Raw genomic sequence first — 52,947 nt, forward strand, 5'->3', positions numbered from 1 at the left:
TCATATTTTACAATTACTCTCCTCCACTCAGTCCATCCTTCACTCAGAAAGCAGCAGAGCTGTCTTTGCTGTGTCTACCAGAACTCACTTACAGTAAAAGCCTGAGCTCCTAACACACATTACCTCCCCATCTCCATCATGCCTCCAAATTTCTGATGGTGTGTAGATTTCTGAGTTTCTTTCTCTGCTGAAATGAGTAAATGGAAAGTCATGCCCAAAGCAGATGGACCTGTGCTAGAGGCCATTTAAACTCTGACCATTTACTGAAGAAATCCAATAACAGAACACCATAACTTTTGTCAATGGTAAGTGAGCAACAAAGTCTATAATGTAGACTGTCAGCTTCTCAACTAAGAATCAAGCTGGCATCAGCCAGTACCAACTCATGCTTGTTTTATCAAGCAAGAAAAACTATTGGAGCAGCTTGAGCATCCAGTCCTCACTACTGATGGAGAATTTATAATCAGTGTTATGACAACTCACTGATGCGCATCATGAACAAAGTGTATTGATTTTGTCTCTAATTCCTCCAGAATGATACATTTATGACTTATTTTCTTGTCTTACAGAGAAACTTCAGTCCAGCTCAAGCAGAGATAAATTAAATTTGTTATGATTATTAGTCTATTTTGCTGTCAGGATGCCATGTAATTTCTGCTCAACAACACAGACTAAACAAGCACCTTTATATCACTCTTCTGAAACACCAGTGAAGACTTACCCAACTTGTTCAAATGCTTCCACAGTAGAAGACAGTACTTCTGCATGTTCAGAGTACTCAGGGAAGATAAAAATTAGCAAAACAAGAAGTCAAACACCACATTTTTAACCTCCTGATTTGTCTTTTATGATGCATATAAAGAAAATAATACTATTATAATAGTAATAACAATATAATTATAAAATAAAATCAATATAATAATTATTAATAAGATAATATTGAACTTATTGTATATTGACAATAATAAAATATTAATAATGTAATTATAAAATAATGCTGTTATACTATATTATATATATATATACACTATATAATACTTCACACTTCTTTAAGTCTTTTCAGTGTTAACTGGACAATAACAAGCAAAGGAATGTGATCCAATGGAATCTGAATTCATGGCCAAAAGATGGGGTGTCACTCTTCCTATTACTCCTGTGCAAGTCAGTATTTCCTCTCCATGGATGAAACACTTTTTCCTTGGCTTCTACAACTGTTCTTGAAGAACCCATAATAGCAGACCTCATGTATTTAGGTAAATGTGGCTACAAAACACTATCTCCAGATATTTATACCTCATTCAGCAAAGGTGAAGTAGAACATCATTTTAAACTCTGGTCACTTGTAACTACGATTTTCACCAATGCAAAATGGAGCTACATTTGTTCAGGACATTTTAGATTTCATGCTTTAAACAGTCCTACAGATGGAATACAGTTTGGAATGAAGTTTTCATATTGTGATTTAAGAATTAAGGAAGATTGAAATACTTGTAATGGGCTTAATGCTGGGGCTCGCATAATTATAGCGGTCTATGCTGAACCTGGTCCAGTTCTAGTGAAGAAAGTATGTTCCCCTGAAAATTTTATCTGAAGTGGCATTTGAAAAAGTGAAATTTCAATTCTACTAAGCTGATATATTGCAATATGTCCCGTAAATGTTCTCCTTGTTTCACGACTCATCAGCTAACAATGGATTTCAGGCTGCTTATTAAAAACACTGATCATTACTTCATTTAAAAACATTAGTTTCCATTTCAAATATATGGTATATATTTAAAACACCAAAATGATCCAATGAACATCATTTGAAGGCTGTGAGGGCTCTGTTAATTTGAAAAGCACAGTGAAAATCTAGATTTTAAAAACTTCTTTGCACCTTGAACACTTGCATTAAGCCTGTGTGGACACAGTGATCTTGCAATCATCACAATTTTATTTAGCCTCTCTAGATCTAACCAAGGACAACATTTTCTTTATTCTTTGTGAAAAATGGTGAAAATACACTCTAAGGAGATATGATTTATTTGATAGAAACATTCAGACCAGATCTTTAAGCTCTGGCAATGCCTCATTCCTACAGAAATTGACAGCTGACTGAGAGTTTATTGCCTGGTTATCACACCAAGTCAAATTCTAACTCTGAATAGTGCTTCGCACAGCTGTAACTGCTCTCTGAACTATCTCACGTAATTGATTAAACCTGAATCACTGTTATGGGAGCGTTTTGCAATGTGGAAGCGTTTCTGCTTGTTCAGTGTAGCCAACAAACTTACCCCCTGTAGGCGTATGCCAGCAGTATGAGTCAAAAATCACATTTGCATTCAGGCAGCCAAGCACAGGATTTGTTTCCTCAGGTGGTTCATGAGATTCAGTCTTGATAAAGTGACAACCTTCAAAAGCACTGATTTGAACAGAACAGAGGCTCTGGCACACACCTCCGACGTTAAATCTATAAGCTCGCAGACACTTTCTGCGCAGAAATGAAACCAGCATCGCTTGCCCACAGCACGCTGTACTCAGTGCAGGGACAGGTAATTTCCCACTTCTGCTGCTCATGCAGCCTTAATTAAAGTGTCCAAACAGCTTGGAGGGTGCGAGACAGAGCTGCTCCAGGCCAAACAGTGCAGGCTGCCACAGCTGGGCTTCCACAGCCTCCCTGCCTTGGGAAAGCTCTGCTCACACACTGGGGCTGTGCCGTCCTCTGGCTTTTTCCAGTGTCCACAGCCAAGGTCTTTTTTTTGTCTCAGACTATCTGAAGGGCACCCTCTTCTGTCCAGCACCCAAACTGCAGCACCACAGTGACTTCCCCAGGTGTTTGTTGATTCTACCAAGGAAAATTGCAGTGCCGAGATTTTCTGGAAGATTAGTAAACACCATGACCCAGCCTGCTCCATTTTGGATGGAAGACTGTTCTGCATATGTTAATGAAGACAACAGGTGTAAAGACAAATGAAAATATTACAGGAAAAGCAGGAAAATTTACAGAGTAGGACTGATAGAAAGAACTATTCCTCCAGTGGAAACAGAGAGCTGAATTGTAAGGACTACAATGAATGTTACTGACTGCATAATTCCCTGATGAGCTGTCCTTGCCGACTAAACGCAAGAAGTTTACTGGGTTTTGTGGGGGAGGTGTGTTTCAAACTCCAAACTTTCATTAGAGAAGTCCAGGACTAAGAATTGCCGTGTCTGCTTCCGAAACAGGTTATTTTGCTTGGTTTTGTCAAAATTTTAGAGAGGAATTGTCTGTCCTAGTTCACACTCATTCCCACAGGTATGTATTTATTTAATTGAAACAAACAAAATGTTTAAGTTACTTCATTTTCTGGTGATTTTTAAGTGGTTATCCTAAGGAAACAAGGCTTCTGTGGCTACCCTGTATCTCCACTGACTCCTAATAAAGATGGAAAACACTGACCCACTTCAGACCAATCTGGCAGATGGACAGACATCTCAAAAATGGTAAGTTCTGGCAAATTTTCTGATAATCAGCAGCTGGATAGAAGAGCCTAATAAAAATGGGCATCTTAATTAGTGCCTCCATTCAGCATTAGTGCCTCCATTCAGCATGAGTCCAGAGCCTGGTTAGATCACGATCAGCCAAGCCATGTGTCATCCCATGTCCCCAGTGACTGCAAAGGAACAGGAGAGAGAATGAAGGAGAGGTGAGAGGAGATATGGAGGAGGTGCATGACCACACGGATGTGAAATACAAATCACCAGGAAAGGACCATTAGGTCAGCTAACAGATGAACTTATTTTCTCACTCCCTTATGCCTCATAATGGTTTAGAGTAATGTTATTTGGATTGACTTTGGCAGCAGGTAACTAAAAGATCAAAATGCTGTCTGTCCATCTGTCGTGTCAATTACTGTAATTTCTTCCCCTATGTGTTGTTTGTATCATGTTTAGTTGTTATTTAGAGATTTTTTTATCAGTAAACATGGCAATAACTACCAGGGCATACAGATCTTTGACAATGTGAAGAGGGAAAATAAAGCTAAAATTATGGGTTTGGTAATGTTTAGCGAATTAATAGATTGCTCTTCTAAACATAGGGGGTTTATGAATTGCTTGAGTGTTGTATAACAGCTGCTTAGAGAAAAAAATATTTGGTTTTTATCAACTTTGGTATTTTTCAGCTTTTAGAAGAGAATAAACCTAGAGAGCATTGGTTAAATGTTTTCCACTGATCAGGTCATGCCAGTTTCAATTTTTTTTCTTGGAAAACACGGTGACCTTTACCTTTGTGTCATATATAATGCACCAAGGCAGCCATGGTCATAGAAAAAGAATTTTACAGGCTTTACAGTTTCAAGATTTCATAGCATATCTCTTGATAATAAGAGACAAGCTGCCTGTATTAAAAAGAGATGCACTGACATGCAAATGCATAACCAAGCACTGACCTGACTGAATTTTTATACTTCATTGCTATGTCCTATGTTATTTTAGATAAGGTCTAAAATATCATACTCCTTGGATGGGACATGAAATAGATAGATCTCTTTTAATTGTGCTATTTTTCATTTTATTACAGTCACCTAATCATGCAGTTAAATTCAGATTTCTGGGGAGGATAAAGTAAAGTTCCCTATATTTTCCACAATTTTAGGAATTTAAACATTTCCATTAAAACGATTTTCTTTTGCACAGTTTTTCTCCAGAGTAATAGTTAAAAATAAATATTTTAAAATAATTTCAGAATCAATAATTCTACACTTCTGCTTATAAAGAATATTTCCACAATGTGGATATGTTCTTTCTAAATTTAAAGACAAGAATTGGTAAAAGTGTGCATTTTAGCTAAAGAAGTAGCAAAGATAAACCAGTTTAACCCTGGTCAATACAATAGAGGAGCTTGAATCAACTTAAATTATGCACTAATCTGAGTATTTAGCACCTGAGGGCTGCTGAAGGGTTTTTCCTTTGTGAATGTGCTTCTGCTTATGGAACCCGGAATCACACCAGGAGACAGACTAGAAAATTTGGGTAATGAATGGAATAATGAAATGGAATGAATCGTTGCTGTGCAAATGCTCTGTTATGCTTTTGGGAAGCAAAAAGAAGGATCTTCACAATGAGCTGGGCTGGAAGTAAAGAGGGGAAAAAAGAAAATCAAAGAAAACTCAGCCACTCAAACTGTTTGGCAAAATGTGAATAGCTGTGGAAAAGGCAAATATCGCAAAGGATGTAAAAGGGAGGTGCTTCTGGTAAATACTGCTATTTTTTAAAATGAGGAATTCTTATTTCAAATGCTGTGTACCCTCTGTGCACCCTTCAGAGGAGATGAATTCACAATGGACCACAGCTACTTGGATGACAGAAGACAGCACAGAACTCCTCTCTGACATGTGTGGTTTACCTTGGTCTGCACAAATAAAGGGAAAATGACCCTACAGAAATCAGCTGGTAAATAACATTTTGGAGAAAGGGACACAACCTAAAGGACAGCAGTTTTTATATGAAATGTAATATGGTATAAAAGGATTGTGAGCACCTTTAACCTAGCAATCAGAAAATACTTTTAATCTTTGGAGGCTCTGAACAGCTTTTCACTGGGAGTAATGGCACCAAAAAAACTTAATAATTTCAAGATGAACAATAATAAATCTGCAAATCACAGGATAATATATGTGGCGTGACCTGTTTGTGTGTGACCTGTCATTTGTCATAGACTAATGTTATAGATGTGTAATGCGATGGCTGTCTCTCACACTTAAGAGATGAATATTATGTGTATGTTAAGGGAAGTTGTACTGATGTATAGTTATGTTATTGTGATTTGTTGCTTAGACATCCTCTGTTCCCTCCATAGTCCCCTTTCCCCCTGGATGGTTGCCAGGGGATGGCCTTGGTGGTCGAGACATGTAGAGGTGCCTGTGCCCTTGCATGGGGCAGTTGGGAGGGGGCAGGATTGTTACTTGAGGCACAGCATGGCAGCACCTGACCTCCACACAAATTGCAAGAAAGCAGTCTCCATCGATGGACAATGGACAGAGAAGAAGAAATGAATGGTAGACTTTGGGAGTGTCCAGGGTTACCCGATGCAAATCCAGAGGTATAGAAAGCAGACACTTTGTGGATGAGCATATGGCAGTTTATTGCCATGCACCCAGCGCTGTAATTTTTCCTTATCCAGTCCTTTGTTGTACTTTGTTAAGGTTTAATATATCTTTGAAATTTTTAAAAGTGAGCATAGTTTCTCATAATGTACATATTGTGTAGAAAATCACTTTATGAAAAGTCAGTGTCCACAAAGGAGACAAAGGAGTCCTGCAAATTTACTCAAATAAAGGGAGAGTGTCCACTGGGGTGAACCCTGCAGGCTCCATTTATCCTGAACTCCTGCTCACATGTTGCCCTTTCCTCTCCTTATTGGCTGAAGTACTAGAAAGGTACAGCTTTCCCAAACCGCCTGCCACATATTGCCCCCTTGAAGATGTCATTTTCCTCCAAAATTTGGAAATTCAGGCTATGTGGTTCCTGCAATAGACTTGGTACTGACGCATTTGACTATTACCCTCAAGCTCAGGAGTCAGACTGGCCGGGCTCTGTACAAAGCTCTGCGACTTGAGCTAATGTAGAGACATTAACACACATTTCAAAGACATTAACACCCTTTCCCCTAAAGACCCTATGGAATTGTTTGCAAACACATTAGCACCCATCTTTCCTATCAATATCAGCATCTTCGGAGAACCAGGAGATGTGACTGGTACAAGAATGCTGTAAAAAGCTCTGAAACGTATCTTAGAGAAATCCAGATATCATCACAATGTATATTATTATACTGCTGCTTATTCTAGTCGAAATCTCTGGGCAAGTCAGTCTTACGTCACAGTGGTGTATTTACTTCCAAACCGAAAGACTGAGTTACCGCTGAGCTATCAAAGTTCCTATTTTCTTAACACTCCTCCTAACTTGCATTTTTTAAATTTTCATTTACCTGGTTTCTGTTAAAACCCTTCAGTTTTAAGGGGTTTTTTTGGTTGGTTTTTTTTGGTGTTTTTGTTTTTGTTTCTTTTTGTGAAAGGTCAGTGTTTCTCTGTGATCTTATTTTACCTCCAGATATTTTCAGAATAATTCCTCATAACTTTTCATATTTGTCACTATCAGTGTGGCTTAGTGGACCCATATAGTCTCTTCTATGTAAAATTATGGACTATATTTGTACAGAATTGTAAAGCAGAGATTCAAAGGTTTTTCCTTTAGTGCCACTACTCTAATTGCCCCAATGATAACTTTACAATATCTGCAATCCCAGTAGGTAATAGCACAGAAAGAAAAGCCATAGCAGCTTTGTTTTTCAAAACCTGCCATGTACTGTAAGCAGGTATGACTTGAGATACAGAATATCAAAAGACACACACAGTGTTTCCCTTCATTGAACAAGCATTTGGTTTTAAAGCACATATTGGCTGCCAACTACAAATACACTGTTTTCTAGATCAAAGAGTCTCTGTGAGGTACAAAACCATTGATGATGGTTGTCATCCCAGCACTGGAAACACATATTCTTGCAGGATACTTTAAACAGGTGCAGCCAAATGTATAACCAGGCAGAAGAAGCAGACCAGCTTGGTAAGAAAAATTAAGCTGTCTGAGCTCCATGCTGCTGCTGCCACTGGGATATTTGCAATACCTGTGCATATACACGTATAAGTAGGTGATTTATGAAACCACTGCACTGCGGTGTGCATCATAAATGTATCTGCAGATTTGGAAGAAGAAAAGGGAGTAGATGGTGGTGCTGAAAATGACTCATTTGATTTCAGGCAAGCAGCTGGGATGCTGACTTAGCACAACAGTTGGAGAACAGAATGGAAGTTATCCACCCTGCACCACATCCCTGCAGGAGAACAGGCACTGAGGTCAGGGACCGAGGAAGAAAACGTAAAGGAAAATCCGGGGGGTTTTTAAGGGGAGACAAAACTGCTGAGGTGTCTGTTGCCCTGTGGTTATCAACTGTCTTTGAAACAAGGCTAGAAATGGCCAGTCTAATGGATGACCACTATTCTGCTGACAAAGAGATTGAGTTCAGGATTGTCAGCTTGAGTTGGCAGAAGTTTCTACAATTAGCATAAAAATTAATGCTTTGCTGATGGCCTCTGTAGATGTCAGCAATGACATTTCCTTTTGTTCAATATGCATTGATAAAACCACAGACAATGGAACATTTAAAAAAAAGAAAATGTCTTCTATATATATATATATATAAAAGGTATTTTACAATGTTTAAAATACCAGAGTTAGGACTGTCTGTGATGCCTTATTTCCACTTGTTGTATCCTTTTCACTGTTAATTTGCGTACCAGTCAACATTAAAGCTGGTTGCTCTTTGACACTTGGCATCTAGAAGGTCTCAAGCTGCAAATCTGGGGTGACACAGCTAGGATTTCTGAAAGGTGTAGGATTGTGTTCATAGTTAGGTTACAAATTGATCCTCAAAATCAAACTGACTGACAGACCGATGTACATTCACTAAAAACAGAGGGCTGAATTAATAACCAAAATATTAAAAAATAACACACATAAGATGACTAAAGGCAATTGCCCTCTTACAACATGAGCAAAGTTTTGTGTAATTTTTGTGCTATATCTTTGGGTAATACTTTTTTGCAATACTTGTAATGCTCTTTAAACAAGATTTGCAAGCTTTGTAAGCTTAAGACAACAAAAGGTACTAAAGAATTACAAAATATTGTTATAACATTAGGCTGAAGAACAGCAACACAATTCAGTCTCTTTCAGAACATATCCATTAGGACGAGAAATGGATGATAGAGTTTTAGATTATCAAGTTATGCAAAGAGTTATAATTATACAAATTACATTTCCTTGAACAAAGCAGTGATCAGTCTTTGCCTAAGCAAAAGAGAGCAACAGGTCAGTTGGGATATAGCAAACAACTATTTATGGTATGATTAACATTAGAAACTTTCAGTACTATAGGAGATTAATAAGAATTATTTACATTTTAAGCTATGCTGCAGTTTGGCTATACTGTCTGATATTACTAAACACTTTAAGCCAGATGCTACAGATTTATTCTCATACTGTATTTTAAAATTTTGATGCTTTGATAGTCATAGCTGGAATTCTGAACTGATGGTGAGATTTTGATCTCTTTTTTGCAAAAGACCATAGTTTTACAATGTATTTGTACTACAAAATACTTGTCCTTTCCTGATACTACAGCAATATAAGTAAACTAATAGATATCACCAGAAAAAGCAAAATACAGTAAATTTCTATTACTCTTAATCACTTACTAAAGTTTAATGAATTTAATCTCTTGGATTTTCTAAGGATTACAGAAATAGGGCTTTTTTCAAGGAATTAAAAAATTATCAAATACTGGGACTAGTAATTTTCAATGGCATTCTATTGGTATAAATTAGATGATTATCAGGCCAATAGATAAACACTTATCCTTGGTTTACTAACATAAATTCTTACTGTATTGCAAATAGAAATTATATCTATATTTTACAAGTGAAGAGAGAAAGAGCAAGTAATTTGCCCCAGCAATCAAACAAATTCTACATGAGAAGTATAGAAGCTCAGCTGCTGCAAAGAATATGCAAAATGCAAGCATGGAGATATATATATATGAACATTCTGCACTTTGTAGGAGTATATTATCTATATTCATTCAGAACATCAGAAGCATTTTTAATCTAAGTTTGAATTCTTGCAGTAAATCATTACTGTAATAAGAATTAAATTTCTGTTTTCATTTATGTCAAGGAAATTGCTTGAAAGAGGACTCCCTCCTAGGGGTTGAAAAACATTGTATTAACAGTTTTTCAGATTATAATTTTGCATACACTATGCTTAAAACTTTGGGTTGTGAAGCTTTTGTTTTGGGTTTTTTTTGTGGGTTTTTTTCTTTTTTTGCTTTGAAACAAATTTTTAAGCAAACCACATGTGAGTTGGTGTCAAGAGTAAAGAGAATACGTGAAATACATATAATTCTTTCAAATGAAGACTTGCTGACCTCCAGAAATTTAAGGAAGTCAAAACATGAATTTTGAATAGCCAGGGAAGGCATTGGAAGGGCTGAAATAACTGAGGAGCAAATGAAAATTAGCACAGATGTAGAAACCTAAGAGGAGTTGGCTGGATCAAAACAAGAGGAATAAAACTGGGAATCAAGTGATATAACAATAAGCCATTCAGGAAAATAAGTAGGAGTCATTGTGAGAAAGGTCACAGGAAAGAAAGCAATTAAAATGACAAAATTAAAATCTATTTTCTTCTGTACTTTTTAACAGCACAGCAAGTAGAATATAATTCTATGTTAATACAGAATATATTTTGGATTTAGCTCATTGTCAAAATGATTTATGAGACAAAGATCAGATACTAAGGGTGAATAAATACTAAAGCAAGGTCTTATGGCATTGGAGGTAGAAAGGGATGTGTGGAGCTGCACGAGAAAATATTGCAGTGATAAATGAATGCAGATACATTCTGGTCTATTTTAGTATGCATTCAGTTCTGTGATAAATATGAGTTTCAAAGTGCTGCAAATTGCACACATAAAGGATAAGCAAAGAAGCATCACCGTATGAAGATTTTACATTTATCTGAAGAAGTGAACTGCAAATTCAACATTAAAATTCTATGTATTTCACTAATACATCTCCATCAGCTTTCACTAATACATCTCCTTCAAATGGAAAAAAAACATTTATCATGCTGCACATTAAAATGCATACTTTAATACTATTTTTATATAATATTTATATTTTTATTTATAGTTTATTTATATTTACTTTTATTTTATTTATATTTTTATATAATATATAAACTAACTTCATTCTACTGCTTCCTCATTTTATGATATATGCAGTTGACAGGCAAATCCTTCAGAACATGGACATGCCCAGCTGTGGAAACAACTGTGGAAAATACCAAATAGCCACATATTCCAAATACATAATTATTTTTAAAAACTTCTCTTTTTTTAAGTTTGAGAGATTTGATTTACAGTGTGGTTAACTACATATGCACAAAAGATAGGTCTACACAGCAGCCAAGGAATATGATTGTAATGTTTACCAGTAGCCTGGGGTTCGAATTACCCACGGCAGAGCAGTTGGAGCAGCACAGACTTCTTCCTCATGGAGCAGAAGACATGTGTTGCACTGATTTAACCCTATTCAGCACCTAAGTACCTTGCAGTTTGTTGCTCACTTCCTGCTTCCCTCCCCTGGTGTGACAGAGTGGAGAATCAGAAGAAAAAGACAAAAATTGTGGCGTGAGATAAGAACAGTTTCATAACTGAAATTAAATGTAATGAGGATGAGGGTGATGGTGATGAGGACGATAATAATAAAGATTAAAAGGGAAATGAAAAAAGGAGAGGAATAAAACCCAAGACAGACAAATGATGCACAATTCAGTTGCTCACCACCTGTTTACTGATCCAAACCTGTCCCTGAGCAGCGATCAGCCCCTCACAGCCAATTCTCCCCAGTTTATATACTGGCTGTGATGTTCTGAGGTATGGAATCTCCCTTTGGCCAGTTTGGATCAGCTGTTCTGATGCCTCCCAGCTTCTTGTGCACCTCCACACTGGCAGAGCATGAGACACTGAAAAGTCCTTTGTCTTGGACTAAGCACTGCTTAACATCAACTTAACAACATCAGTGTGTTACCAACATTATTCTCATCCTAAATCCAAAACAAAGCTCTGTACCAGAGAGCAAGGGGTAACTAATCTAGAGATGCTGACATCCACTACACTCACAAGTTTCTATGATCTCTAGATATGTCTTCAGAAAAACCCAAAGGCCTCTAAGGGAGGTACTTGAGAAGACCTAGAACTTGTGAGTGGCATGAGTGAGAAGGATAAAAGGCTAATATGTAGTTCATGTTCTAAATGTTCCACTTATTCTAGCCTCTGAAGCTACCCATCAGACTTAACAGAACTTTTACATTTAGAGTTTGCTTTTTAGGTGTGTAAACTCTGCTCAGAACAAAACTTGTAATATTAAAGCTCTACTAAGTGATCCCTTAAGAATAACTTTGAAAAGAAGAGTCTGTAAAGAAACAGGATAAATTTGCTCTTAGCTAAAAATACCTAGTCACTATGTAGCCTGGTGTACAATGTTTTAACTTCAAGTGGTGGAAGAGGGAAAATAAAATCTCCAGGACAATTTTATTTATGGACTGGGACTCAGAAGAACACACAGTAAAACAGTTTTAAGCCTTGAAAAATTCTCTACCTTTGAATTTCTAAGTTAAAACCTTACAAAGATATAGAAACGCCTCCAATAGTAGGAGGATGAAGTAGCTTAGACATGTCCCTAATAAAAAAATTATACTGGTTAAATTGTTCAAAAGTAATAATAATTTTTAAAAATCTTATGGTACATGTTAAATAAACCATTACAAGACAGCAGTAGTCTAATGGAATGAATAGTCTGTCTTATAGTCAGCACTGCATATGACAAACTAATCTATAACCAACCTTATTCCATGTTACACCAGCTACAAAGGTGGACCTACAGTCTTATTTTTAGGAGACTTATTGTCAAATTAAATAAAAACCTTTAAAGGAGTTTGGCAAAGTAAATAGAGAGAAATAACTAAGTATTTAATCTTACCAAATATAGTACAGCATGAAGACTCATTATGAAAAGGACACAATTAGTTTCTTTCTTTAAATTTAAATATAAAACTAAGGTATTATATTTGGAAAGGAACAGTATAAATTTCAGAGTAAAGCTCAGAAAAAAGACAAGTGATTCAACTGGATGTTATATAAAAGAAGCAAGGACAGCAAGGTCATCTAGGAGATGAAAACATTCCTAGACATGTCCCAAAAAAATTACTGATAAGATGAATATTCTTATGAGGTAAAAATGTCACTCAGGATTCTTTGCTCAGAGAAGTAAAAAAACTAACTTGTTTTTCTTTTAATTATATGGGTCTTGTTATTTTACACTGTAGTTTGGTTCTTCTTTCAACCAGTGTTTACATGAAGTGTACTTCTATTTCCAATATATTCAGATAAACACAGACACAGAATCATTGAGTTTGGAAAAGATGGCTTGAGGTCACCTGGTCCACCCTCCATGCTCAAACTGGGCCACCTAGTAGAAGTCACCCTGGGCCACGTCCAGACGGCTTTTGAACATGTGTCTCCAAAAATGAAGCCTGCACAATGTCTGTGGGCAACCTGTGCCAGTGCTCAGTCACCCACACAGTAAAAAGTGTTTCCTGATATTCAGAAAGAAAAGACTTTTCTCTCCAAGCAGGTGCAGGAGTAACATGTGATGAATTGACCATAACCCCCACTCCCTGTCTCCCTGTACAGCTGAGGTGGAGAAGGTAGAGCTAGGAAGGAGGGAGAGGGGGGCTGTTGCAGTAGTGTCACAGTGCAGCTGGTCTGGACTGAACAAAGTAAATCCAGGCATAACACAGATCTGGTCTAAATGTAACACAAATCTAATTTAGCTAGCCTAATTCATGTCTGAACCACTGCACACCACTGGGCAGAGACAGAAGTATCAGCTGATGGCTGTCTAGCCCGGGAAATTTGAATGGAGTATTTAAGTGAGTTCTGAATAATAAATGAGAATGTTTATCTCATGAGCACTTGGAGCACGGGCTGTGGATTCTTTGTCTCCCCAGACACGGCCAGCACGTTACAGGAGACAAGGTGCTTTTAAGATTTATTTTACTCCTCATTCTTCTGCTCTGATTTTGTTAGTAATAAATTCAATTAACATCCATAAGTTGAACCCGTTTTGCCCGTGATGGTACCTAGTGAGTGATCTCTAACTGTCCATAACTCATGAACCTTCATTATATTTTCTGTTCCATGTCCACTTGCGGAGGGGAATGACAGAGAGGCTTTGGTGAGTGCCTGACATCCAGCCAGCATCAATCCACCACGGGGGTGCCTGGAGTTGTTTCTCTCTGGATGCAGAACTTTGCAGTTACCCTCTTAGAGCTTTATGAGGCTTCTATCAGCCCATTTCTTCAGTTGCATAAATCACCATATTAAAATTCCTTGATAGCTGTAAACTAGATAGATGCTGTTGAACAGCTGAGTGCAAAGCTAATCTCACAAGTTTACTTCACCTCCTAATGCATCTGAAAAATAAAAGAATGGTTATAAAAAATGCAACAAATTACATGATCATGAAAAATGCTTAGCAAAATTCTTCTTCAAATCCATACAAACCAGAATTAATCCTCAAAAAAGTAACTATGAATCATTGTTTCTTAAAGAGATGAAATTTAGGGCTCAAGAACATGGCTAGAGCAAAAAGCCAGAGATACTGATGAACAAATAATCTGCTAAATTTCAGACCTACTATTTATTTATTTACCAAGACCCAATTACTCCTTCATGCTGATAACAATAACTACATTTATGCACAGTTAGTATTTACCATAAATGTAATAACAAAAATACAAGATAAAACAAAACTGAAAAGTAGGTGTTACATTTTGACAAACATTTCCGGCTATATACTGGTCTAGTGAAGTCAGTACTAAAACTTAACACAGACCTACTAAATCAGGACCTCTGGTTTCATTCACCTGAAATGGGCAAATGGGCACTTAATCATGCGACCTTGGTGAAAATGGTAAAGTCATAAAAGTACAATATGAAAAGTACATTTGGTAAACAGAAGATAAAACTTTCAGCTATTATTTCACAGAAATGGAGGGATAGATGAGGCCTTCGGAAGCCACCCAGACTGAACCTGTCCATTTGTTCTGTAACTCCTATATTTGTCTACATCCTTTTAGATGGAAAAAAACAGTGCAAAACGCAAACACAGCATTCCAGCTGAGGTCTCACCAGTGTTGAGCATACCAGAATAATTTATTTCATTATGTCATTCATTACCTCTCTGCAAGTATTTCCCAAAACTACATTATTTCACTCTTTTGTGCCACTACTGTATCACTGTCTTATATTTATATTGCTATCCAGCATAAGCTCTGGATTCCCTCTGCTGTGTAACTGACAGATGGCCATTCCTTGTTTTGTTTCTGTGTATCTGAGTTCTGACTTCTTAAGTCTTGGTTTTCTAGATCTATTATGTGAATTTATCCTGCTGTTTGTGGACCATGATTCCAATTTGTTAAGATAATTCTGCCCTTCACAGTACTTGCCCTCTCTCTCAGCTTGCTCTTACTCATAAATTTTGTAAGCACATTCTTCTCTCCAATATCCAAGTGCTTAATTATAATATGAAATAGAAATGACCTTAGGACAGACTCTGCTGGAACCTAACTTAAAATTCCCTCTCAGTTTGAAGCAAAACACTGGTAACTCAAGGAGTCATTTTTCACTCTATCTCTACACTCTACTCCATTGTTTGCAGTAGAGAACAGTATCAAACCCGTTTCTAACAGCAAGATCGCCAACAATCCCTTTGTCCAAGAAGCAAATTATTTCTTTACAGTGTAACTCTTGATGACTCTTTTAGTCTCTTCTCCTAATGAAAGTATCCTGGAGATTCACAGGCTGAGAACAGGAAGGCAGTGTTGCATCTCTGACTCTTCTTACCCATCACTGAGACCTTCAGCACTGTTTTTCTCCTCTAGACAGTAGCAAAGTGTGCTTAGAGAGCTCAGAGGAGAAACCCCACTCTATAATCCTACACTCCCGCCTCTTCCATATCCCATTACCCAGATCAGCAGCATGGCAGATGTCTAGAGAAGAGAGAAGGCATTGCAAAAAAAAACAAACCCTGCCTATAATGGTAGGAACCAGTCTAAGAAAATTGGATTATATTTTCCAATTTTGAATATCTCCCACTCTTAAGTTTCCTTTAACCTGTTCTGCCTCACTTTGGGCTAAATTTTAAAATGGAGGAGAAAAAGAAAACAGCTAGATCAATTTTTAACATTTGTTTTAGAAATCCGTATGTTCATATCAAAATGACATTGTTTAGTCCCTAAAATGCAAAATAAATTGTTTACAAATACATCAATAATGTATTGCAGGAAATGTTAATAGTTTAGTGTCAATCTCATTAGCAAGAAAAAACAAGTGAGTCAATTACGCCTATTACCCATTTTTTTTTTCCCTTCCAGATTGTCTTGGTTTGAAAGACATGTGTCTGCAGGGGAAGGCAGGACCCTCCCTTGGAATGGAAAATGTAAACCCCTCCCTCCGGATTATTGTAATTTTGAAATAAGGGTCTCTCAGGGGAAGATATGGGACTAGGAACATCGGTTCTTTACTGGTATGTATAACAACGCAAACAACAGCAGCTCTGGCACTCTCACCAAACAGAGCAGTCCCCAGTGACCCTCCCGGCCGCAGGCCCTGAGGGGAAGGGATGGAAGAGAGCCTTCCCTTCACAAACCCCCCTGGGGCAGCCGGTCTCGGGGTCCCAGCGGCACTTAGAGAAACAGCAAGCTGGGCCGTCAGGAAAGAGCAAAAATCCCGGGGCGGTAGCAGGATGTATCGGAAGCTCTGGAGCTGCGGCTGGAGCCGCGGGAGGTCTCGGCAGGCAGGGGCTGCGGGGCCGCAGTGCGGCCAAAGCTCGGAGCAGCGCCGGAGGAACAAAGGGGACCGGACAGCGGCTCCCAGCAGGGCAGGAAGGGCCGATCCCAAGGTCCCGGCACCCGAGCAGACAGGGGTAAGTCCCTCGTTTGCAGGTGTTAATGAGGTCCCAGTCCAACAGCTGCTCCTACGAGCAAAGGCTCACCCAAAGAAAGGACGAGGCAGTATAGGACTGGGCTCCGGCGGTGGCAGGGAATTCTTGCATTAAGCAACAGCTGGTCCGTCTTCCTCCGAAACCAGGAGAACCTTAGCAGCTCCCCAGCCTTTTTGCGTGCCGAAATCTTCAGGTATCCCCTCCCCTCCTCCCTGAGTTTTGGCCACTTCTTTTGTTTTTCTTAAGTACCCATAAGTATTCAATTGTTAGTTTCGCAGCAATTTATGTGGAAAAAAAACAGTGAGTACGAAAGAAAGAAACCCAGCCCCCAACACGGATGAACACAAAGCGAGGAAAAAATAGCAGAATGAGAAAAAATAATAACCCACAGGGTCCGGAGTTGAACAGTTACTTATTTGTCAAGATATGAAAGTCTTGGTTTTACTTTCTTTCTCCTTTTTTTCCTTGCTGCTAAATTATGTGGTGGATTTGGGGCATTTACAAAAGTTTGATATTTAAAGGCATTCCAGGGAAAAAAAAAAAAAAAAGGTTTTTTTCAGAATTAGAGCTGGTAAGAAGCTGAGATTTCATAAAGTTGGAGAGCTAAAAGGGGTGAGATCTGCATAACAACTGCTTATATCAATGCTGACATCAGCTAGCACTCTCAGAGCTATGAGTGTTAAAAACAATTTGGGCCCATTGATGTGAACAATACTTTTTAAACAAAGATTTTGATGTCTGAATCACTGCACTATAGGTGATCTGAAACCAGCACAATAGTAGAATTTCTTTTTAAAAAATCCCTAAAGCCACACGCTACAAAATTATAAAACACATCTTTTGGGTGAATGGAATGTTTACTTTTAAAATAACACTTACCCTCTTAAGAATAATACAAAAGAACAGAAAGAAGTCTATGATCTTTTCCTTCAGGGATTTCTTAGACATTGTTTTACTCAGGGCCAAGTAAAAAGCATTCTGCATACTCCTGGTCCCTGTGAAAAAAAAGTGTGCTGTGTAATTCTTAGGCTCCAAAGGACTTCTCAAAGACAGGAGACAAAGAACATGTGTTTCACCCATCTTTTCCTTTTGGTGTACAGAAGGAAATATTCAAAACCCAAAATCCACCAAAGCTGCTGGTATAAGTTTGTTATATGAGTTAAAATCCCTTATGAATTCCCTTCAGTTAAAAGACGTGAAGTTTACACTTACATGCATGTATACGGTATGAGTTTGTGTGAAAATTTGTTTTTTAAAACAAATGTTTAGATATAACAGATGTTCACTTTGTTTGCCTCTAACGAGCTGGGTAAAAAGACTAAAGTTGTTCCAATATATGGTCATAATATTTTCTCTTTCTTTTGGCAGACGTCAGATGCCTTTAACTTCATTCAAACTCAAATGAGTAGTGCTGTAGTGGCAGTGAAGGTCTGATCTCATCTTCTGTCTAAAGTGATGTAAATTAGATGTCCTGGACAGAAGCTGTCTGTTATAAATTTGTATTGTGATATTGGCTTTCGCAGATGAATATTATATGTTAAATACCTTTTAGCTATGTATGTACTTTTTTCTTGCTAACAAATTTTAAGCTTAAAAGAATTTCCTAGGTACCAGGCAAGGAAACCCCAGAGGGCAAGGACAGTGGGGCCCAAGCTGCTTATCAGGAGAACAATAGAGCTCAAACTGTTATCAGCAGAAGATATGAAGCCCAGCTGCCCTCAGGGGAAGGGCCCGGATGGTTATCAGCAAGTGACCATTTGCAAAAGAAAGGAAACCAAACTTCAAATAATGCTGACCAGCAAGAATAGTGATGACCAGCAGGGGTAGTGCTGACCAGCAGAAAATAAAGATTGTGCAAAAGCATATTCTAGGAAGGCGGAACTAGGGAGGGGACATATTTTTGAATATGCATAGAATCCTCGCAGCAGGAGGGGATAAAGGGAGTGTTCCCAAGATACCAGGTGTGTTCCTGGCAACCTGCCAGGGCACCCGGCCATTTTAACCCTTTGCTTTATTTCTTTTGTCTCCTAATTGTCTTTTTGTTTATATTAAATTCTTTTTATAATTTATTAAGTGAATCTCGTTTTTAAGACTGCCCCATCTTGTGTTTCTGTTTTCTCCCCATACCCTTGCTGTTAGGCCCAGGAAATTATTCTCCATCATTTTGCTTCATTTAGTAATTAGGTGGACAAGAAATGCCTTTCTGTCCAGACAATGGCTCATGTTATCCCCAGACTGTGACAACTGCAATAGCAGATGCTACAGAGAACAGTCTCTGTTCAGGATGAATGTTGACACAAATTTTAACAACAGAAGACAGGACACAGGACAATGCCAGAAACACATTGTTTTTGAAAATTATAAATTTTATTATACTTTTTAGAAAAGAAAACTATTTTAATATTCTGTCAAAGCAGACATAGCCTGTTGACCGTTTTAATGGAGAAGAAGAAGATCTCTCTCCTGTTTGCTCCAATGCTCTACATTACCTTTTTGCTTTCTGGTAACATGTCCCTAATTCAGTGACCTTTCCTGTTGAAAGTACTTGGACACACATTAACCATTATAACATCATTCAGCTTTTCTAATTTGGAAGATGCAATTCCAGATGTGGACCAGTATTCACCTCCTGAGCACAATCTCTTGGTTTCTAATACCTCTGTGGGCATCCTGTTGGTTTTCATCATTTGATCTTATTCAACTGTGTTAACTAAATGATATATGCAAATATCAATGATAATAACTGGGGGAAAGAAAAAAAAAACAAACAGGAAATAAAATTATTACAGCATCTCACTGGCATGCTAAATGTTTCATGTTTAATCTTCAATTATTTATCTAAATACCTTTTGTCTGTACCACATTTACTTTCTTTGCTATTACCTAAGATTGCTTATTCCCAATCCTTAACCCAACTTGAAAATTTCAATAGTGGCTATAATTTATGAGACCATTATGAAATCACAAAGCACTGCTTATATTTTTAATAGTATTTATGACCCCTTCCATGTGTTCTGGACAACCATACAATTGCATTAACTACCCCAGTGACAAACTCTCTGCCCCACCAGAAAACTGAATCAGAGAGTAGATTTTAGAAAACTTCTTTACTTTTTCCTAATCCCCACCATAACATAATCAAAGATTATCTGCTACTTCAGGCATAGTCATCCACACAGACTGCCAGTTTTCATTCATGCTGCTCCAGATTTGCTAAGGATTGTGTTTTTTAGATCTTTTGCTGCCAGCACTTAAACCATAGGGATGCTCAGAAACATTCTGTATCAGTGGAGTTTGAGTGGGTGGATTGCCTTCAAGTACTTTGTTATGGGGAAACAACACTAAATTTTGGCATTAACAGCCATGATATTACTGGCACAGTCAGAGAGATAAGAAATTAATTTCTGCAAGAGCTTTCAATGGTCAAAACAGATTGATGGTTTACTACATTTAGTTCTATGCCTGCTATTGCTTGCTCCATTTCTTAGATAGTTGTCTAAGTTTGGAAGCCCGCAAGCAGTTCAGCCAACTACTGTGGATCATGGTAGGAATTTGTTATTTTTCAGAGATATAAGGGACAACTGCATTTGCATCTTTTGCATGGGGTGTTGCAATGGCATGATTACAGAACTTGTGTTTCACAAAGTCACTAAAACAAAGTCATTAATTTTGTGGACAGTAGCAGCATTTGCAAATAAACTGTCTTGGTTTAAGACAACTGTATGGGGTGGATGGTCCAAAATTAGTTAGCCCCCTTTTTAATCATTTCCTTTTCACCAATAAAGAGAATGTGAGAAAATATAGGTAAAAAAATATCAGTTTACTAGAAGCAAAATAGCAACAATCAACAATACAGTAATAAGCATTAAATACAATGTTGCTGAATCCCATGGACTCCCAGGAACAAATTAAAACAAGAAGGCGGAGAAGCCCCTCCTCAGTATGGTAGCCTCCATAGCTGACCATGGATCAGAAAAGACAATATGGCAGGGAAGCCCTGCTTGGCTGAGCCTTTGCCCTGGAAAAAAAAAGGGAAGATAAAAGCTTATTTTGGTAGCAGGTAGAGGGTGCCAGCTCCATCTGTGGCAGCTCCGAACCTACAGTCAGCTCCTTTGCTTCTTTTGGACCAGCTGGACCCACTTGGTGTCAGTGCTGTAGTTCTGGGTTGCTTTTGCATTGCAGCAGAAACAAAAATGGATTTGCTGGGCACTGAAACCCACAGGGTGGCCCTGATGGCTCTGGATCCAGAGATGGGGGTTGCCCCCAAAAACTGTGACCAAAAAGTTGTTGCCAAATTTGCTCCAAAACAGTTTAGGATTGTGGAATGCAGTTTCTTTGAGACCTGTGCCAGGCAACTTCCCATGGAGAGAAAGAAAAGAAGGCATCTGCCTCTCTTTGCCCTCGCCCCAGGTAACTCCCTTGGCAGCACAGTGAGAGATAGGAACTCCGTGTTTCTGTTGCCTGTCTCTTACTGGATCCCGGGCCAACCTCCTCCATGAGCCCAGCATAAAACATCCTGGTTCTGCTTCAGGTTCCCAGGTCTTAAAGTGATAATTTTAAGCAGTTGGCATAGAAAAGATATGGAACACAATACACTTTTTTTTTTTTGGTTACTCAGAACATATACAAATACTTCTACACTACACATTCTACATCACAGTAAAATGTGATGCCGATCTCTAGGAACAGAGGCTGGGGAAAGTTCTTTACAAGGAAGCTGAGAGAAGTACAGAAACGTGCTTAATGATGCCCAACTGAGAGACTAAATAATTGAAATGCAACAGCTATTTCTTTTGAAAATAAATGACAAAGCATCACTGACTTGAACTATTAAAACAATCTGAGAGAGACTTTAAAAACAACTTGTGCACATAACATTACATTTTAATCTCTTAGAGAGCTGACAGGATGTGAAATGCCAGAAAATAAAATGAGATCTTGCAATGATCTGTCAGTACATTCACGATTGCAAATTTATCTGCTCTATACACTTTCACAGGTGTGAAAAGATACCACCTTAAATATTGTAGCATTGAAAATATGTTACTTTGTAGCTGGAAAATTTTGTTTGTACTTGATTAATGTTTTAATATTTTCTGTGATAACTTTGACATTTACTTCATGTACTGGTTAGATTGCAAGGCATTTTGTAAATAGTTTTCTATGGGAACTTTTAAAAATCAGGTATGTCAGATGTCCCAGTGACACAGCAGGAAGAGGAGCCAGACTGACTGCTACAAGAATTTGGGTCAGTGAGGTAAACTATTACTCTGTTGATATTGTGAGAAGTTCAAAACTGAGCCTCTAACAGTCCTTATTTTTGTCATGCAGTAATCATATTCAAAGGAATTATTGACTCACATCCATGTAACAGTCATGTCAAGTTGAGCCTGACAAAAGCAACTCAACTGTAGGTGTAAGTATGCAAAATGATTAATCGCAATTAAGTCAAATGCAATTAAAAAATTAAAATTGTAGAGTCTCCTGCAAGGTTAATAGGTTGAGGATTTTCAGTACTAGGAAGTCAACTGAAGACAAGATTGTAAGGCTGAGTGCTTATTTCAAGTCCATGATTTACTAAGCCTTTGGAATCCAGATAGTCTTTTTTTCCCTGAGACGAACTCTTGGCTTTTAATGAGTTCTTGTATCAAAAGCCTTACTGATCTCCAAGTCATCAGCTTACCAGAAGTGATGACTTATGACAAAGATGTGGGTAGCTCCTCAATTAACAAGAAATCAGAATCACAATTAGATGGTTATTTTTCTTGTAAAAGCATTTAGTTTCTTTACTACTGACCTGTCATGAGGCACTGGCTGAGATCACAGCATAATGACTCAGTTCAGAACTCCTTTGATGTCTAGAAAAAGCCTAAAAATATTATTATTGAAATATTTCATCACCAGAACTTTTTAAATCTTTCCATAATTCCCAAGTTGATAAGTTCATTGCAATGTAAAGACATTGACATCAACATGAATAAAACTCTCCTACATAGGCAAAGTCCCACATAAAACTATCCAGTGGCTTCTAGTAATTTGAATTTTATGAGACAGAGCAAAGAAGACAAATTAGCTGAAGCATACTTTGATTGCAAATGAAAATACCACTTAACACTGTAACAGTTGAAAGAGCACAAATATTGAGTAAGTGGTACAACAGATTAAAACTCTTCATCTCTCCCATGAGGTATAATTATGATCTAGAAAAATATAAATGTTTCAATTATTATACTGCATAATACTTATCTCCCCAGCTTTTCATGTTCATGCATTTTGTTTAAAATTGATGAAACACAAAAAGGGGGATTTGTTTATTCAATGTTCTTTTGGTTTTATTCCTGTAGTATCCCGTGGTAAACCCACACAGATACAGATCCCTTTCTCAGCTACACTATTACTCATCAAAGCAAAGTACTTTCACTGAAGTTGGTGAAATTATAATAGTTTAAGTTGAACTGTTTAGTGTTGAACTACTGACAGGAGTAGCTCCAGTACCCAGTTGCCTAACTTCTAACTCAGGTAATTCTCCTATTAAATTAAGGGAAAGACTAGCCCAGCTAAAGTGTAGAAAATCAGGCCCATAATCATGATGCCAGAGAAAAGGTTAAAATTTCAGATTTTTTTTAATACATATTTTTAATAATGATGGGCCATAATGGTCTCTTACACTGATGTAAGAGAGAGCTGCAACACCTTAGAAGGTGTCAAAAATGAATGAAATGTCCCACTGTTTCATCAGCCAGAAGAGGTACAGGTTTTCCCACCTAGCTCAGCATAACACAGATCACATGGACCAGGTGTTCCTGGATTCTGCCCCCCCACTACTGGAGGGATACCATCAGCAACCACTGATCTTGTCTTCAACAAGACTCCAACCACTGAGAAGGCCAGAAAAAGAGAACCAACAGGATATCATTGGAATCTCTGTAGTGGTGATATTTTTCTACTTAAATCTGTTTCTCTGTCATTCTCTTTTTCTCCCCATCCTCTGTCTTTCCTCCCTGCTCTCTACCTCACATTTACTGTTAAATAAAAATCTGTACTATTGACTTCAGCATATTGTCTCATTTGTGCCTTAACTCTGAAAGAGGCATCTCTCTAATAATTTTAATAATCAGATTTTAACATTATTTTCACACACACTGTTTATTCCTGTGTTCTTAGCAACACTACATCGTAGACAATCCCTGAGCTTGTCTTCCATATACTGAATGAAGCTACTTTAAAATTAGACCTTGACCATCAATTTTATTCTTGAATACTTTCAGTAAATAACATCTGATTTGAGAACGCTCATTTGTCACAGATTTGATTTACAGTTAGAAAAGTAGCTCATATATAGGGTTATAGGAGTGAATGGATTTAAGTCAGTTGGAAATGTGTGGAAAGACAGTTTCAATACATTTGGAAAAGCTGACAAAAACTACATTTAACAAATCAACCATGTCTGAAGACATGAAGAGAATACCACTGTCACTTTTTTTTAACCTTCCTTAATTATGAAGAATAAAAAGCAGGCATGGCATAAGACAATTGTTGTAGTCCAACTCAGACTCTGTATGTAAAATTTCAGTTTCAAAGAACCCACCAGGGAAAATACTCAACAAAGTTGAATATAAAATTGAGGCAAAAATCTACTTCCTCTTATTTGAGGAAGGCCGTGATTATTCAGGAGCCATAATATCACAGAATCACAGCATTGTCATGTTGGAAGGGAATATTTGGGATCATCAGTCCAACCCCTTCATCAAGGCTGGGTCACCTAGAGCAGGTTTTACAGGAAAACATGCAGGCAGGTTTTGAATGTCTCCAGAGACTCCTCAGCCTCTCTGGGCAGCCTGTTCCAGTGCTCTGCTACCCTCAGTGCAAAGCCATTTTTCCTCATGTTGAGGTGGAACTTCTTCTGTTTCAGTTTATACCCATATCAGTATCAGAACCTCTAGTAGTGTGTATATTTTAGCAAGCCTCCCTTTAAAGTAAAAAACCCGTAAGTGCTAGCTAAGGAAAAGACTAAATTTTGTAATTAGCACCATTTTTCTGGTGTTTTAAGAGGTGTTGATTTAGATAAACCATTTATGATTTCTCTAAATCTTGTTGATTTGCATATTTCAGAATCAAATGAAACAATGGGTTTCATTGCAACTGCAAGAGTTGTTCCAAATACAACATAGCATTTGTATTTTCTTCACATTCTTAAATTAATTTGGCTAAGAACTATCCTGTAATATAAGAATTCCACCACTCCAGTAATTTGGCATAGCTGCACTCCTTATGACAACACAGGACACTAACACTTTCTTTCTGGACACCACCTGCATAAACAACGCTGACAGACTACCATATTTAGAGGTTGTCAAAACATTGTGACAGCAAGTTTTAGTAATCTAGAACTGGCATCATAATTAAGATGGGCTCAAGCTCTACTGAAGACATAAAATTAATTTTTTTTTCTGAAAGTAGAATACGAAAAATTTGAAATGAAAAATTAGTTGCTTTGCTCATAAAGTGAGAAAAGTGGAAATTAGATTCCCTGCCAGTTTTCAAATTGTTAGCCAATTAGACTGGAGTTCAGAAAAATCATTTTTCCTCTACTTAGATCATGCAGGTTAAAAACATACTTTTAATTTAATGAAGATGAAGAAATTTACTCAGCTTAATGGTTTAAATATGAACTACTCTGGACAGAAAATTAATATAAAGTGGAATAACTCTTCTGTTTACAGTTAATCGGTATTAGAGTATCAATCAATGAAATCAAAGCACTCCCAGCATAGACCTACTAGGTTTGTACCACTCCAATAAAAACTATCATTCCTGGAAGGAATGAAGGAATGTAAGAATAAGAACATTTTGTTTTTTTTTTTTTAAATGAGAGGAACAGATGTTACAACAGAAATCTCCAGAGCAGACACCTGTTATAAAAATGAAATGCTTCAGCTTAATCATTTAAAAACCGTGGTAAAACACATCTAGCAGTTTTAAATCAGCTCAATATGTCTAAATGATAACAGAAATAAAAACTTATTCTGTTTCAGTAAATCACAGACAGAAGTCCTTAACTGAAGAACTAAGGGTAGATTAAATTCCTGTAGTTCTACTTTAATTAAGGCCAAAGAAACTTAATTTTTCCACAGACTACATACCATGCAAGGGTCAACAATATTTAATGCAGAGCATCTGCCAGCTATTCCTTTGCTTTCCATTTGACATTAAAATCAAGTCTAACTCTTTATTATAGACAGCTTTAGAATATTCATCATCATAGTAAGTATAGGAAGTACATGTAGATAGATATTAACTTCTGCCACAGGAATAGTATTTTAACATACAGAAAGGACATCACTCACTGTGCAAACATTACTTTTATTCTCTGAAGCTAATTTCATCTCACTAGGTTTTTATATAGACATTTGCAAATCCCCTTGCTCTACTGTAGAGTGCATAATCTAGATATTAAGCAGACACACCAAAGCAATGCAGTAAAGTAAGTAACAGATGCAGTTTTTAACACAAGTGGTATGTTTATCGTTATTCAAGTTGAACCATGTGAATGCTAAATTTTTCATTTTAACTTTCCAGTCTGATTATTTGCAATTTAGGTCCCCAAAATATAAAGTAAAAGCTTGACACCCACCCAGAAATCTATGCCAAAGTATTTTATTAAATGTCATACTTCTAAAATAAATTATTTTTGGAGGCTTAATTTAGAACACTTGTGTTTTTTTTGCAGAAAACTTTTCTAATTTTTGGTTGCTAAAAAAGCTTAAAAATGCAAATCCAAAGCACTGAAAGACAAGAAAGCAGACTAGATTAATTAGAAATGTTTCTCAAGTGTCCAATTTTTAAGCCATACCATGATTGTTTTTGACCTAAACTATGATTTTGGAATGCTTGACATGACAATATTATAAAAAATGTAGCACATGATCACTACTCAGATATCAGGAACTGCTTCTAATGCCCAGTCACATGCAAGAATCAGAGCAACAGAACTCTCTGGATGACAGGAAGTCAGTATCCAGCAGTAAATGCATGTGACAGCTCTCAGAATACTTACTGCAGATCCCACAGTAGGGCAGAAGTTACTAAGCTGTGAGCAGCTTGGTTTGGAACCAGAGGCAATTTAGTTTCAGCAATAAATAACTATTTAGATGGAAACTATATGCATGCAGAAATGTATACTGGGGCTGTCAGAGCCATCCATGACTGATACAGGCTCATGTATAAGCTTGCCAAGCAGTGGGAAATACCAGAGAGCTGTGAGTATTGCCAAATCACTAAACTTTACCCTTGGGCTTTATATAGAGTTCAGCCTCCTTTGAACAGTCTCCTTTGAACTGCAAATCATAGTTCTTAACTTCACCATTCCTCTCTTCCAAGTGCAGCAGTAATGATTTAAAGCTCTGCATCCACTTGGTTAGATCATTTCTCCTGCAAATAATGTGATTTGAACAAACTAAGCCATATCTACACATATGTGTTTTGTAGGGGTGCAGAATGAAACTAAACTGGATCCATGATTCAAGGATCATTCAACAGGGGTCTTTAGATACGGTCTTTAGAACTGTTACAAGTTACCATAAAGGACATAGAAGAGTAATTAAATATTGACAGAAAATATTCTACTCTAAGTGAATGAAGAGGGGAAACAAAAAGCAAACCTCCCAAAATCTTGCTTTCACAATTAAGCATGACTTCCTTTCCCATCTTCCTTTAACCAAGACTGAAAAACTACCTCATTAATAAGGAAACTTAATCATGTCAGCTCTGTTTTCAAAGAAATAAACAGAAGATTCATGAGAATGGACAATAGCATGTGTGGGTGTCCCAGTTACAGAGATAAGAGATGGAGTTTAGTATTAGGGGTGACCCAAAATCATGCATTCTGTATCTTCTCTACATCAATCCATACAAGTTAGTTTAGTGTCTCTTGAAGGCCCAGAGTCAGAATCAGAACTTCTGTGTTTTACCTAGCTCATGGCAGGGCAGGCGTGCTGGATCCCTTCAAAAATAGGGAATGGACAGGTCTTTCCCTTCACTGCTGCCACCTGCCATTTGCTGGAAAAGGTGCATACACTGCTTTTTCACGGGTGCGCTGTGGAGATAAAGCCTGCTGAGCTGCACCAGCACCCCGGCAGCACTGAGTCCTTTTGGACAAAACCAGCTTTTCCCAGGTTTTCTTTTTCTGCTGCTTCTCACTGTTTCGTTTGTGCCGGAGGTGGGGGATGAGGTGCGGGGGGAGGTGGGGGGTGGGTAGGGAGCTTGTTTCCTTGGAGCCGGGTTGTTGCCGGGTTGTTTCCTTCGTTCTCCCTCTCAGCAGCCGCATGGCCCAGAGCGAGGACGGTCCCACACTGTGTCCGTGTTCCCCAGGACAATTAGCAGGATCTCCTCCCGAATCGTGGATGGGGGTTGAACAGTTTGCCTTTGTACTTCTTGGTTATTGCTGTTTTTTCTTAGTAAACTATTATTTTTTTTCACTTATATCTCATCACATTTGTCTCCTTATTGGTAAAGGGGAGAGGTTAAACCTCGGGGTCGGTAGTTTGTCACAGCATAGCTGGCCTGTAGCTAGACAAATAAATCTGGCCACAACAGAAAATCCAACTCGGATAAGCCTGGTTCGTTCTAGAACAAGACCATGGGTAAGCAATGATAGGATGGATTTGAAGTCACACAGGGGACCTCAGCCAATCCCATTCAACACTGAATGCAGACATGCAGAATGCAATACAGAATATATTTTCACTCAGAATAGATAATTTTCTTTGCTCTGCTGAGGTGTGAATCTGGAGTAATTGCATTCATATCAGCAAATACATACTGATAAGATGTAAAAAAACCATTTTTCAGCTACTACTAAGTAAATTCTGAAACTCTGCCATTCAGGTATGCAAAGAACTGGAGTTTTCCAAAATGTGATGATATGATTATATTGCTCATATTCACATACTTCTTTCTGTCTATCAGTCCTACAGCAAAAAATGGCAAGTTAAATGCCTGTTAAAATTTAATTGCTTTTCATGATTTTTCTTCTTTCAAAGGTAAGGAAGGAATACACATGACAGGTTACAATTCCACCTGTATCAAGTTCTTTAAATCTCTCTCCCATCCACCCCCCCTTCTTAAAACATTTTCACAGTAAGTTTGAATATATAGCATTTCCTTGAACAAATCAAAAAAGTGTCTAAGACATCTCATGTTTCATGACCTTTTGTAGCTAGCCATGATTAAAATTCTGACATTCTTACTTGATTTAATGTCAAATCCACAATTCACTGGCTTTTCACCACTTCCTGTGTTGAAGTATGTTATTTTCACCAGCCTGCACAGTTTTCATTGTATGCTTTTGCAGCTCAATCTTAATTTTATGTTCAGCTCTAATGTTACAAGGAGCTACTTAAGAAAAAAGTGTCAAGCACATTATAATCTGTTTAGTTACACTGAATGATTGGTATCACACCTAAACACTTGAGTTAGCTCAGCCTGGTACCACCCCAGTACCAAGTCCATTGCCCAGTGTGTTGTTATTTCTCAGCACCTGTGGCTATGCTAACCTGCACTTATCTGTGTAGTTCTGTTCAGTCTATTGTGGCAGACATGAGGGAGTCCGTGCTTTGAAAAACTGTAAGCACAACAAAACTAAGAACACTCAGATTCTTACAGAAAGTTCCTAATTTCAAGCAGATTACTCACATAATTCCAATTAAGAAGTCAAGGATTGATTGTGTAGTGGAGGACACAAAATAAATGGTGTAAACTTTAATTCAGATGATTCAAAAGTTTTAGACAAGCAAGAGTTATCTGAGCAGGTAACTGATGCTTCCACAAATAAGGAAATAAACAGTTAATTTTGGAAACAAGATTATAAGGGCTTTGTTTCTTTTCTCCCCTGACAAAAAGCATTTCTTAACATTTGCTAAGTCTACTGCCACCCCAATAGGGGACACCAGTCTCAAGGCATGCCATAAATATCCTTGACATCAGTCCTATTCAGAAAGGAAATACCAAAAGCAGGCAATGAAATAGACACTTTCTTTCTTTAGAGAAACATAATTAAATTGTGGGCACTTTTTTAATACAAAGCCACACAGTATTGGAACACAAATACACAAATGCATATATACAAAGCCACACAGAAGTATTGGAAACCTGCTTTGTTCTCTGACACTCATACAACTCCAACAATGTATCCATAAACATCTATTAACATACTAATCTATAAAACTACCTCACTAAAGAAATTTCATTGTAGCAATGGAAGTTGACAGTGAGAAAATTTACTCCAGAACATTCAATATTACTGTGGCAGGTTTAGCACTGGCTAAAATTGCCAGTGCACCTACTAGAATTATTTACTCATTTCCTGCTGTGAGATATGAATTAAGAGGAAGGCAAAGCAGGCTCAAAACTTAAAATGTATAAAGAAAACTTTATTAACAGTACTAAAAGAATAATAAGAATCAGAATAAAACCTTCAGAACACTTCTCCTCCCCTCCCCACAACCGCTCTTTTTTCCCCTTCTAGAGACAAAAACTGGGATTTTCAAACCACATCTACAATAGTCTTTCATCAGTTCTTGTAGGGGGAGGCTTTTCTCTCGCCATGCTATGGAGACTTCACAAGAAGCAGTTCCCTGTGGCTTTTTAATTTCCATGAATAGCAGTGCCCAGAAAATCTGCAATCGTTAAATTCCTCCCATTTTCACAGCCTCTCCACAGCTGAGTTCATTGGCCATGTCAACTTATGGGGTACTATTTTGAGGATGAGCTGGTAAAAAGCAAAGGCTCTCTTCATCTATCTCTGATATCATCTTCATTTCTGGGAACAGAGATCATCTTTTTCTCTCCCTGGGGGCGAAGGGTCTTCATCTCTTTTATCTCTCTCTCTGTTCAAGTTTCTCATGGGACCACAGCTACACAGCCACTTTGCTTCATTATGGATGCCTCTGCTCATATCTACAGTTTGAGCACTCCATCTCCTCATGCCTTCTCATGAATTGAAGGGGATATTCTAGTGTATCATAGCCCATCTCCATGGCCTTGCCAAAAGAACTTTCAGCCCTATACTAAGGCATCTCATTCTCCTTCCATCTGGGACTTGACTCCTTCTTTACTGACCTTGGTGTCTTCATGTTGTCTTCACTCTGTACTTTCCTCTCACTTGAGAGAGGATTGAAGTCTGCAGGTCTCATCTGTGCAGTGAAAGAGTTAATATCTCTTCCAGGCCTGAGGATGGTCATGAAGGTTTCTGCTGGGCATGGCCGTAGCAGTCACAGTGATGGATTTCAGGCTGCGCTGGGGGCTGTGCCAAGATCTCAGAGGGCCTGGCCAGAACAGTGGCGGTCGCTCTTGCTGATGTCTGGTCCCTGCTGCCTTCAATTTTAGCTGCAAGCCAATGGCTTCCCCTCCCCCTGCCCAGCAGCCGCAGCGGAGGGGACCTGGCCCGGCCTGGAGCAGCTCCTGGGGCCCAGCAGACACCGGCTCGGCACGGGCCGGCAGTGGGGGCAAGGTTTAGCATCAGCAGAATGTTTGCAGCCGCTGCCCGGCCCAGCCCAGCCTCGGCCGGGGTCCCGCGGCCTCCCGTACCCCGCCCTGCCACCACTTGGACCCGGCTCGGCTCCGCCAGGCCACGCAGGGCCGGTCCAACTAGTACCGGGCACCTCTTCAAAGCCGGAAACAAGAGAGAGATTTCCCAGCCCTGCCCATCTTTAAAATGTGGATCTCACATAGGCGGATCTAGATTTTTAAATGGTTTAATAAGTTGTCAATTCTCAGAGCTAGCGAGCTATTGTTTTTTGCTAGGCACAGAGAAAGCTCTTAGCAGCTTCTCCCAGAAAAATCATTTCCGTAGGTGGCTTCTTCCCTTCTCACCAAATGTCAATTAAAGCAAAACCAGCACAACTACCTACAGTAACTTTGTTAATTAAAGCATGTAAGAGGTTTAAGCTGCTATTTATTTTTAAAATAAAATAAAGAACCTAAACTTAGCAAGAGGAAAGGGCTACTCCTGTGACAAAATCAGAAAGCACAACATACTATTTTTTTTTTTTTAATTCTTGTTCTAATTTTGTTTTCCCACCAATATATAATAAGATTTTGTTAAAAAAAAAATCATTTCGACTTCTGGCAAAAACTCTAAACGAAAGATGGCCTGATTTACAAGTAGTTTAGTATCCTATATATACATCCAGATCCAAATATACATTCCAGCAAAGACACTGCAAATGAAACCCACTCAAATGTTAATTAAGGCTTTTATACACATGGAACTGTTCCTGATTAATTCCATATGGGCCATTCTTAATACAGAAGTGCCTCATTCCATTTTGGTTAAAACAAACTGGTTTGTTCAGGAATGAGTCACTCATAAATGCCATAAATCAGAATCATTCCTACACTATTTTAATTACTTGTGACCAAACAGGATGAAAAACCCCTCAATCACTAGGCTTTAATTCCTAAATTTAGAGGTCTATCTGTAGGGATCTTATTTTAAGCTTATGTTAAGAAGCTAATCAAATATATTAGTATTTTACTTTTTCAAATAGATACAGAAAATAAAAACAAATATACATACTTGTGCAAAGACACACAAGCCTTAAGGTTCTGAAGAATGGCTTTTAAGTTTCAGGCCTTGTAAACGTCTCCCTCCTCTCACTTCATAAACAATTTGATCCTCCTTGAGAGTCAGAACTGTTTCACAGTCCACGATAGATCAGAAAAGGAGACACAGATACATCAGAAGATAGAGGAGAACCTCCTTTGTCCGCTCTCTGATGCAGTAAAGGACTTGATGCCTTAGCAGCAGCCCCTCATGACTTAGTCAATATATGCATATATACACACACTCACACAGCATCTGTCTTGACACAAAGGATGGAATGAAGTCTTCAGGAAGAAGAAAGCAAGAAAATGGAAGCATTCCTGTAGAGGTTTTCCAGGAAGGTTTTCAGAGAGCTCAGGCCATAAGACTAGTATTGCAGAAAACACGCCACTTCATATTTTTGCCTAACATCTTTCTAGACTGACTATTTATTTATTTGTAAGATTTGTGCGTAGTCCATTCTCAGTGTTTACCATTCCTCCTCTTTGTTTCCTTTGATTCAAACATTTTTGAATACTGAGAAGTTTTTTTGGCTGCCTTTTTAAATGAGCAACCACCAAATGATACTGTGACCTTGTAGAGGACAAAAAAGGAAGAAGTTGCTCTTTTATTTTTATAACCTCGTACACATTAGCTTTGTGAGAAAATACCGCACAATGATAACCTTTATGGAGTCAATACCCTATGTATTTCTTACATTATTTAAATATATTTTTTTCCACCTGGTAGAGAGAATACTGAGAAAGATTTGGAAAATTGCATTACTCTCAAATTAAGTGCACTTAACAGGGAGTTAATGATTTCTGGCTTAGTGAGTATGAGCACACAAAAAGCACTATACCACCAGAACTGTAGGCTCCCTTTGGCAAAAATATGTTTAGGAAGCTATTGTCTTTCCCGTACGATTCTAGCTGTTTTAGAAAAGAGACTTAGATATGAAGTTTGTAAAGATTTTGTAGGATTTGCTTACACAGCAAGAATTTTTGGCATAATATATTTGCAATACAGATTGAAGGCAATTTTTTTCTCCCCTGTATATACATCTTAGCTGGGAGTTCTACTGCAAATGCAATTGTACTAAACAAGAATTATTTCTCCTGTAGTGGAACACTGCTTATTTCACTTTCTACCATTTGTCATGTAGATATGAACTGTGTTTAAATCATAAGATTTCGTTGACAGGTCCGGTACAAGAGCAGCTTTGTCAGCAAAACTGTCAAGTGTAGACAGTCATACGCAAATAATCCTCGGCCATCCAGTTACTGCTCCAGTAAAAGATCTTTAGTTACTGGTCTAATGTCTCTATCGGCGCTGCTAAGTCTCCGACAGCCAAGAACTTATCCCTGCTCTTAAGTGTTTAACTCTTTGTATAAGAAAGGAAAACACCAGCCGGAAATGTCACATTTATTGTACATATTTCCTTCTGCTACTGATTGCATCAAATGATGAATATCGTTCATTTTCCTCTTCTTACCCAGTCAGGAAGTAGTGAGCCTCACGGCATCCATGAATAAACTGAAGCAGCCTCATAACCGTACTAAACATTTATGTTCAGCAACTAAGGAAAGGTCACAGGAAAATTCTTACAGGATTGGTCAGGCGCCCTGGTAAGTAGGAGATAAACTTGAATCCCTGTTCCTTTAAGAAAGTGAGTGTCCTCCAGGAAGCTCTTGGGGCAGCAGGAGTTTAAACCAGTACTTTAAGATCTTTAATCCTAAGTATGGATCAACTACTTTGCTTCCAAACCCCATCTTTGTTCCCGCCAGCTGTAGTGAGATGCAAATACAGCAATTAGCACTGATGTGAGGAGTAAAGGGCTCGGTACATGTATCATGAGATAGCTCCCCTCAGAGGAGCAAAACCTGCTGATTTTCTTTCTTCATGGTGTCAGCACATAGGACAGATCAAGCAATGAAGACAGAGAAGAAGCCTGTGACTTTTAGCCATATATGAAAACAGTCCAAAATTGACAAAGATTTGTCCAAGGTTCAAAAAACAAGCAGGCATCTGCAGACTGCATGTTTTCATTTTAGGGTTTCCCAGTTTTATACAGTAGTGTAAGGAGTCTGGATATAGGATTACAGGTCACTATTTCAATCATGTTAAATGCCTATGTGATTTTTTTATCTGTGGTCACAAATAATCTTAAAAAGCTCAGACCATTTATAACATACTGTAAATATAATTTTGATTTAGGATTTTGTATAAGAGAACGTTTCAAAATACCTTTCTCCCTCTCTCAGTTCTATCCTTGTCAGAGAATAATTTTTATAAAAATGGAAAATTAGAAAAAAGGATCATTGGGGTTTATTTAATCAAATATAAAATGGAGATTCTGTTAAAGTTGTTGCTTGGCTGAAAATTACATAATAAAGAATGGGTCCAAGTGGTATAAGCAAAAAAGTATCTTTGGAATCAGAGACTTAAGGGGATAAATATTTTAGTTCTCAATAGTACTGAATTGCAGGGAGATGGCTCCCTTGAAAGAGCTGTAACTAGTGTACCCAAGTGAGTACATTAGGTTCAGAAGTACACTGAAGCCCTCCAGAAGGAAACAAGTGAGTGAAAGATGGGCTAAATCAGGGCCAAAGCAGAGAGCTGAGAGATTTATCCAAGCCGTGTTTCTGTAAAGCCGGGCAGCCTAGAGTATACAGAAGTATATAGAGCATATAAAAAAGCAATAAAGGGTCCTGCTTTTCATCCTTTTTCTTCTATAGCAAGTAGAAGGGTAGACTCTGCAAGGAAGTGACAAATATTAGACAGTATTAGTTCAATTTGTTCTGGCCTCTGCATTCCGTTCTTTCAACACAAGACACTAAGGTGAAACACCTCTTCTAAAGGAAGCGATGTGGCTCCTGTCATTGCAAGTAATTTGAACTTATAGTATAGTGAGGGAAGAAAAGTTTTCAGAGTTTGCAAGTTTAAAGAAAATGTAGAAAAACCTGCTAATAAACTAATTGTAAAGCAGACCAATATTCAAACTCCCAGTGCAGTGAAAAATCTCTTTCTAGAAACCAGAGATGCATACAATTTGTTGTAATTCAGAGCCCTGGAAGCATAAGATAGCAAGGAGAAATTGTTCATAAACATATTTTACTTTTATTCTATCTTACCTAGTGTTGAATGAATGAGATAGCTCTAATTATAAGGAGAAAAGCTTAAGCAACAAAGTACTTTTTCCATACTCTGGCCATTTGCCCTGTGGACCTCAGTGTTAAATATTCTTGTGCCTGTGTTAAGACCAAGTTCAAAAAGGGACCAGAGAACTTCACAGGAAAAATCACTGAGTATTATCAAATAGTCATAAAAAGGGCTCAGGAAATGCTTTAAAGGTTGACAAGCACAAGGGAAAAATAAAAATAAGAAAAATCACTCTACACCTGCCCCATGTTCACATCCTCTCTAGGCACTCCTGGCTTCTCTGAATTAATATACTGAACTGGAGGTACTTTTGCTCTGAATCATGCACAGCTGTCTTTATATGTTCCTGTCATTGTTGAGGCTCATTTTCAAAGTCTCAGGCATAAACATACAGAAGATCTAATAAAAGTATCATAAAATATGCCTTTCATTTCAGTAAGTGGGCATTAGCTGCATGAATGCCCAGGCATATGCTCTTACCTTTACACAGTATTGCAACCCCGCCTGATTTAACAAAATCTCTTCTATAGGTAACTTAAATACATCTATTGTGATCATGGCATTGTTATTGTATTACTTAATCCAGCTCTGGGTCCCATGCAAATCCAGTGCAGCAGTCTACTTTGGATTATTAATATAACATCTGGAAAAGGTGAACACATGGTAAACTGATAAAAAAAAATCTAATCATTAGAAGACATAAAAATTTATAGAAAAAAGCACCTCACATATTAAATACACTCCACTTTATCAGTTTTGCTTTCTACTTCATTTTTCATCCTCAACAAGGATCACTTGTATGTCTGTACTACTTAAAAAAAACAAAAAACCAAAAAACAGCAAATCATAAATCAAACACTTTACTAATCTAGCCCAGACAGAGGTTGGCTTAATTTTGGTGAGATGTCTGTAAGATTCCCCTCTATCTGGAACGTTCTAAAATCAGTATCTGTTCTAAACATTTTATACCAGTGGCAAACAGCTATTCTATTTAAAATTAATTTCAAAATCCCATCTTATTACTGTAGAGCCAGGAGGACTTCCAGAGAGGTTTCTTTCTAGAAAGGCCTTAGGCCACTGGTGATTAGACAGATCATCAGCAAAGCTGGTCACAGGATGGAGACAGATTACTCTAGCATAGCTATATAGCATCAGTTCGTGAGCTACAGCTTTTACCCCAAAGTGAGTGAAAGGCTCTTCAACAACATTCTCTAAACTTTCACAAGCCAAGTGCAAGCTCTTACTAAAATGGCAGGAGCTGCTGCTACCACACATACTCAACAGCATCCTCCAACACAACAAGGAACCAAATGATTAGTCGCAATCTAGTCTCTCACCCCCAAAAAGAGAAAAGCCACGGTATTCTCGATCCTTTCTCTTCTAAAACTCAGACTCCAAGGAACAGGAGCCTCGACGCGCGGGGGGCGGAGAGCAGGCAGTGGCGGATGACGAGTGTGAAGTGAACAAGGGAGCGGGTGTGGCTTCTTCCGTCCCATCCCCCAATGGGGCTATTTAAGGAGAACGGCGTTTCACTGCTTGGCTTCTATCGACTTCGAGAACTCCGCTTCGTGAACAAAGAAAACCAGCTGACTGCACTTAGTTTTCTTAAAAAGGTTCATAGCGGTTTTGTTTTAAAACCCTTATTTTTTAAGTGTGTGAGCGCAGCCTCAGCTTCAGAGAGTGATGGTGAGTAAACGCGGAAGGGGAGCCATACCGGGGTGGTGGGATAATGGGGAGCGTTGGGTGGGCTTCTGCTGGGTGATGGAGTGCCTTGCTGGGACCCTCCAGCGGGCAGCGGAGCGGCGAGTGGAGTAGCAAGTTCTTTGGGTTGTTCTTGGGGTGAGAAGCAGGAATGCCCTCGTGGGTTACAAGTGTCCCTTGTAACGCAGTAAGGGGGCTGTACCCCTTGAGGGCTGATAGCATTTTAGCTGTCTTGAAGGTTTTAAAACCTTACGAGGCGAGCGGTTAAGGTCAAGGAGGGATACCGCAATTGAAAGGCCGGGGGCTTGTGCAAGGGAACGTGTGGCTCGTAGCCGTCGGCGTTACTGTCTGGGGGAGGCAGGGCGACGGAAGATGCTTCACACCCACGAACGGCCATTTTATGACAGCATGACTAACATGGCGCTGTCCCGCACGGCCGGGCGGGGCGCCCCTCCACCTGCCCATGGCGGTGTACTCGCTGCGCGTAGGGTGCGGCAGGAGCCCTTCTCAGGGGCTTGTGAGTAGCTTCCATTGTCCTGAGCGCCAAACCTTCCTACCTACGCCCCGTCGGTGCTGGGCAGCCGAGGTGTGAGGACGTAAAATGGCGGCCGTTGGAGGCGGGGCCCCGCGAGCGGCGCCTCGCTCGCCCGAGGCTCCCCGTCCCGGTGTCCCTCACCTGCAGAGCCAGGACCCGCCGTCCCCCGGAGTGCTGCGGGCGCCGTGCGGGCAGCGGGAGCTGCGGGCTCCTCGTCTCGCACTAATATGCTGCTTGCTGTTTGCTCCCTCTATTTGAGAAACGTGATTTATGACTGTAGCGCTGACGCTTCCAACATCATACGAGTAAGGTGGAGGGTTGACTTATTTTTTATTTTTTTATTATTATTTTTTTATGCGGGAGAAGTTGTGCCTCGTAAGTGGCTAGCGTGCAGCGCTGGGCTGAGGGCTCCACTTAATGCCCAGCGGGAAGGCTGCGTGTTCTTTCTTCCCTCAGGCAGCGGCGCTGTCATGGAGACTGCGCTCAGAGGCTGCGCAGCGGGACGTGGCTCACGAGGTTTAAATGCCTCAAAAAGACTAATGCTTACTTTAAATAAAAAACGTGCCGAGGCTCAGGGAAAAGCCTGAGAAATCGCAGGCTTGTGTGGCCAAAAAAAAAGGTGGAGGTTTTCCTCTCCTGGATGAACATAAAACTGAGTGAGGTTTGTAACACACTTAGGTGGGTAGGTAGGTATTTCCTCCACCTGGCCCAATGATCGTCCTTTCCCACCTTTTCTTTTGCCAAAAATCTATAACTAGTCTCCTGACTACTGTAAGGAGGACCTCACACCAGTTTCCCCTTATCAATTTAAACTTCATGCTTGCAGAAACAATAGAGAGCAAACAGATTAATTTTATATTTGGTGAGAAAAGAAAAAAAAAACACCTCTTAATTCTGATAGGCTGAAAAACTGAATAAACCCTAATATTTTTGACATCTGGAAATTTGATTTGAAAGCTACTTAATGAGCTCAGACAAATTAGACTTTTAGAGTAAAGGGGTGAGTCACTTCAGCTGATGCTGTAATTCCAGTATAACCAATTCATCATTGGCAGGATTTCACGCTTGAAAATTTTGAGGTGTTTTAGGCTTTGGACACTGATTTAACATTAGTGTGAGGTCTTTGCACATAGTGTCTGTAGGACAGTCATTTGTGTAGTGCTATGTTGGCAAAATAATTTGGGTTTAGATAAGAGTAATTTTTTGAATTAGCAAAAGTTTTCCATCATAGTACTGAAGACTTGAAAATTTGCTTTGGAGGGAGATTTTCTTTCCTCTTTTTGTTCTTGGGAGACTTATACCACTGTGCATTTTTCATCTCCTTTTCAAGTTCTAGAAAATACATTTATTGATAAATCTTAATTTTGATGTTTTCCCAGCTTGCCAGAATGCCTAAGTAGTCTGTTTATTCTTTCTTTCAGGTACTTAATGTGTGAGAGTGTTTAAATAAGTTAATTTTCTTTGAAAATTCTGCATCATTAGTATGAGACATGAACACTGCGCTTCCATGGCAGCCAAGGCCATGTGTGACAGGTGTACCAGCAGTATCTGTGGTTACCAGTTTCTTTGTGCTGGTTCTGGCACTTGCTGGGCCCCTTTGCTGAGAACTGTTTCCTGTTTTAGGCTGCTAGAGAACTTGCACAACAAAGCAAATACCACTTCTAGCTTGGTTCGCTGGAACATCCAGAAAGAAAGAAGTAGAAGCAACAGTTAGGTCAGCTTGAGGGTGCTGTGGAGTTGCCATCTCAGATTTCAGGTCAAATGCCCTTTAGCTGGGTATGCAGCCAAAGAAAAGCAGAATACCAGGTGGGTGAAGAACTGCTCACGTTAATCTTCCTGCCAGATTTTGTCGAGCCAGTTTATTTGAACTGACAAGTGTTAGAACTTCTTGTGCAAGAGGAGGTGCAGCAAAAGAGGTAAGGGCAAATCCTGGTAGTAGCAACATTGGTCACAAAGCTTGATACAGTCTCACAAGGCTACTTAAAGTAGTCTAGACTAGGTCTAAATTTAAATTTCTGAAACTTACTGGAATAATTACTTCACTTTTTTTCCAATGAATTTGTGCTATTGAAATTCCTTGTCCCATGCTATATCTATAGGAAACCGCAGGCATTCTGGTGTCTTAAAGTGTATACTTCCAGTTGACTAAAATAAGTATTTCTGTTTAAATCTTTTAGGCAGCACGTGTGGAGACCCAGTGTTCAAATGCCACAGAGGGCAATGCCTATTCTGCACCAGTCAGTCAGGGCTATGTTTTACCAGAAGGAAAAATCATGCCAAACACAGTCTTTGTTGGTGGAATTGACTTAAGGGTACATACACACTTTTAATTGTTTAAAATAGGTATAGGGTAAGTCAGTGGAAAACAAATGGAAATTTTGCTCCTGTTTTGGTGTGGGTTTTTTTAAACTTGTTGGGGGGGGGGGGGGTGGCGTTTGTGTTTGTTCTTTTTCTTTTCTGGGGGGGGGCCTTTGTTTGGTTTGGGTTTTTTCTTTTTGTTTTTTTTCCTTCTTGTGTGTGCTTTTGCCAGTCTTGAAGGCATTGAAATGTCATGGGAGAATTCTGGAACATGTCTTCCAAAACTAACCTTTAGTTCTTAGAGTAGTGGAAAATGGGTGTAAAGAATGGTACTGCCTGCTTTAAATTAGTTCTAAGCAGTTGAATGTGTTTGAAGATGTTTAAGACCATGTTTTCTTTCAGATGAATGAAGCAGAAATTCGGAGTGTCTTTGAACAATATGGTACTGTGAAGGAGGTGAAGGTCATCACTGACAGAACTGGTGTTTCAAAGGGGTAGGTACAATAGGGTACTTGTTTTAAGTTGCTGCTTATGTGGACAGCATTCTATAATGGATGGTATGAACAGATACTTACCAACACACTTGACATGCTTAAGCCTTAATACTAGCTGCAGTTGACTGTTGTGGTGTTGTTGGTGTGAAACCAGTAAATCTATACTGCCCCCAACTAAATCTGTATAATCTTAGCTTAACTTGTGTGATGCTTACATGGCCAATTCTTTTGTAGGAGTCATTTGCTGGCTAGAGTAGTTAAAAATTTGCTGACAGTTCAGGATGATTAAGAGAAGGAAGTTAGTTTATCCAGGGCAGTGGGTTTGCCCTCTCTTGATACTTGGGAATAAATTCTAGAGTAAAACAGTTTCCAAACAGTTTAAGTATGTGAACAAAGTTGAAACAAGGGAAATTCTTTGAATATTTAGAAAAGTTCTGGAGTACTGCGGTGAAACCCTTAAATAAGATGAAGGACCGTACCCTGTTGAGGTCTGGGGACGCCATCCCACTTGAGGTTCCTTCCAGCCCAGCTTTTCTTAGATTGTATGCTTAGATCCTAGAATGTCACATCTTTTTCTTCAGCATATGTAGCAATGCAAGAGCTGGAAATAAAATTCATTTTCTCATATCCCTTTCTAGTCCTCAAAGTGAACCCTGCTGTTCAGTTAGCCAGTGTATGTTATGAGTATTGATAATGACTTATTCCATTAATGGGACATGATTATTACTGTAATGCTCTGAAATTATCTCAATTGTATAGACCAGGTAAACAAAGGAGTCAGTGAAATAAATTGAAAAACCTCTTCAAGAATTGCTTCTCTCACTGGTGTTACTGTTCCTATAATGCCTGCTTTCCTGACTTCTATAGTAAATACAAAATTTAAAGATAAGTCAGATATTACTTAATTTTTTTTTTAACTTTCTGGGTTGCTAATACCAGCAGCAGTATTCATTTTGAAAAATGAAGATGAAAAAAATAGCCCTTACTTATATTTCACATTACTCTAAAATCTGGCATTTAGTTGCTTTCACTGGCCCCATAATAGATACTGCTAGTGAGCAGTAAATAGATTTTTAGGCTGAATCATAAACTAATGTCCTAGTTGATAATTTTGAAGTGCAATATAGTATGCCTGGCATGTTGTTAACTGGTCTTGTTCAAAAGAATTTGTCTAACAGTCAAATGAAACTGATTACTGAATAGTCTGTTCTTCCTTTTTAGGTATGGATTTGTGTCTTTCCTGGACAATGTGGATGTTCAAAAGATAGTTGATGTAAGCTCTTTGTCCAAATTACTCAAATAAGTTGATATATGAAGGCTACAGTCTAGCTTGTAGAAGTCAAGTCCTGTACCCTGTAAAGAAATGAGGACACAAAGTCTAGGGCTGACCAAAAAGTAAGCTTTCCTAAAATGTGTACTGGTGGTAACATCTCTATGTATTTGCTTAAGTAAGAAGCAGAACTAGTTCTCAGCTAATTAGCATTTAGCCTGGTGTGGTTGAACATCTCATGTTACTTTGTTTCTGATTGCTCTCATTTATTTGTGCTTGAAAGCCTTGAGTGTTTGGCTGCTTGCTTTTTGTAGTGGATGATTGTCATAGAACCCTTGTGCTTATGGCAGAAACATACACATTTAGTTATTGGGATGTCTTGGTTTAAGATAATTCAAATGAGACACTCTATGTTGAGTAATCTCTTCTTGTGGTTAACCAATTCCTTTTCACCAGTAAGGAGAAACAAATATGGATAGATATAAGTGAAAAAAATAACTGTTTACTAATAAAGAAGGAAATAGGAACAGGCAAAAAAAATAACAGTAATAATAACTAGTTACAAAGTTGCTGAAATTGCCTGGACTCTCAGGGAACAAAGAAAAACTTAAAATGGTGGAGTGATACCTTCCCCAAAATGGTGGCCTCTGCAGCTGACCGTCCTTGTGGTTCCAAAGACAAAGGGAAAATAGTGACAGCCCTCCCCCTTCTTATCTCTTCATTGATGAATGCAGCTGGCACTCTCCAGCAGCTGACACTTGGTCAAGGGCTGGAGCTCATGAAGGGGTTTTCCCTCCTTGGCAGCAGACAGCCAGGCAGCTGTGCTGGGGTGGCTCTGCTTTCACTTCTGCAGGGCTGCTCCATAGTGGCTGTAGACAGGCACAGAATTCCCCATGCCAGTCCAAGATGCAAGAGAGAAACAAAAGGGGAGTGGGGGGGCACCCCAAATCAGGGCCTCTGCCTTGAGCAAAGACCATAAGGCAAGAGAGAGTGTTCTGTTTGCTTCAATATTTTAAAAGTTAGGGCACTTGCCTCACTCTGTCCTATGGTTCTGTTTTCTGGCTCTAGGGTCTTAGGAGACAGTAACAATTTCAGACACAGATGAAATACAATAACATTTTGGGTTGCCTAGGGCATTGGAGTAACAGTATCATGGAAGACAGTTTTTTTACTTATGTCTCAGTAGTTGAAATATGCTTCTCTAGTGGTATTTGTGCATTTGGATGCTACCTGGACTGCGAGTATTTTTTAAGCTTCCTAGATAGTGCTGCAGCTATCTGATGTCATCATGAAGCTTTCCTGTAGCTAACACAAGAGATGAAGAGGTGGAACTGAAGAGTCCTTCTGATCTTAGGAGTTTGGTATCAGAGAAGTTTTAAATCTCAGTGCTTAAAACCAAATCAGTTACTTGGTTCTGATGGACTTGACCACTCCCCAGACTGAATACAGTAGCTGTAAAAATAACATGTATTGAAATACTTGCTCTTTGAAGTCTTTGGCTTAGAAAACTCCTGTGTCTCTGAAGGATGAGCAGTCTCTCATTTGCTTCTGAAGCTCTTAGATAGGGAAGTAGATCAGAAAGACAAAACCAGATGGGTGTGCAAGGCACAAATGTAGTGTTCTGTGATGTGTAGATGTATTTACTGGGCATCCAGCTCGGTAAGTGGGAAGAGAACATATTTGAATAAAGTGGAGAGTAGTGAAACCCCAGCAAGAGAGCCTTGATTCTCACCAAAAAGATTTTAAAGGCTTGCTGTTATTTGATGGTGCAATGACAAAAATGTACAGTAACTTCTGTACTCAGCAATAGACTTCATCTGAGAACATACTTACCTTTTTACTATGGATTAAATTTGTTATGCTATATCAGTGTGGAGTGCTTGCTCTGAGACAACAATTTCTGTGGAGACCTCTTCAATAGCATTGACATTTGAGCCATGTACACTGCTGATTTTTTGTGTGTGCTTCTTCAGAACTGGAGCCTGCAGTGTTATAATAATAATAATAATATAGTACTTACTGATGTGAGTTTGTATATCAGAGGTATTGGAAGACCCAGCGGCATGTGGCGGGTTTTCTTTCCAGCGCACATTTCAGGTCTGCAGGCAGTACAAATTCTTGCCATATCAGGAAGGAGCATGTTCATATAGAAGTAATGTTAGAAGATCTGTTGGCTTTTAGGAGGGGATGGAAGAAAGGAAAAAATTAACATGGGTGTTGTAGAGCTCAAATTATTTTAAGCAAAGGCTATTGCTCTAAATCACTTCAGGCCTTACCTGCACTGAATGGTCAGTGTTTTCTGTAAATGAACATGATAGAGCCTCTCTTTAACTATACCTATTCTTGGTGCCTATGTTAATGCGCCTGTTCAACAAGGCTTTGTAGCCTTGCTCAGTCTGACAGTGTTTTTCTGCTGCTTTAGGTCTGTAACTGCACTCTGGTCCAGCATGAATCAGTTTGCAGTTCAGAATGGAAAGTTGTCTTCTGTTTAGAGGGGAGGCCTGTCTCCCAGTTTTTCTCATTGTTGAGGTGGAAAACACGAGGTGCATGGTTTTGGGCTCAACAAGATTCCAGAATTAATTTTAAAATACCCAAAATCAACCAAGACACCTTCCTCTGAAAAAAAAAAAAAAATCAAAAAACATCCACCTGTTAAACTAGTCAGGTTATTGCACCATTTTTCATCTCCATATATTTCTTGAATCATCTTCTCATACTAATAGAAATTAGAATGAGCAAGATTTCTTTATTATTATACTTCTGCTTATTTTTACCAGCCAACAATAAAGATGTCTGTTCAAAGCACTTTCTTTAGCAGAAATGGGAGAAAATTGCAAAAACACGTATTTTCTCCTGAAGCAGGCACCTCTGTAGGGTTGTGTGTGATAGAGAATCTAGACAGACTGTCTGCATCCAATACTGACTTTTAATGCTTGGTTCTAAAATTGTGCTAATAGGGCTAAACCAAAAAATGATTGACCAGAAACCTAAGACTTTGGTCACTGTCCACTAATACCCTCACTTAGACAAGAATAGTTAAAACCTGTGTGCGTAAAACCGCAGGGCTGACAGTCGTTGATACATAGTTGCAAATTTGAGTAGTGCGTGTTGCTATTAGGGCGAGTGATACATAATTTTGGAGGGTCAGTGAGAAGGCAGATAGCTGAGCTGAGGGTGCTGTAGGAAATGCAAGATAAGAGGTATATGATATTCAGAGAGGAGACTGTTGAGCCTTTATGACAGTTGATGTACTGTGGTGTAGAAGCAGAGTCCAGTCTCTTTAAAATCGCACAAACCTCTCGCCTTGCTGATTCCCAGCTTACAGAGAATAACCTGTCTTTCAGTCACAAATCAACTTCCATGGTAAAAAGCTGAAACTGGGGCCAGCAATCAGAAAACAACAAAACTTAAGTAAGTACATCTAAATAAATTTGTCAATATTGCAGGTGTTATACTACAACAAGTTTTTTTCTTAATTATCCATCATTATCTTTGTAAATACTTCATAGGTGATGCAATATGTATATTTCAGTTAAACCTTGGTTCTGACTTCTGTGAGCTCACTTGTATAATGTTCTCATGAGTGAAGTTGGTAGCACAATACAATATAGTTAATATTGGGTTAATTTTAAGAGTCAAAACCCTTAAGGTTTTTTTTCAACTTGAATTCTTATTCCTAATGAAATACATGTAGTAACATCTTAATACTATTTTTTATCTCTTTCAAAATAAGATTCCTGTGTGTATCCCAGACAACTAGTTCTTGGTCCTCCTCCACCACAGTTCCAGAGTGTATGGGGTAGTCAGGGTATGGAAACGTACATGCAGCCTCCAGCTGTCATGAACCCAGTAACACCCTATGTTCAGGTAAGACTGCTCCTGACGCTGATTATGAATCACAGTTAAGTATTTTTTGAAGGTGCAAGCATGTACAACTTTTGGAGTATGTACTGAGATTTCAATCTGACCTTACCTGCCTGTTTTCATATTGCCTTCCCCAGTAAGAAGCGCCCACTTCAAACCACTTCAAAGGAATGGCAACAACCTTAAAAAATTGATTAATTGATGTTAAACAAGAGGGAGATAATCTTTTAAGAATGAAAACTGTTGATAGTGGAGGGAAGATTGAGTGAGTTACTATTGCCTGTCACAGGTGCAGTTCACAAATGAAATGTATCCAGATAGTTAATGTATTGCTGTTCTGCTTCAGTATAAACTACAAAATTTAAAATGTACTTTTATAAAGTAAGAGTGGGATCAGAAGTTGTCTCAGGTAGTTTTCTCTCCTCCTAGCCAAACATACCCTTGATTTTAAGCTGCCGTTGTGTTAGAAGAACGCTGTGTTACAGCATCTGCTGTTAATAGCTGTTAATAGCCCAGCACAGTATTGCCTGCAGGACATCACTGTACTGGTAATTCAGGTAGGCATTCATACTGAGATATGGGTACTGGGCTTCTGGCCTGGATATGAGTCCTGTGCTGTGAGTGAAGCAGATCAGGCTCTCTTGCTGCATTTGCCTGTATGATGGAGCAGTACTGACTACAAACTGATCCTGTTTTGTATATCTTAAGCAAAGAGGGGAGAGTAAACTTGCAGAAATACTTCCTTGCAAGGCAGAGAGCTTGATAATGGTATTCTTGCTGATTCTTTTAAGTTTGTTAATTTAAGAGAATTATTTTTCTTAAATATTGAAATGTGCCTTTAACTATTTTCTGTAGAATCTGGGAAGATTCCAGGTTTACACTGTCAGAGTACTTACAGGAAATAAATACTAGGAAATTATCTTAATTGGAATACTTAGCTTCCTTTGCTTCCTAGAAACTGATCCTTCAGACTGTACTCCATTATTTCATAGTAGTCAGTCTGCTTCAGGTCTACTTCTCAAAGTTTATGGTATGACTTGCACTTCTGAAATTACTTAAAAGTTCAGTTACAAGCAGACATGGGATTTTTAGATATAGAAGACACTCATAATCTCACTTTGTAGATGTTATTAGTGCCTGAAGTACTGAAGCAAGCCCTGTGGGAAATCTAAGGGTTGCTTCTAAAAAGTGAGTCTAGTCTGCACAGGAATTGAAATAACAGTGTAACTTTTGAAAATGTGCTCCTGGCTAATATCTATACAAATATCATACTTGTATCTTGCTTCAAAGTTGTGGTTTGTTTTTTTTTTTTAAAAAAAAACACTTTATTTGCAGCCCTATCCATACAGTTCATCACCAGCTGTACTGCTAAAGCAGCAAGTTCCCATTGGGTATCAACCGGCTTACAACTATCAGGTATGTAAAATTTTAGTAGAAGCAGAAAGGCTGTTGGATACCTGACAAAACTGGAATGAAGTGTTAACTGGAGTCTGCTCTTGATATGCTTCTCATTCTTTGAAATCTGTTTTCCTTCACTTCTTCACAGCTACCAAAGCTAAAACAGAATAGTGATGAAAACTGTTGAGTAACTTAGTGTATACTTTTCTTTTGATAGTTTCATTATTTCTTTCTTAAATATATAGTGATAAAACAACTTTCAAATTAGAAAAGTGCATGATAAGTAGTACTTGTGGGAGGGAACTTTGCATGTGTACATGCTGTTGTGGGGGTTCTATGTACTTGGAATCAGGATCTTATCAGATGATAGAATGATTGATATGGGGGGGAAATGTGCTCTTGCTAAAATCGTCGAGAGAAGGCATTTAACTGATAGTGGGGTTTGAACTCACAAGTGTGTGGCCAAGTCCTGTTGCTAAACTAGGAGTAACTGGCAGCAGCTTGAGGCTTGAGATTTATTTTCAATGCAAGTACTTTTGTTTCCCTTAATTTACTAATATTAAAAATATTTTAATTTTTTTTAACTTGGAGTGAGGAGATCATTAATGCATAACATAGCTTATTTCATTCAACTAATTGTTTTGTGAAATGAAATGTACATTTCATGTACGGACATGAAGTGCTGTCAACAGTAGCTCCTACTTGTCTGTGTTGGAAATGAATGAATGGTGGTTCTTATTCTTGTCCAATTTCTGTTTAAGGCTCAACCACAGTGGCTTCCTGGAGAGCAAAGAAATTATGTAATACCTCCAACTCCGGTAAGCCTAGACTTCTGAAACTGTCTTATTAATTAGCACATTGTTTTTACAGCTCGATACTTAAAAAAAAGTCTGATGGTTGTCTGGAACAAGGTAATCTGGTCTACAAAATCTGTAATTGTTAATGAGAGTTGTAGTTCAGGATTTCTACTGATATGGTGCTTAAAAATTGAGTTACCTGACAGTTAATGCCTGTTTTATGGAATTATTCTACGTGTTCTAGTCACAGAACTCTGGAATTTTAACCAATTTGGAGTTGGTTTTTCAGGAAAAGTTGGAGGACAAATAAGGTGACCCGATGTACCATCTTTTTATAAATTTAAAAGGTCTTCATATTCTTTGCAAATACTGATGAATTTTTTGCCTCCTTTCAACAGGTTTTAAAAATTTTTCCAGGCTGCTGCAAACTGTAGATGGTGCTGCTGTCGGCCATCTAAAAAAATTCTTTTCTTTCTGTGACTTAATGCGAGTAACATACATGAGAAAGGGGGAAAAAATACTCTGTATTTGTTTAGCAATGTTGGAGTTAAAAATGCCCATGGGGCAAGTTTAGTGTTCTTTAGGTATATTTGTTGGCTTCAGTTTTGATTAAGTGTTTAAAAGCTGTAATATATAATTTTATTCTGAATGGTATTCTTTTTCTGAAAGCTGAGAAGTAATTGAAATACTGATGACACTGTTGGCTTGAAATAGTTTCTTTTAGTAGCATCTATGAATGTGATACAGCCATAGTGTATCACTTTATAATTCAATTCAAAATGTTTTTAGAGTAGGTGTGTATGGGGGTTTCACTGTTAAATGCCACAGGCTTGATTATAGGAGCAGACAACTATTCTAGAACTATCTCACTTAAGCAACTCTAAGTATCATTCTTAAATGTTTTAGTAAAACAGGTTATGACACACTATTTCACCTACCCATGAAATTTATCAAAACTGTGCGATAAGATAAAATTGGCGCAGTTCATGGATAGATGAGTATCAATGACACCGTAACTGTGCATGTTTTCCCAGTGTTACTGAAACATTGTAGTACTTAAAAACTCCACAGGTGTATGCTCCAGTAAACTATCATGCCACTGAGGATGCAGGATTTGTACAGATGGAATGTGCTGTTCCAGAGCCCACACAGTTGCCTAACAGCCCACAAAAGGTAAGTGCTTTCTCAAAACTTTAATGTTTCTATCATAAATGCTATTCCCAGAAATTTGCATGAGGGTTATGTAGCTTTGTCAAGGACCCTGGACAAGGTTATAGTTGCTGCTTTCAGCCAGTTGTTAAGTTCCATATATCCAGTTTCTATGTGTAACTTTAGAAGTTTCATTTCCTTGAAAAACTGTTAGTGCTTGTTTGCAGTGCTGAGGGCTGCATAAAGTGTGTTCCTCTTGATTAAGACTTTTTTCCACAAGACTTTGTTTAATCTGTGGAAATTTTAGGGGAGAATTACAGTCCTAAAAAAAGCAGATTCAATAGCACTGCCTTAGGTAGATTTATTTTAAGTGTCAAATGTCTGAATTGGCAACTTTCTCCTTTTCTCACTGTTTTGTGGAAGATGGCCCCAGTTTAGCAAATAGTTGGCTCTGTTTCCTAAAGTTTCCTAAAGTAGAAATTTCATTTCTCAGCTGTTAGCCTAATCCACAAGAGAACTGGCATGTCACTGATTAGAATTGTTACACTGTAACACTGAAGGGGGCTAGTGAGTTATTTAATATTAAAAGATAAAGAGGGAGAAAAAATTTACAAATACCTCAGGAAACACAAGGCAGTTGAGGAATCCTGATTGCAGAGTAAACCCTGTGACACACTGGCATTGCTAGCTAGTAATGCCCTAATTAAGAAAATGAGTATTGATGCACCTGTAACTGTATTTCAGAAGTCTGTGGACAGGGGCATGCAAACAGTATTATCCTGTCTGTCTAATCCTGAGAACCAGCTGACAAATGACTTTGTATCACAAGACAACAATGTAAAGGTATGTAGTAAAAGCAAAATTATATCCCTGAAACATAGCTGACCTTCAATGTGTTCACATACAGGATACCATAAAGATGAAGGGATTCATATCTGTGAATGCCACTTCCTTGTACATGCTCTGAGATGTGTGGGTTTGGCTCTCAGTTGCTTAATGGTGGAAAGAAGTGCTGAAATTGGATTCAGTGGGTTTAATCAGACAGCATAAAAAAATTGCTGAACAGTCAAGTAATGAACAGTTAGAGCATAAGTTTGTCTGGCTAGTCATTTCTCAGTGACATGGCTGAAAGCAGTAGATTGCTCCCTAGTTTGGACAGATAATCTGTACACTGAAGTAGCCACTGTGGATGGTGGCAAGTTATGCTTTGTCTCTGCTTTAACCAATAAATATGTCCAAGTTGGTAGCTGGTTGTCGTTTTTTTGGTGTGTGTTCAGTCTTTGTAGATTTGCAATTTCTGATTACTATCCAAGTCATGTGTAATTTAAGGTTATTAATTTCTAAGACCTTGCTTCCTTTTTGTGAAAGGATAGATAGGTGAACTAGATAGTTGTACTCTGAAATGGGAATGCAAAAGCTTTGTTTTGTCAGTTTTGGAGAGGGGTGAATAGAGTACAGGGTGTCTGGAAATAGTTTCCATGAAACTTTGGTTGCTTTATTCTGATTAATTGAATTTTTTTCTTGTCCTCTCTTCTATCCCATCATAGGAGAATAAGACATTCCACTTGAGAAAAGGAAGGACAGTACACAAAAACATTTGATCAACAAAGACTTCAAAGTACTTAAATTAATGACCTAGATGGTACTTCAGTTTAGCATTACAGAGTGTAACAATTTCTCCAAGATACTTCAAGTAATGCTTGTGCTCATGTTCTACCTGTTTTGATACTGTTGTTGTTGCTTGAATAGTTTGAAGTTGTAAGAGTTGACAAACTTCAGTGTTACTGTTTTGTGCTTCCCCTGATAAGAGACTGGAATGTTGGAGAGTTTTATGTGTTTGCTGTATGTGGATTTTTCTCTGAGCTTTAAGGTACAGTTTGCATATTACACATGTTTTTTTGTTAACTACAATTTGACTCATACTGACCATTTAACTCCTGCGGTTTAGAAATGGAAGTAGTTATTTGCCCAAGAGAATGTATTTTAAGACTGAACTCTTAAATCAGTGCAAAAGAAGATGAGAAGTTGTAACTGAGCTGAAGCCCTGTAAGTCCTGGTTGCCTTTAGACGACATAATCAATGTGATTATGTTCATTGATGACCGTCTATGTACCTGCAGTCTTGAAAATCAGTATTATTTTTGGGTAAATAATGAAGGGAATCCTGAAATTCATGTATGTAACTCAAAATGCAAGAATGTTATCTGTATTGGACACTCAGCCAATACAAGTTTTTTTTACTTGAAAAGTCTTAGCAATACCTGTATTTTAAACTTCTGAGAAAACACTGCACTTAAATAAGCCTTTGTTATGTGATGCAAACTGTTAATCAAAGAATATGTGTATGACTGTTTTAATAATCATGTAGATTTTAGGTGTGTATTGTGAAACAGTGAAATAAATTTTTACTTTTCTTTGGTTTCCTAGATTTCTGGTGAGCCAAATCGAAATAATAACTTGTTAAAGCTGTTAAAAAAAGCTGTTAAAAACTTACTACTCTGTGTGAGATTTCCAGTTGCTATAAATCTATAGCAAACTTTCATTTTGCATAGATAGTAGCTGAAGTTTAAAAGGAGTAGAATTGAGAAAACAGTCTGGTTTGTTGGGTCCTATATTGTTTTTTTCCTCCTACTCAAACACCTCAATCTCTCCAGACAATTTAAGAAAACTATTCCTGTCTTGTTTAGAATTCATATATGTCTAAGACTGCATGTTCAGCTTCAAATTTCCAGAAGGTTTAGAGATAGTAATGGCTAAACAAAGACTTAGCTAGAAATACATGTTAGTGAAATATCTGGAAGGGAACTGGATAAGCGAGGGAATATGGCTAGAGCAAATGTCCACGGACTGCTTCTCAGGAGTGTTCTGGATAAAATTTTATTAAAGGAGGTGGGGAAGAATGTTACAAAGCTGAAAAAAGTGGTGAAAAAATTACCAATGTTCTGATAGCATAAATTAACCTGGAAAAAGTAAAGCTCATACTAATTTCTGTACTCACTGTTTCATGTTACTGAAGATAAGTATTAAGTGTTCCCATGATACTGATTTGCCACATTTTTCTCAGATGGCTCTTTTAAAGATAGTCGTTTGATTGTGCTTAACTTGTGTTAGCAGCTTTTTTGCAAGGGCTTTTCTAGTATTGAATTTGGACCCTGTCCTTTCCAGCTTTCAGTATCTAAACAAACCTGCATGTGCTTTCAAAGCTGTGATGTCAGTTTATTGATAAAAGGTAGCTGTTTCTTCGCAAATGGAGGTTTCTTTTTGGCTTGATGTTTTAGGTTGACTTGGTTGCACCAGGCCTTACCTGAGGCTTTCTGCTGTAGCTCTAAGAAAATACAAAGGGCCCTGTGCTTAACTGTCTCATTGAAGATGTCCCACCACCAAAAGAAAAGCTTAAACCTGAACATGTCTACACAGAGTGCGTGATTTCTGTTTATTTGACTGAGTGTTACGCATAGGACCATCTTTCATTGAAATGGTCATACTAGATTCTTACAGACATGCTGAGAGGTTTTATTACAGGGGAATAGCCAAGGCCTTCTAAGTACCAATTATTTTTTCTTCCATTAGATCATGTTCATCTTAGCTGGTTCTGCTAGCTGCTTACCTATAGAGAATTGATTTTTTTTTTCTTTAGTTATAACTAAACCCATGCCTTTTTAATGTTCTTTTGAGGTACCATATAAGACATAACATAAAGCATAACAAAACTAATAGGTAAGTCTCTTTACTGTTGGGTTCAGAAAGCTGAAACATCTGTTTAATACTGCTATGACTGAAGGCATTTCCAAAATTAGTGCATGGGTGGAGCATTTTGCAAATTTGTACCCCTTGTATTCTTAAATCAAGTGGACCATGTTAACTGAACTAGCAGGAATAGTGAGTCCTTGTGCATCTGCATTTGCTTGCACACAGTATCTACATTCTGTGAGAGACTCAAAAGCTTTGAGTGTACTTTAAATATTAAAACAGCTCTTTGCCAAAAGAAACAATTGCTTAGACAAGATAGAAAAATTCAGTGCTTGCATTTAATTGGTATTCTAGAGCTATG

At 38.3% G+C, this 52,947-nt stretch overlaps 1 protein-coding gene and 3 long non-coding RNA genes across 5 annotated transcripts; 2 read left to right on the forward strand and 2 right to left on the reverse strand.

Moving 5' to 3' along the window:
- Positions 1-2,222: 2,222 nt before the first annotated feature.
- LOC147655847 (uncharacterized) lies at positions 2,223-6,192 on the forward strand. Its single transcript, XR_015280211.1, has 2 exons — positions 2,223-2,531; positions 2,748-6,192. It is a non-coding gene; the product is annotated as an uncharacterized LOC147655847 (long non-coding RNA).
- A 5,217-nt stretch (positions 6,193-11,409) lies between these two features.
- Positions 11,410-17,258, reverse strand: LOC147655848 (uncharacterized). Its single transcript, XR_015276961.1, has 2 exons — positions 16,698-17,258; positions 11,410-14,115 (listed from the first exon to the last, which is right to left on the reverse strand). It is a non-coding gene; the product is annotated as an uncharacterized LOC147655848 (long non-coding RNA).
- Positions 17,259-20,447: 3,189 nt separating this feature from the next.
- On the reverse strand, positions 20,448-37,667 carry LOC111923451 (uncharacterized). Of its 2 annotated transcripts, none has more exons than XR_015276946.1 (3): positions 36,729-37,667; positions 22,444-22,515; positions 20,448-20,664 (listed from the first exon to the last, which is right to left on the reverse strand). It is a non-coding gene; the product is annotated as an uncharacterized LOC111923451 (long non-coding RNA). The 2 variants fall into 2 exon arrangements; XR_002861088.2 differs by lacking the exon at positions 36,729-37,667 and adding an exon at positions 27,617-27,706.
- A 27-nt stretch (positions 37,668-37,694) lies between these two features.
- DAZL (deleted in azoospermia like) lies at positions 37,695-51,322 on the forward strand. The gene is made up of 11 exons (XM_023919205.2): positions 37,695-37,932; positions 39,805-39,939; positions 40,328-40,419; positions 41,641-41,692; positions 45,034-45,100; positions 45,423-45,556; positions 46,889-46,969; positions 47,713-47,769; positions 48,802-48,921; positions 49,642-49,740; positions 50,445-51,322. The coding sequence occupies exons 1-11, from the start codon at positions 37,855-37,857 to the stop codon at positions 50,496-50,498; spliced, it is 969 nt and encodes a 322-aa protein (XP_023774973.2). The 5' UTR covers positions 37,695-37,854; the 3' UTR covers positions 50,499-51,322.
- The last annotated feature ends 1,625 nt before the right edge of the window (positions 51,323-52,947 follow it).

This window comes from Cyanistes caeruleus, chromosome 1 (genome assembly GCF_971803275.1).
Source record: "Cyanistes caeruleus chromosome 1, bCyaCae1.hap1.1, whole genome shotgun sequence".
NCBI lineage: Eukaryota > Metazoa > Chordata > Aves > Passeriformes > Paridae > Cyanistes > Cyanistes caeruleus.

Coding starts and splice junctions, on each gene's coding strand:
- DAZL (XM_023919205.2), top strand. CDS start 37,855: ATGCTGCTTGCTGTTTGCTCCCTCTATTTGAGAAACGTGATTTATGAC. Junction 41,693..45,033: donor ATGTTCAAAAGATAGTTGAT/GTAAGCTCTTTG, acceptor CCTGTCTTTCAG/TCACAAATCAACTTCCATGG. Junction 47,770..48,801: donor ATGTAATACCTCCAACTCCG/GTAAGCCTAGAC, acceptor GAAACATTGTAG/TACTTAAAAACTCCACAGGT.